Source organism: Erigeron canadensis, chromosome 6 (assembly GCF_010389155.1).
Source record: "Erigeron canadensis isolate Cc75 chromosome 6, C_canadensis_v1, whole genome shotgun sequence".
NCBI classification, from domain to species: Eukaryota; Viridiplantae; Streptophyta; class Magnoliopsida; order Asterales; family Asteraceae; genus Erigeron; species Erigeron canadensis.
Window position 1 is genome coordinate 21549558 of NC_057766.1, and position 72089 is coordinate 21621646.

The 72089-nt window shown below is 32.7% G+C and overlaps 6 protein-coding genes and 1 long non-coding RNA gene across 11 annotated transcripts; 3 read left to right on the forward strand and 4 right to left on the reverse strand.

The window, feature by feature from the left end:
• Nucleotides 1–13842: 13842 nt before the first annotated feature.
• On the reverse strand, nt 13843–20486 carry LOC122605731. 2 transcript variants are annotated; one of them, XR_006324691.1, is made up of 6 exons: nt 19940–20486; nt 16749–16923; nt 15989–16061; nt 14734–14791; nt 14266–14422; nt 13843–14042 (listed from the first exon to the last, which is right to left on the reverse strand). XR_006324691.1 is itself a non-coding variant. In XM_043778689.1 (2 exons), exons 1-2 carry the CDS (start codon nt 20355–20357, stop codon nt 16844–16846), a joined length of 498 nt encoding a protein of 165 aa, XP_043634624.1. In that variant the 5' UTR covers nt 20358–20486; the 3' UTR covers nt 16651–16843. The 2 variants fall into 2 exon arrangements, 1 of the variants encoding a protein (XP_043634624.1); XM_043778689.1 differs by lacking the exons at nt 13843–14042; nt 14266–14422; nt 14734–14791; nt 15989–16061 and having other exon boundaries at nt 16651–16923.
• Nucleotides 20487–22812: 2326 nt separating this feature from the next.
• Nucleotides 22813–24716, forward strand: LOC122604459. The gene is made up of 4 exons (XM_043777352.1): nt 22813–23166; nt 23270–23522; nt 23630–24389; nt 24470–24716. Exons 1-4 carry the CDS (start codon nt 22813–22815, stop codon nt 24714–24716), a joined length of 1614 nt encoding a protein of 537 aa, XP_043633287.1.
• Nucleotides 24717–27490: 2774 nt separating this feature from the next.
• Nucleotides 27491–31722, reverse strand: LOC122605348. 4 transcript variants are annotated; one of them, XR_006324598.1, is made up of 7 exons: nt 31635–31722; nt 31116–31165; nt 28666–29559; nt 28463–28577; nt 28214–28376; nt 27870–27987; nt 27491–27775 (listed from the first exon to the last, which is right to left on the reverse strand). It is a non-coding gene; the product is annotated as an uncharacterized LOC122605348 (long non-coding RNA). The 4 variants fall into 4 exon arrangements; XR_006324599.1 differs by lacking the exon at nt 31635–31722 and having other exon boundaries at nt 31121–31326; XR_006324596.1 differs by lacking the exon at nt 31635–31722 and having other exon boundaries at nt 31116–31326.
• Nucleotides 31723–37807: 6085 nt separating this feature from the next.
• LOC122605238 (peptidyl-prolyl cis-trans isomerase CYP18-2) lies at nt 37808–41350 on the forward strand. The gene is made up of 6 exons (XM_043778149.1): nt 37808–37992; nt 38107–38202; nt 38987–39048; nt 39848–39981; nt 40712–40796; nt 41058–41350. The coding sequence occupies exons 1-6, from the start codon at nt 37924–37926 to the stop codon at nt 41101–41103; spliced, it is 492 nt and encodes a 163-aa protein (XP_043634084.1). The 5' UTR covers nt 37808–37923; the 3' UTR covers nt 41104–41350.
• A 2892-nt stretch (nt 41351–44242) lies between these two features.
• LOC122605526 lies at nt 44243–48711 on the reverse strand. The gene is made up of 6 exons (XM_043778484.1): nt 48595–48711; nt 47073–47120; nt 46900–46972; nt 46586–46626; nt 44523–44582; nt 44243–44432 (listed from the first exon to the last, which is right to left on the reverse strand). Exons 1-6 carry the CDS (start codon nt 48658–48660, stop codon nt 44379–44381), a joined length of 342 nt encoding a protein of 113 aa, XP_043634419.1. The 5' UTR covers nt 48661–48711; the 3' UTR covers nt 44243–44378.
• A 3324-nt stretch (nt 48712–52035) lies between these two features.
• Nucleotides 52036–57177, forward strand: LOC122605277. Its single transcript, XM_043778186.1, has 6 exons — nt 52036–52235; nt 52332–52382; nt 53820–53871; nt 53955–54013; nt 54124–54169; nt 56799–57177. The coding sequence occupies exons 1-6, from the start codon at nt 52110–52112 to the stop codon at nt 56939–56941; spliced, it is 477 nt and encodes a 158-aa protein (XP_043634121.1). The 5' UTR covers nt 52036–52109; the 3' UTR covers nt 56942–57177.
• A 5031-nt stretch (nt 57178–62208) lies between these two features.
• On the reverse strand, nt 62209–63174 carry LOC122605612 (zinc finger protein 8-like). Its single transcript, XM_043778573.1, has one exon. It carries the CDS (start codon nt 63034–63036, stop codon nt 62311–62313), a length of 726 nt encoding a protein of 241 aa, XP_043634508.1. The 5' UTR covers nt 63037–63174; the 3' UTR covers nt 62209–62310.
• Between the last annotated feature and the right edge of the window lie 8915 nt (nt 63175–72089).

A 72089-nucleotide genomic window follows, 5' to 3' on the forward strand; every position in this document is an offset into this window, starting at 1 on the left:
TGTTACAAACGCGAAATCAATCTACTTGCAGCAGAATCGAGCAAAGGAGTTACCGGAAAAGAGGAAATAGGTGAAGAAACTCCAACCAAGAATGAGGGACTTGCCATTCCTTCACCTCATCATGGGAAGACAATGACGCATGCTACCCAACCACCCGTAGGAGATACAAAAGTTGAAAATCTAGTCACATGTCATGTCGAATGTGAGGACTTCTCACCTTTCAAACGTAGACCACCCAACACTTTAAGTGTGGGGGAGTCTATAATCCCACCGACACGAGACAAAGTGAATCATATGTTCACTTATTCAGGTAAGTTTTCTAAACCCTATCTCGATTTTACATTTATACCTGAGAATAGTTGGCAGGTACCGAAGATTGAAGGATTAAAAATCAAGAAAAAGATTAAAGAACCGAAACGTGGCCCAGATAGAAGCAGCGCCGCTCCCACACCTGGGGAGCGCCGCTCATGGCTCCTGGACATCAACCAGCGCCGCTGGGGAGACCACCAACGCCGCTCGTGGCCACAGATCAGCATCCAGCGCCGCTGGACAGCCCAGCCAGCGCCGCTGGCAGCCCCGTTTCAGATGCATTCGCGTTCTAAGTTTGTTTTGACTCCAGAATGGAAGCTCGATCAGATCCGGATCATTTTTCTACAACAAACGGAGCGTGAAACAGGTAAGCATTCGAACTTATTTGATTTATTATATGCTCAAATGCTTTCCTTTGATTTGTTTGCAGAAATGCACAAGCCGCTAAATTTTTTCAAGAAGATCATGGCACTGAAGAAGGAGCCGGATAAGCAGGATACGGCTCTCGAAGTGGAGGAATGCGAGGATAGGAGTCAAGATGATTTGCAACCCAAGTCGGGTTATTCAGGGAACTCTTTTACTCTAACTCATTATTATTCAAGTTTTAATTGCATTAAGTTAAGTACCATTAGGGCTAGTAGTAATTTCATGCACTATTTGTTTTTGAAACTAGCCTCGGACCCTTTGGCTTCCAACCCTTTCAAACCAACGAACATGAACTTTAAAATGATTTACTTGAAAATACCGTGTCACAACGGAATTTTCAAAATTTTGTATGTTCGCATGAGAGGGTGGATTTTTGAGAGGAGATTTGAAAAGAATACAAATGGTTTTGACATCTTAAAAGTGATTTTTGTTAAGGTGAAGGAAATGCTTTGCGTAATGGTTAAGTTTAGATTCACATTTTATTCACCTTATTCGCGTAGACCGCTTGACACTCTAAGTGTGGGGGCGTTTAAGACCCCGCCATGGTAAGATGGGGAATGAGTCCGGCTGAAGATTCGGTAATTTTAGCGCTTCTTGGGAGGCAACCCATGTATGTGTTTTATTTTTCATGCATTAGGTTATTTTGTTTAATAATAATATTGCTTCTTGTTCTATTTCGGTTGAACAAGCAAGTACGTGTTTTTCATTTTTGTTTTGTCTTTTCAATTTTGATATTTTGATTTAGATGTGCAGACGAAAGGTTAATCACGAGCTTTGCAAGTGGTGAGGAGAAGAACATCAACGATAAAGGTTACACGAGCTCAAAGAGGTGTAGTGATGGTTTGGAGAAGCATAGGTTCAAGATTCAACAATGAAGACGGAGAAAAAAGGGTTCACATGGAGTATATGGCCTAGTCTTGGTATTTTGGCCATAACTTTTTCATTCGATGTCCGTTTTCGACGAGTGACCAGGCCACAGAACCGGGAGAGGAAGGGCTACAACTTTGATTTTGAGAAGATTTCGTCATTCAGGACCCACCAACGCCGATGGGCCATTTAACAGCGCCGCTGGCTAGTCCAGTAGCGACAGAAAAATTCCAACGCCGCTCAAGCCTTTACCAGCACCGCTCAGAGGTCCAGTAGCAGTTCAAACTTCATTTTAAACCTTCTAAACACATTCCTAACCCCTCTCATTCACCCAACACTTATGAATAGCTACTCGAACCTCCGTTAGAGATGTTTAAAACAATTAAGAAGATTGTATAGACAAATTAGGTATATCAGTTCCTTAATTGAGAAAAAAGGAGTACATGCTTTAATAAGTGATATACATAGTTATACGGTTTACTTAATTAATTAAATTTAAGCGATAAGAATTTTTCAAAGATTTAAAAACTTCAAAATTTATGCGACTAAAAAAATTACTTCATCCATCATATTAGATGTATCCCTTTTTTTTTAACGGCCAACTAAACATTTTATAACCCGAACTCCATTGGGGGTAACCCAATGGCTAAAGGCTACCGCTAGTTGCCCCAAGCTAGTCGGGCGGAGCCCAAACCCGTTAGTCTCACGATCGTAGGAAAACACATCAACCCATTAATAATAAAACCCGGTGCTTGCTTAGACTTTAACCTGGGTCTCCTAAATCAAGTCATCATTGAAAGACTCCGATGTCAATCATTCTATAAAAGAATTGGCTACTAAAAGTGTATAAGGTGTTGCCATTAGGGTGATAGCCTAATGGTTAGGGAGTTTTCCATTTTGTGGTTTCTCCCTAGAGGGTCATGAGTTCAAATCTTGCCACATGCAAATGTGGTGAGGGGGCCTTAGCAATGTTATACTCATCTACGCATGAGAGAGCAAACCCTTTAGGGCATTGCCCATATTTGAACCCGGCGTGAACACATCAAAGTTGAAGGGGTTAACCATTTATCCGTTCTGCCTTTAGAGAAAAAAAAGTGTATTGGGTGTTGTTACAGGCACCATGGAATGTGTCAAAAGATACACAACCCTAAAATTTGTGATATTTAAAATTTGTAATTACTACTGTATATTGCAAAACATTCAAATTTTCTACATTTAATGAAAGACTAGTGGAAATTAATCATCTGTATATCAACCAGTGGTAAATCTGGAGAGAGTTCAAGTTGAAAGGATCGAATTGCGCCTTCTTTAATTTTTTAATATGACTTTAAACAGCAGCAAACGAGCAATGGATAGCAGATATATACTAGTAATTACCAGTAAGTAGATCTAGAGAAGGTAGCTTGGGTGGTTCTTGCCCATATTGTGAATCAATAGCCGCCATATTATCCATTTCCAACCTTTGTTGCCGGCTTAATGGAAACCGGCCATAAACTGAGGTTAAATTCGCACCTGTTTGTCTCCTCCTCATCTGCACAATTAACGACACAATAAACAAACATTAGCTGCAGATACATATATTTATATTGATATTTATATTTATACCTCTGACTCAGATCGAGCAATTGAGCAATTGGTATCAATTAGTGAAACTGATATATACATATATACCTTTGATTCCGTAACATTGGTATTTTGTAAAATGATATGGTATCAATCTTTAACTTTTCAAAAAAATAAAAAAATAATAAAAAATTATATGGTATCAATCTTTAACCATCTTTAACATGAGTATTCCCACTATATCATGACATACCCAAGTTAAGAATTAATACCAAAAAGTTCAAATTAACGTTTAGTTTCAACCAAACTGATAGTAAAGTTTAATATAATTATTTTTTGTTTAGATTGTGATAGTAAAGTTTATATAATTATTGATGTGCATCACAGTGCATCAATGTTATTAAAGTTTTATATAGTTTGTAAAAATGCATCATGATGCATCAATATGCATTTGTTTTATATACCCGATGTACGGATTATATATATATATATATCGTAATATATATTGATTTTTGTGTGTAAAGATAATAATATTTAAACATACCCGATCACGTGTACTTGGTCTCTCAAATGGTAGTCTAATGGTAATATACATGTATCATAAGTATTAGTTAAGATCTAATATTACTTTTGGCATTGGTGATGATATCATCTTAATCTAACTTACAATGGTGAAACATAGTTCGTATTAGTTTTAAAAATTTCAATCACGTTTAGTAACATTAATAGATAGATAAATAGTTAAATATTAAGTAAAATTAAATTTCACTTATTTAGATTTTTATTAGAATAAAAAAAAATAATAATGACGAAAATAGTCCATTTGATCCTACCAACTATCAGTAAAAATAATTTAACAATTAAATTATATATCTAAGGTTATAAAAAAAAAAAAAGATAAACTCATCGATAGAGATAGATATCAATTTCATGTTTTTCGAATTTAATTTAATAATTATATAATTAAAGAAACACCATACTTCCATGTGCTATCCTCATATAAATCTAATAAGAAATTTTTAATGACAATAATAATAAATTTTCATTTAATTCCTTAAAACTAAATTAGGTACTTAATCTAAAATTAATAAAATAATAATAAGAGTTATTTCATATATACCCCTCCTAAAGCATGAAATATCATATTTACGCAAATCTTGCTTTAAGACCATTGTACATTATGTATTGAAAACTTGTAATTTAGGTATATATATATGATATTTATGGGGTTTAGGAGGGGAAATACTAAGTAGTTAATCACTAAAATAACGGTATAGCAGTCAAGGTTTTGATATTTGATATATTGATTATAGCGGTGGTATAGCGGTAACTCAAATATTATGCAATATCTATATATATAATACTTAACACTTAATTATATATTTAATAAATATGTCACAAGTCTTGTCAATTTTTGAAGGGTGGTTCTAGTCAAACATGAAAAAATAAAAGTCCAAGGGATGTTATGTAATTAACTAAAAGGTTATTTAAAAACAAAAAAAACCCTAATATATCACAAGTCACGATTTTTTGTGATGCTTCTACTCCAATCTTCATCTTCTACCTTTAGATCTTCTTCTACCTCTAGATCTGGTGAAATCTTTCTTTTCCAAATCAGATATGCTATTTTAAAACTTTTTTAAGCCTTGAAATATGTTACTATGAACAAAACCTTGAATAGTGGCGATATCATTGCTATTTAAAATTCAAAATAGCGGAGTAATAACGGTAAATAGCGCCGATAATAGCGGAACTGCTATTTTGACCGCTATTTTCACTACTATTTTTTTATGTCCGCTATAGCACTGTTATAGCGTCGCTATTAACTACATAGGGGAAATATGATTTTTGCCCAAATAAATAATATCTTTGTTGTTTTGATATTAAAAAAGTGGATGGTACCTTTTTTTTATTTTTTGAAACGTATATATAGAAAATAAAATCATTAAATATTAAAAACATTAAATATAGTTAGTTGATAAATATAACTTATATTAAATATTAGGAAACTGAACTTATAGTTTTAATGGAACACGTGTCGTTCAAAGAAACGCCATGTGTCACATCAAGAATGCTACAATCCTGTTTTAATATATATACTAGCGGATTTACCAGGGTTCAACTCGGGCCTTTTAATAAAAAATTATAAAACTAAAAAATATGCATTTAATTTTTGTTATAAATATATTATAAATCGATATGGAGATAGTAAATTGAATAATACAATAATTTATAAATTAAAATACCTATTGCATTAACAAAACATAAAAAGGATATTATACTATATAAAAAAATTTCTTTGTTTGTAATAAAAAATTATAAACTTTAAATAAGCATTTAGTGAGCTATTTTTAATTAAAAATATTATAAATTATTTATGACATCATAATTATAATAAAGATTTTTTAAAAAAAAAATGTAGACTTGCCACATCATATTATTTCTAGAAATACTTTAGAAAGACAATTGTCTTTTATTAATTATAAAGATATATATATATATATACTAGATTTTTGATCCGCACGATGTGCGACTATTCAAAAGTATAGGTGAATTAAGTTGGCTAAAAGTTTATAATGTATACGTTAACAATTATTAATAATTTGTTTTCCTACCTTATATACACTAGAAAAATCTCATCTAAACTTTAAGTGGTCGCATCATGTATTCTTGATGATAATTTATCAATTTGAAGCAAGTTTTTCACAATGTTAAAATCCTTTATATAAGACCATCATTTTAAATATAATATTTGTTACTTAAAAGCATATAAACTTTAAGAAATCGACTGATATTGTATTGCGGTTGTGATTTTAATTAATAAATAAAGTCTAACTTTTTCTTTAAAGATTTTTTATATCTTTGCCTAAAAATAATTGTCATTCAATTTACGATTTTTTTTATGATTTTGTAATAGATAGCTTTTATCTCATTGTCAAAAAAAAAAAACTTGGTTTTGTGTGATTTTGACATAATGTATTTGAAACAATTTCGCAATTAACAAAACTTTTGCGAAAAAACATTAAAGTTTATATGATTTATGTAATTGCTAGTTAAATGACAAGTTAATTCAAGAAGATGATGATCTTAAGCTAACATTAAAAATATTATAAAAAATAATAAATAAAGAAAAAAACTTATCTAACAATGTTGAGGAAAAAAAGTTGAAGTATTTATCCATATAATCCTTTTGTCATTAGTTGTTTAAATACAAGATTTTACAAATCACACAATTTCAAACTCTTATTGAGCTTAAATATTTTATTTACAATTTGTCAATATACAATATCATGATATATTAGTATTTTATTAGTTATATTAAGTCTTTTACCCGTACAATATGCGGCTAATTAGAATATGGTTAATGGAATATAAGAAGAATAATCTATATGTAGGCATTTATTATAACATACTTTTAAATAAAATACATAGCAACCATGAAACTAAAAAAATTCCAATTTGCCTTATGTCGAAATGGTATACTAATTTTAAATAATTTTTTTGAGCTACAATATTAATAAATAATAAAGAATTAAGTTAGAATAGCAAACCCTAATATTGAGAAATTTCATATTAGTAGTACAACATGTTCTTTGCTAGTTGAAGATGGGTTAATATATTCAGAAGTCAAAACATTGGACACCAATACAATTAAAAATGATTGAAAATATGTTAAACGATGGGTTAATATATTAATACAACATGAAATTTTAGATGTGAATGTGAGGACAACATTTTCTTACATAAATATTAATACAATAATAACCAATTATGAATAAAATTATCTAAGAAAATGTGAAAATACACAAATCTTGTATAATTTCAAAAATTGTTAATCTATTCATGCCAACATATAAAAAGGATATATACATTTGAATATATATTGTCTAACATTTATAAGATTTATATTATTTTTACTTTCAAATTTATCTAAATAAATATATTGATAAATATTGTAAAAATTATGAAGATGTCACATAAAATGAGGTTGTTATATTGTTTTTTTAAATCTTTTAATATTGACATTAATAAATTTACAATGAGCAATATTTAAATACCAAAATATTGTAGTATGCAATTTTAGTTCCAGTTCTTTAAAAATCTAATATTTAAGTCATTTTTAGTAGTCAGGAAAAAAAAAACATGCATGAATGAATAGACAAAGAGCACGTCAAATTAGATACAAAATGAATAGCTAAAACAAATAAAAAAAATTCTAAAGTTTAAATTTAATTAACACTTAATATTCTTATGAAGAGTAACACATTGACATAAATGAAACACTAATAATATAATTTATAATTAAAATGCATTAAAATGATAATAGATGATAGAATCATCAAACAATGAAAATTAATAGTTAACAATTATTATATAACATGCATCATGAACAAAAGTAAATATCTTTATTTAAAAGGAATAATATGAATCATGTTCAAGAATTAATGATTGATCTATTTAAAGAGTTTAATAAATAATGTTGAGTCCCAATGCTATTTGTAAATTTGGTGATAACAAATTTGATATATAAATATTTAGTAATCTTTTTAGTTCTTGTAATCTGATCTGGGTCAGACTAAGCTGACACAACTTGCGATCTGTAACTGACCCAGATCATGCTTCATGCTTTGTAATTGTTTAATCTTATGGAAGTAAGTGTTGTTCAAGCTGCATCAAATTGTCTTAACATTCAATCCAAGTCGAAGAGGAAGATTGAAGATAGAAGACCAAGCTGATAGTGGAAGTCAGCTTGGGATTAGCAGTCTGCTTGAAGAACACTTAGACAGATTTCCTTTTGGCAAACGAGCAATCTGTGTCTGACAATCAAGTGAAGAATGACAACCTAGATTTTGTTGATAAGGACAAATGACGTGACTAGGAAGGTTCCTAGAATCAAGGTTAGTGACAGATATACATATGCGTGTCCATATTCTTATTGGAAGATCAAAATGACGTGCTGCAGGTTTTGGGGACCACAAGTACGATGAAGGCACGATCCAATATTCCTTTGATCGTCCAACAGAAAAAGAATACGTGGCTTTATTGTATACTGTTAGAACCAGTTTCGTCTAAACTGGCCAGTCTCCAGCTGCATCTAGAGACCAGAAGATTTGTCCAGAAATATATTGCAACGTACAGTTTATGCAACTGAAGACTTCCTCCAGTTGAGATTTGATCAGAACTGAAGACATTCCAATTGACGTCAAAGACAACAAATGGAAGATAGAGAATGACAATGGCAGCGAAGCCCATTTGGCATTCCACTCAGATCGAAACTGGAGAATATCAGTTTAAAGCCTTTACAATGCTTTACACTGTTTACGAGGAAGACCTTTTTGCTTTATGCAGCTTTATACACACAATATCATTTGTCTATGATTAAAGTACAAAATTGCATAAAGCAGGTTAGATAAAGTAATGTCTTGACTTACCTTATCAAGCATTTCAAAGGAACTCACTTAGTTTCCTTAAATGCTATCAACCATATTTATACGACAAAGTTGGATTCCCAATGCCAACTTTGTCTATAAATAGAGGTCTTTGCACAACAAGAATAAAACTTTGCATATTCAGACTTTTGTAATATTCTTGGTGTACTTGTGCAATATTCTCTCAATCGTAAATGGGAACACTTCACAACTTTAAGTGTTTCGATTGTTAAAAGAGAATTTCCTAGTATAGATCATTTGTATTTCATAGGTTGTTAGGATATTTACATTTATGTATTATCTTGGTTCCGCAACAACCTTGTATTTTATTTAGTATTAATAAATAAAATAGATTTGAAAATTACAACTTGGTCTCACCATTTTACTTCGTTATACTTACTTATTGCATTGTCTTTTTCTTTGTCACCTACTAAGTAATCTATTCAAGGACTTGGTATACAATCACTGTAATTGGTCGTCTCTAGTTCAGTGTTTATATTGTAAAGAAATCTCACCATTGACATAGAGATGTCTTCAGTTAGTACCATCTCTTGAGTTGGGACTTATAAGTGGTATCAGAGCAGAAGGCTAACATAATTGCCTAGATCTGCTAAGATGTCTACTACTGAAGGTGAGAATGGTCCTGGTAATGATGAAAACACTAATGTTAACAATACCATATCTAATCAAAATGCTAATAACAATCCTCCTCCACCTCCTCCCAATGCCCCAAACCATGTCCATGTCCATTACTCAAATACTCATGTTCCCAAAATTGATGGGAATGGTGAAACTTTTGGGACATGGAAGGCTAGAATGCTGCTGCATTTTGGTGGAATTGAAAGGTATATGTTAAAAATCCTTAAGGATAGACCATATATACCCATGTCTCTTGGGGTAAGTCCTCTTCTTGATCCAACTGGAAGAAGAGGGTCTAGAGAAAAACCAGAAGACCACTGGTCAGATGAGGATTGAAGACTGGTAGACTTGGATACTAGACTGAAAAACATGATCCTTGTTGCTGTCCCTGAAGACTTAATTCCAACACTAGTGTTGTTTCCCAGTGCCAAGGCAATGTGGGATGAATTAGTCATTCAGTTTGAAGGAGGTGAGGATACCCTTGTCACTAGAAAGGTTGCTCTGAACAAGAAGTATGAATCCTTCTTTGCTTTACCCAATGAAAGTCTAACTGGTACCTACACCAGATTTACTAGTCTTATCAATCAGTTAAGAGGGTTGGGTATTGAAAAAGACAAAGACATTCTTCTTGAGAAGTTCTGTGATGTTCTTCCATCCAAATGGGAAAACATGATTCTTGTCCTAAGACAAGGTAAAACCCTGTACAGTCACACTCTTGAATCACTCTATGAAGCCTTAAGATTCATAGAGGATAACAATGCTGCAAGACTTGTGGCTGAACAGGATGCCATAAACCATGCTCAAAGTTCCAAGGGAACCAGTTTCACTAGACAACCTTGTGCTGCCTTAATTTCTTCTGAGAATGTCCAGTTACATTCTATGAAGGAGATGTTAAGCAACTTACTGAACTCTGGGTTAACCACTGAGACCAGTGTTGGTTGTGATGAAACTGACGATGATGACCTGGTAGCCATGATTGCCAAAACCTTTAATAGGTTTAAGCACAAATCTAATCGATTCAATGGTTCCAACAATGCTTCCAGCTCCAACTCTCTGGACAAGGCCAATCTTACCTGCTATAAGTGTGGTAAGAAAGGTCATTTTATGAAGGATTGCAGGTCTAGTCAAATGAACAATCAATCTGGTCCCCTTATCCCAACTTACAATGTGCCTGATGATAAATATAAAGCTAAATATAAGAAGCTTAAGGCACAAATTGCCCTCTTGTCCCTTGAAAAAGAAAAAGAAAAGAATAAATGCATGATGGCAAACACTGAAGGGAAGTGGGAACTCTCTGATGATAACAACCGTTTATATAACCTTGATAGGATTGCATAAGAAACAAGTGTCGGGATAACAACCGTTTAACCTTGATACGAACATAATTAAATCATTAAATGATCATATAACCTTGAAACCTTAATTTGGATCGATAAATGATCACACAACCTTGAAACCTTGATTGGGTCATTAAATGATCTCATAAATTGGGATCGTTAAACAATCACCAAGCCTTGAAACCTTGATTGGATCATTTAATTAACCTCATAACCTTGATTCACAATTCAAACGAACATATAACCTTGATGAACTAGCCAAACAATCATATAACCTTGATTCACAATTCAAACGAACATATAACCTTGATGAACTAGCCAAACAATCATATAACCTTGATTCACAATTCAAACGAACGTATAACCTTGATAAACTAGCCAAACAATCATATAACCTTGATTCACAACTCAGACGAACATATAACCATGAAGCCAAACAGTCATATAGCCTTGATTACTTACATAAACGAACACATAACGATCAAACTAAACCATGAAGCATGATGTACACTTTTCACCCCAAAATCATGTAAAGAAAAGGGGCTACGAACTCACCTTGAGCAGCTACAACAAGTTTAGATTAATCTACAAGCGAGCAATATTCGTCACACGATCACAATCTATAGTTACACATGCATACACATCAATATACGCCCATACGTTCCAAATTTCGGGACATGATTGATCATAAGAGTCAAAATAATGTTGTTGGATTGATTAGTGTTCAGGAGGATGTTAAGAAATGATTTGATAAAGTTTAAACGAGTCAAAAACGAAAAAAACTGAAACTGATAGTGTTGCCCCGCAACGTTTTTTGTTGGATGCATCATTTTTATAATATGCATCCAAGATGGATACACAAAATAAAAAACGTGATTTTTTTTATTTTAAAGGATCAATGTGTTGTTAAACACTTAAATAATGATAATTAGTTATGCACTATGTTAGCTTTATGGACTTTTAATGCATCAAAATGATGTTTTTAAGTGTTCTCACCATTCTTATTTTAAAAGTGTTCTCATCCGAGTGTTACCCTACCCATGTAATCAAATCCTATTCTCCACCAGTTTTAGAATTATCAACGGCTTTCCTACCAGTTATGATCTCCAACTCTGTGTTCTCGAGTTTTTTTTTAAAAGAAAGGGAAAAAAGAGAAGAGAGGTGAATGGAAGAGAAGGGGTAGATTTTCTTTCCTTCCAAATTATCCCAAAAGTGGAAGGAAAAAATTATAACCAAAATGTATTGATTTCTCCTTCCAACTGCTTTCCTTTTTTTTCTCTTCTTCTCTTTAATAAAACTCAAGAACACAAATATTTTAAAAAACCTTCGTGTTCCCTTCCTTTCTCTTCAAACAAAAACTGAAGAACACAGCGAAAGTATGACCTCCAAAAGTATGATCTCCAAAAGTATGACCGTGTAGCAACATGTGTTATCCCCATCAGTACAATAGCCAATCAAGTTAAAGAGATAGGGGTGGTGGTGGTGAAGTAAACCAACATCAACACCTCCCGTGAGAATTCCCAGTTTCCTTGTACAATCTAAACGCATACACACTCAGTGTTTTGATGTATATGGAGAAGACAAATAAAGTTTGCAGAAAAGAAAACTACAACTCAATAAATTCATTCATGTGATCATAAGGCCTATATATAGCCTTTGAACACAAACGTGGGAACACAAAATAAAAACTTCCAACGTGCCTAAATATCCTGGCCACTCTTTTACCGTACGTGCATAAACATGACCATACTAAATAAATTGTCAAACTAACCGACTAAACATACTAGAATTACATACTAGACTTAAGACACATACTAATTAAAATCTATTAGATAAACAACCATATTCCATGCAAACTAACTAGATAATGTCCATCCATACTAAAAAATTGACTTTGACTTGTGCTTGACCCGACCGGAACCATCTGATCCATAAACATCAAGATTAACCCAACACCCAAGTATAACCAATTATTCACAATTCCAACTTTTTTATGTTTTCTCAAATACAAAAGAAATGTGGACTTTGTTACTTAATTGTTGTCAATTATTCAGAGATTATAGTGCTTGTTTTAATGTTCAATGTAGGTATTAATCCCTTGTCACAAAAACACAGAAGTTACTTTTTCTAATACAACTTTGAAGGAAAACGTTGTGTATATTGAAAGTGTTAAAAATCTTGAGTCAGTTGCTTCATCAAATAGCTCATGCGTAAACAAACTGAACTAACCTGATTTGAACATTTATATACCCTGCCAAAACCTCCCTCTCCAAGAAGGTAAGAAGACAATCACCCCTGTGAGATTTTTAGTTGCAGCAGGCATTTTGCGAAATGTGAGAGTTTGGGCCGGAAATCTTTGGTCCCTTCCTAGGCTTTAAAGCATTTCACCTAATCCTCTCTAAAATATGCATATATGTGTAACAATAAGAATCAAACAAAAGAGCAAATTTAGTTACACGCAAAAAATCTATATTGGAAATGAAGCTACTTGTTTCATCAAAATAGGACACTGAGTGACTTGTAAATAAAAGGAAGGCTGTGAACAGGTTGAGAGGCTGCAATACAATTTAGGCTATCAATATGATATACTTAGAAAAGAAACGTCCAAAAGGTCAGACTCAAAAACGAAAGTGTATCGGTAGTTTACCAAAACTTGGTCTCTCATTAAGCATTCAATCACACATTTCCAATCCTTCTAGATGCTAACATTAAGTATATAGTCCTTTGTAGAAGACCTAAAAATTACCAGACAAATGACATGTCCTTCAGTTATTGAAGAAAAAGGAAGTGAACTGATTGAGAGAAAATATAATGCACATATAGCTCAACTACTCAAGAAGGTAACCAATCCAACCCTATCAAATTCAGATTAACAATTGAATTCACATATAATATTTTCGGTAAAACGCAGTTAAATAAGCTGCACCCTTACTGCTGGGACGGAACTCGGCCTCCCAACCGGATTTTCTACCTCATACAGAAACAAATACAGGTAATGGGATTGGGAAGCGATGACTTTCCACGGGAAACTGGCAAGAGCCAATTCACTAATTTATGGCGTATTACATGGAACAGTAGCTACCATATCTTGATATCTATAACCATAAAGCTTTATACGATTAGGCGGTCCTATATATATAAACCCACCAAACCTGCCATCCATTGTGTACGGCTTGACCCTCGGTCTACATATCCAAGGTCCGGTAATTATCACAAACACCGAGTCAGGTCATAAATGCATTTAGTTCACCATATAATTCCAAGTCACACTTTAACAATATATAGTGCAGTCTTCATCGACCAAAGTAGCTTCTCTCATAAACAGTCTAAATAAGTTATTATAATAAGTTGTTACCAATTGCATAATCTTGTATTAATAAAACCAGTATTTGCCTGCCTTACTTTTAGCAGGAGCTTTCTTTGGGACTGCTGCTTGGGCTCTTCCTTTCTTTGCGCGCAGCAGGAGCATCATCTGAAGCCAACATAAAAAAAGTATACACTAAAACTAAGAACAAATACATTGAAAGTGATCAAAGTTTAATGAGATGAAAGGGGGTCAAGTGCGTTGAAATGATCAAAGTCAACTTTAATGCATACAACTTCGCAATAGTTAACCTGCCCTTACTGTGCCAAGAACACACATGTTTTAACAAATAAAAATGGCGGGATGGAACAAAGATGTTCTCATTTAATACCGGTTTCCATTGGTTAAGCAACTGCTGTGATAGTGGCTTTCTTGGCAGCAAGCTTTTGGGCTGGTTTACTAGCGTTCCTACCACCTCCAGGGCCCTTGGGGTGTGCCTTTCCTTGTTGTTTCCTATTTTCTGCTTCAGCATCTCTTTTGTCTTGTTACTGATTAAACAGGCAGAGAGAAATACTAAACTTTAATACACTGCTGACTTTTTAAAAAATAAAAGATCTGAATCCAATCATAATCAAATAAACATCCATCTAATATCAATTATTTAAGCTATTTCTGTCTGATTTTTGGAGCATCAAAATCTAAAAAACTGATTGTTACACAATGCACTGGGAAGTGGGAAACTCATGGGGCAATCAAGTAGCCCAAGTAACAAATTACGAAGAAACAAAGAGTTCAAACAAACAACAAATGAAAAAATACAAAACACAAATAAATAAAATGTATAAGTTACTGCAGAAACCTGTGGATCTTCTCGAACACAAATTCTGTCCGGTTGAATCAAATAAATCATTGATCACCTGTAAAAGAAGCATAGCACGAAGTCCATGTGAGTAAGCTTCACAAGTGACATGACATTGAAACATATGACATTAGTGGCAATGAGATATGTGTAATAAAATGCATACTCATCAATTTTTGCTAGTTCGCTATCAGTCATCTATGTGGTGTAACTAACCTCATTTTAGATTTTAAGATATGATACTCGCAACAAGAATTTCCTTCCTACAGTCTGCCATGTGAATATAAGGTATTTATTTCTCACAAGCAGTGCTCCTTAAATGTCAATAACTAACCTATTGTGACAATGCATATAGTAAACGCAGATATTTGAATATATAAGAGATAGTGCATGCGTATATGTGTTGGGTTATATAACTATTTATCACAACAAATCATAAAGCACGCAACGGAAGATAAGATCTATGTAGTTTAATTAATTAACCAAAGTATAGAAGATGTACCTTATAATGGAGAGATTAAAACAAGAACAAGGTTTAAACTAACCTCTCTACGATTGCACAGTCAACGTTGGAACGTATGTATGCTAGTACTTGATCACGAACCGAACAACCCTTTGTTTCTAGCTAATAATTTCGACCCAAACAAAAACCAAAAACCCTTTTTTCCTTGTGGTGGTCGAACGAACCAAGAGGGAGGGAGAGAGAAGAGATTTTTAGGGTTTTAGAAAACCTAATTAATTGTGTGTGAAAAACAATTAACCTAGGCTTCTATTTATAGGCTTAGGAAACTTAATGGCCAAGTCTTAGGGTTTTGGGACCCTTAGTTCGACCCCCCCCCCCCCCCCCTAGAACATTCTAGAGGGGTTTCCTAATTGTTTCCTAATTCCAACTCTTCTCCGTTAAGTCCGTTAGTTAAGTACCGTTAACTTTTAACTCTTTTAATGAACCTCCGTTAGTTTTTCGTGATCAAATTAATTAATAAATTACATTTAATATATTAATCAATTTATAGTTACATTTACGTTGAGGTGTGACCCCGTAGGCTTAAATACTTTTCGGACATACGTTCATTTTACGTGATCATATTCCAACAATCTGATCATTAGATATTGATTTTAAAAATCGTTAAAGAACAGGCTCATGGGCAAGAGTGACTTTTCCATCACAACACTGAACGGAAATGTTGTTATAAGGGTGGATACAATTGCAATGCACTTTCAAATATTAAAATTTAAGGTTCTGAGGAACACTTACATCCTGGATAACGTTGAACACGTCCTACCAATGGTATTATTCTAGGTGAGTGGTGATCATGCTGAAAAGATAACTGTAGAAGAGTTCGGATCAAAATACAGACATTTTGATAAAGAAACTAAGCTAACTCATAAGCGCTAAAGGCATGCATCATAAGTAATGTTTCCAGATAATTGCATCACACTTTATCCAAATCAATTCAACACTTCCCATCTTAAATCTGTTCCGGTGCTAGCACCAATAGGATCAACCAAGTAACTAACCAAGTAACTAATAAAGCTTACAGGAGGCAACTCCACATACAAAGCAAAAATCGGAGTTATAAGGAGCATTAAGGAAGTTTGAGCAGCTTATGGGTTCATGGCCACATCAGGTAGTAACGGAAGAATATCGCAATTCAATGCCAAATCAGCAGTAAAAAATTTGTGGCTCACAAAAGAAATAAACTCTTTTAGTTGTTATGACTGGTTTTTAAAAGAGAAAAAGAATATAAACTCCTGTTTGGAGACCAATCATTTAGAATTGTTCCACATACTAATCTCCAAGACTAGGATCGGCCAATATTAAAAGAATAATTTCTATGCAGTAAATTAAATGATTTCCTAATATCAAATTAAAAAAGAAAAAAAAATCCACACAGCAGGGTGAATATTATTGTCATGTATACAGAATTACAGATAGATCTTTCTGGTACAAGCAGGCTTACAAGCATAGCTAACCCTAAAAGTTCAGAAACAAAAGACAATGAAATTCTTATTACCTTCTGAATTGCATGAAAAGGATTTGTGATTCCATGTTGGAATTTTTTGAACCGAAATAGTATTTATGGAATGCCGTTGCACCCTCCGCTCTTCTTCAAATAGATTTAGTGAAATGGTGCTTGATAGTGATATGGGTGTCAATATACAGTTGCCCAATTCCGAGAAACTTGACTTCTGTAATAACATACAAAAATAACAAACAGGATTATATAAGAGACATATAATATAGCAAGAGAAAATAATTCAGTCAAAAGTATAGTGAAAGAAACAGTTATCAGGCCATAACCAGTGTATGTTAATTCAAAGAGTGAATGGTGTATGAAAGCAGAACATATATCAAACGAAAGGGAACTACAGATCAACTGGCATTAGCATATAAGTGTCTTTTAGAGATACGGAAAATGCTCTTTTCAATAATAACGATTCATGTTTTATGACAAGTTAAATTTCAATGATACATCTTGAAATCCCAGATAAGTGATCCTAATCCACACAAAACTGAGAATCTTGAGGAAATATAATTTCTCTATGACAGGAAAGGTTTATGGTCATTGGGTTTGTTGCTATGGAGGGATGTAGTCAATACAAATATAACTAATGGAAATTTCTGACATAAATCGAGATGTTACCTGACTACAGGTAAAAGTTCTAAATACAAAACTTAATTAGCACAAGTCTAAAGCCAACACTAGCAAGACCAATGACTTATGAAAAACACTAGTATACAATGCAACTAATCTTGGTTTGCGGTTCGGTTAGCAGACTGCCAAGAGGGTTATATGGTTCACCAGTACGCCCAAAGCAAATGGGTGGACGTCATAAATACTACGACATCCAAACTGCAATTGTCCTTTACGGACAATCCAATATCCCCCGTTATCGGTACGGCAATACACATAACCAAATGAAACTTTATAAGCTAAATGTGTAAAACTGAAAACCTAAGACAGTTTAACCCTCTTAATAGTATCAAAAATGACTAGAACTAAGGTAAATGTCAATGTTGATATGGCAGACACTCAAAGCCCTTTGTATCTCACAACCAAATGGCAAAATCATCACTAACTTAACAAGTCAAATCCTGTGGCAAACTACAAAATCTAACAACAATGGAACCCAATCCCTATGCGGGGTATGGGGAGGTGAGGTGTAAACAGTCTTGCCTCTACCCAGAGGTAAAGAGACTGCTTCCAAAAGGCCCTCCGGCCAAATGCGGCAAAAGAATAACCTCCCCTCTCAGTTTAGGCCTACTTCTTATTGTGGCCAAACCACTACAAAGGTCGAAGAAATCAAAAGTCTAAATAAAAGTCTACGTAACATTCTCTCCCCGCATGCCTTCAAACCTGGTCCACGTCCTCTACCATGACAACTCCTTTGGAGCATTCGATGTTATGTCTCCTCAACCCCCCCGATGTGTATTTTCTAGTCTTAAATTTATAAACACGAAATACCTAGCTACTGACTACTACACACTTACGGGCAGTGAACCCGTTCGTATGCAATATAGTTGACTTGGTAAACCGAGGTCGAACACAAGGACTTATTAAGCAAATGTTACAATAAAGTGATTCAGATTAAAAGGGGGGTTTTGTGGCCGAATCGTCAATGATGATTATAATCCAAAGCTGAAAAGAGATAAAACCCTGACAACTTGTTTGCTCCAAAAGCTTAGAACTATGAGAAAATTAAAAAACTTTTATGCAAAAATTCGTCCTCAAAAACTGAACCCTAATCGTCTATGTATACAAAAACAGCGTGTACGGCCGTTAGTTTACTTCTTCCTTGTAACGGCCGTTACTCCAGTAACTGCCCATTAGTACAGTAACTGCAAGTTACAGGTGAAACCCAAAATCACTATATAACGCCCGTTACAACTTCCAGATTTCGTTTTCTTCGTCTTTCGTTTGATTTCAACCGAAACCTTCTCCTGTTTCTTCCATAAGTCATCAAAATCAACCAATTCATTCGTCTAATCAATTTCCAACATGAAAAAACTTAACACACCCTCAAAGCATCGAAAATTGGATATAAAACTATAAAAATAATGAATAATTGGTCCTAAAATCACGTGGAAAATTGTATAAAATATGACACATCACCCCCCCCCCCTCTTTTTTTTTTTCAAATTAAGCATTGTATACAGATTGTGAAAAGTCATCCAGCGCATACCAACATCCATACCCTCCAAGTAATAATCATAAATTGAGGTGACTCATATGTAGCACGGTAGCTTCTTTTTTGGTTCTTTGTTCCCTGAAACGTTAAGGGCAATTTTTTTTTTTTTAACAAACCACCAAATTGATGGCATAAGTAGTTTAATTATCCTATTTACTACCTTATAGAAATTCTAACCTCATTTTGAAAAGTTAGAAAAAAGGAATATGCGAAATTACCCAATTGCCCTTAATGAACTAATTTACACCACTAGTCCCTTATTTCTAAGATATCTCCATTACTACTTTTACATCAAATCACATTTACATCAACCTACACCACCGCCATCACCACTAGTGGCTGCCACCAGATCGCCGTCACTGCCACCGCTGCTGCATTACGCATTTACCCTTCTAGTAAAAAATAACAAAACATCTCATTTGGTCCAGATACAGTGAAGGCCAGTCACTTGTTACATAACTCCTCCAAATCAACAATTTATGAATACAAAGCATATATGAACTTAATTTACATCTTTGATCCTTTCCTTTCTCCAATAAGTAAGAGTCTTCAGGGATTGACGAATAAGGAACCCGGCTATTAGACCATTATAATCCGTCTTATATAAGTACTTCCAGATCACACAATCATTTGAGTATATATGAGAGTCATGTAGTGACTAAAGGTTCAACCTTATACTATTCCGCACAAGCTAACCACAGAGTAGGCAATATTAACTAAAAGGTGCTGAAAACAACCCTAAACGACATTCATTATTTCTTTAGTTAATTCTCCCTGAAAAGGCCAGTAAATCAGTACATTAGCGTAATTAACCTCTTGAAAAATCAAAACTGGACACTTATATATTAATACATCAAGACTTACATGTGAAACATGCATCTTTCTTAACTAAAGGCATAAACAATAACATATTCTACATGGCTCCATATGCCTAACAAGATGAATGATTTGTCGTGTCAGAGATATAGTAAAGCAGCCAAAGATGCAGCGAAAATCCACAAACAACTAATCTTACCCAATCTAGCTACAACCACACTTAAGGAAGTGTGGTTGTAACCTAAACAAGATATGAGGGCCGTTTCAACTGCACAAAATAAGGCATATAAGATGACAATGGAGGCCCACACGATCATAAAGCGATGGTGCGTTGTAGAAGGAGTTCCAGAGAGCAATTGCGCCTTTATTTGCACGAGGGGAAGTAACAATTTGACGATACACCAAAGAGCCGGACTAGGTAATATGTCACCCCCAACTTGTTCAGCATATGCTACTACTCGCGGGTATTGGCGAACCAAAATACGGCGTGTTTCATTAAATATGTTCCGAACACATTGGAACGAAAATGCCAAAGTGGTGATGATTCTTTTAAAGTTGATTGTTTCTGGGTTTATGTCGTCAGCCGGATTGGTGACAGGAATACCAGCATCTCCCATTGTTGATTTTCTTTTTAATTTGGATAGATTTGTAAAAGGAGGTGGGTTTTCTTATAGGCAGCGAGCTGATAGAGTTGAATGAATTTACTTGGAAAGCGATTAGTTATTACTTTGTCAAACTAAAGGACTGAATCGATAAGCGAATGATATCTGAAAACGAAACCTATCGAATGATATCTAGAAAAAGAAGCCTTAAAGAGGTCAAAATGATAGCAGCGTCTCGTTTTCCATTATATCAATTTTCGCCCCTTTGCTTTTTTTTATCAGTACATCACCCTAAAACAACTTTTTTGTATCAACAAACCACCCTCCATTCACACGCTGTTTAACTCCCTCTGTTACCCCTCTCACGTGCGTACCACGTGAGGGTATTTTTGTATTTAGCCACCAAAAACCATCAGTATATACCTATATTTATATATATTTCTCTTTTTCTCTCACCTAACAAACGACTAAAAATTCCCCAAATCAAAAAAAAACCCTTATTTCATTCCATTTTCTTATTGAATATCCTTGTGGTTTCTCAAATCCAAATTCGATGGTGTTCTATGATAAAAGCATACTCGATGATGATGGAAAACCAACTTTTAGGTCTAAAGATTTTGATAAGGAAGACGAACAACACTTGTATAATGTTTACAGTGAGTTTTTAAATTATTTTTTTTTCCGTTTAATATATGCAAGATAATGGGTTATACCTATATGTATGTATGTATGTATATGTATATTTACTTCTTTTTTTTGTTTTTTTTTTTTAATTTCAGATCGTTATGATTATTTATTTTCGATAAAGATCAACCATGGTGGATTCTTCACAACTTCTCCAGGAAGGATATATTATAATGGGAATGAGGCATTTGTGGATATCATAGATGGTGATAAGTTTTCTATTCATGAATTTAATCATTATGTCAAGAAGTTAGGTTATGATTCAAGATTGGTTATGTATTATCACTATTTACAACCAGATAAAAGTGATTTAGATGTAGGGTTGAAACCATTTGCTTGTGACAGAGATGTGATAAAAATGGTTTCTTACACTAAGTAGTTTAAATTGATTGAGATTTACATTGAGCATGCTATATCAAAAATAGGGGATTGGGAGTATACTGGGGAAACTAGTGTGGTTATTGAAGACCTAACAGAAGATAATGAGACTTTGCCTAATTTGCCTAAACAAGTTGTTCAACTTAAGTCTAAGGGTAAGAATAAACCTTTCATTAAGCCTAGAAAGAGTTTTACTAGACTTTTAGTCGAAGGCCCAAGTCAAGAAAGCTGTGAGAATAATTATTTAGGCAATGTAAATGTTGAGACCCCAAGTCAAGAAATTGAGAATTGGCAGCAAAATGTAGTTAAACCTAAGCCTAGCATTGTCATTGAAGACACAACAGATGATGATCATGTTAAAGATCCAATTGAAACCCCTGCACAACAATGTGATCCAACTGAACATGTTGTGCAAGATAATGACCCTTTTAGGCAAGATATTGATCCAAGTCAAAATGATCCAATTGATCAAATTATTCCTGACCATGTCCCTGCTAATGTGGATGAGAATGAAAATGAAAATGATGAAGATGTTCAGAAAGATAATGAAGATGATGAGTTTTTTTGGAAACATTTAGAAACATGTGATAAGGTTAATGATGTGGAGGTAGATATGTCTAGGTTTAAGGAACATTTTCAGAGGAATGATGAATGGCTTAGAAAATCTGTACAAGCTGGAGTAGGGGATTTACAGATTAATGAAAAGGTGGTGGGTATTGATTTTGAGCAATATGATAGTGGTGCCTCATCTGAGAGTGAATGTGGTACCAGCAGAAAGAAAAAGGTTAGAAGGGTTCAAAGGGTAGTGCATGCAGAGGGTAAGGAAATGGTTGGACCTTTTTATCTTGAGCAGGCTTTTTTGTGTCCAAAGCAAATTAAAACCTTGGCCAAAAGTCATGCAGTGGACACTAGGAGGAATTTGAAATTTGTGAAAAATGAACCAGATAGAATTAGAGTTAGATGCTTTGGAACCACACCATTTTCAAACAAAACAAAAGAAAAGGAATCAAAAAAAAAAGAAAAGAAATCTGATCAGGGAGTTGGTGAAAAAGTAAATAAGGGTAAAGGTGTAATTGACCAACAACCCACTTGCCCTTGGACATTGTTTGTATCAAAAACAAAACAAGATAAATACTGGTTTGTGAAAACCCTTGTAGAAACACACACTTGTCTTCAAACCATAGATATAAGATTTGCAAACTCAACTTTCCTCTCTCAACACTTGAGTAACACCCTTACATCTAACCCTGAAATAAGTGGAAAGGCCTTACAAGACCAGTTGCAGAGAGAATTTAGGCTTGGAATAGACAAACAAGTGGTGTATAGGGCTAAGAAGAAGGCAATGGATAAATTACAGGGTGATTTTGTGGGATAATATGCAAACTTAAGAAACTATGCTGAGGAATTAATGGCAAGAAATCCAGGAACCACTATCAAGATAGAATCTGAAATGCCTCCCAATCCTGAATGTCAAACTAAGATTTTCAAAAGAATATACATTTGTATTGGAGCATTAAAAGAGGGGTTTAAAGCTGGTGGTAGGGAACTGTTGGGGTTGGATAGGGCCTTTATGAAGGGACTTTATCCTGGGCAAGTATTAACTGCAGTAGGTGTGGATGGTAACAATGGTATATACCCCATTGCATATGGCCTTGTAGAAGCAGAAAACAGAAGCTCCTGGACTTGGTTTATTTCATGCCTTGGAGAAGATTTGGATTTGCAACAGATGAGCAACTTTACCTTTGTTTCAGACAGGCAAAAGGTAATAACTTTGTACTTTAATGTGAATACTTATGTATTTTGCTATATTAGTTTATAACTGTATTTTGTCAAAACTGTTAAAACTATTTAATTTTATTATGTAGGGTATTGTCCCAGCTATTGAAAGCTTATATCCATGTGCTGAGCATAGATTTTGTTTGAGACATATTCACGAGAACTTGAAAACCAAATTTAAGTGTGGGGAAGTATACAAGGAAATGTTGTGGAACTGTGCAACAAGAACAACTCTTCCTGAGTTTCAAACTGCAATGGAAGAACTCAGGGTTGCAGATGCAAGGGTTCATGATTGGTTGAGGGCAATTCCAGCCAAACACTGGGCTAGGAGTCACTTTTCAGGTACTGGCATTACCTCTATGTAGTATTATCTTATTTAATGTGTATACTTATGAATAAAATAAGTTAGTATTTTAGTAACTTGGTATACTTGTTATAGATATTTACAGGAAGGCCAAAATGTGATATTCTTCTTAATAATATTTGTGAGTCCTTTAATAGTAAGTTGGTAGATGCTAGAGATAAGCCAATTATAAATTGTCTAGAGTACATTAGAGAATATATGATGAAAAGGATTGTTGTTGTTCAACAAGTAATGGAGAAATCTGTTGGACCATTGACTCCCACTGCAACCTTGATATTTGAGGCCACAAAGAAAGAAGCATTTAAGTACAATGTGGAATGGAATGGTCATGACTTGTACCAGTTAAAGGGCCCATGGCAAGACCAAGCTGTGGTAAACACAACTACAAAGGAGTGTAGTTGTAGAAAGTGGGAATTAACTGGTTTACCTTGTAAACATGTTGTAGCAGCAATTTGGAATATGAAGGATAATGATAGGAAACCTGGAGAGGCTGAAGATTGGGTTCACACTGCATATAGACTTGAAACATGGAAGGAGGTTTATGGTCACAAGATTAACCCAGTCACTGGTGCTTCTACATGGCCAAGAAGTGCTTGCCCATACAAGTTGTTACCCCCACACCATCATACACAGGTTGGAAGGCCATCAAAGAAAAGGAAAAGAGCTGCTGATGAGAAGGTGAAAGATTCAAGTGTGACAGGAGGTAAAATGTCTAGGGTTGGGAAGACAGTCACATGTTCTAAATGTAAGCAACAAGGGCACAATCAAAGAAAGTGCAAAGGTCAAAGAGATCCAAGTTCAAGTCAACAAAACAAGGCAAATAAACAGAAGAAAAAACCACAAAGGTATACTCTTTTACTTTGTTACTTTGTATGCAGTTTTTTATGTACATATATTAACTGTTTGTTCTACAATTTCCTGATAGACAAACTGAAGGGGTGGGTTCAAGTCAAGCAGAAGCTACAAGTCATCACATACAAAGAAGCCAACCTCAAGAAAGTCAATCTCATGCTGGCAAACAAGCTCAAGGAAGCCAGAGGTCCAAAAAGACACAAGCAAGTCAACCTTCTGGCAGTCAACAAACACAAGGAAGTCAACCTAACCCTGCTTCATACCAAAGAACAAACAGCAGTCCAAAATTGGTTGTCAAAAGATTTTCTAGAATGAATTGATGCAATTGGGATATTATTCCACTTATCTGTTATGACTAGCTATTTTGTTTTGCAATTAGGATATTATGTTAGTTATGGTATGTAATATGACTTGACTGGTATGACTTATCTATCTATATGCCACTGGTTTGTAATATGCTTTGGTAAGCAAATTTTGGTGGAATGAAATGCAGAATTTAATGGCATGAGATTTAGTCACATATCTATCTATATATATGTCTGCAGAATTTTGCATCATGAGATTTAGTCACATATTTATCTTTTGTACAAAATGAAGGTTTGGTGCATAATGAAGGTTTGTAGCATGAGATTTAGTCACATGATGAATGTCCATTTACCATTTCTAACAATTAGCATATATCCAAATTGTGTACCATAATGAAGGTTTGTGCAGAATGAATGTCCATTTACCATTTCTAACAATTAGCATATATCCAAATTCTGTACCAGAATCAACAAAGCATTACCATTTCCATTCTAAAAGATTACAACAACCATAACTAAAAGACTTCAATTCATATAGCATAACTAAAACATTAAAACAACACCCTTTCCATTCTCAAAAAATATGACAAAACACCCACTTCCACTACAAAATATATTTCCATTCTAATTACCAAAAAAAGAACAGAAATACAAACAACAACCAACTACATAATAGATACATCTTGAGCCTCCAAACTTGTTTGTCTCTTTCACGCAATGAAGCTTCAGCCTTGTTTTTTGATCTTAATAATCCAGGGATAATATCAACCGATCTAGGGCACATTTGAGGATCCATCCAAGAAAAATACCCACAATTGTTCACCTTGCTTGAACATCGATAAAATCTTCTTCCAGGGTTAAGAGGGGTCCATGAAGTTAATAGAATTGCTGGATTTCCACACGAACAGAAGACAACCATTTTGGTCAAAATAAAAAGAGAGAGAAAATGTGGGTGAAGAACCTTAATTAAAATGGAGGGAAGAAAAAGGGGGAAAAGAAATAGGGAGAGAAACACAATTTGGGGGGAAAATGAAAGGAGTTTGGAGGGAAAAGGGTGGTGTACGTGTATATACGGATGGTTTTGGGTGGCTAAATACAAAAATACCCTCACGTGATACGCACGTGAGGGGGGTTACGGAGGAGTTAAACGGCGTGTGGATGGAGGGTGGTTTGTTGATACAAAAAGTTGTTTTAGGGTGATGTACTGATAAAAAAAAGTAGCATAGGGGCGAAAATTGATAAAATGGAAAACCACAGGGTGATGTAATGAAATTTTCTCAAAAAGATATCGACATTTGATGTTGTCTGTATTTCTATTTCCACACAGCAAACGAAAGAAAAAAAAAATAGAAAAAAAATTTTAAAAAATTAATCATTTGAAGTAAATAACCTAATAATTCTTTTAAGATAAAATTAAAAAAGATAATTAGTGATACTACATGTTACATTATTACAAATTTCAAAGAATTTTTAGACTGATTTTTAAAAAGATTTATTATTTTAATGTTAAAAAATATATATATATTATTTCCTTTCTAAAATGTCTTTAAGGGAAAATTACTTATATACACTCATACTCATATCTAAATATGTATGTCTAAATTTGGACAAATATAAAAAAATTTTACAGATATGGTCATAATTTTTTCACTATCTAACATAGGAATTGTTTTTATCATTCAGTCAAACTTTATATTTTTTTTACTTAATAAACAAAATAACCGTCAATTACTTATATTTTACTTAATACATACAGACATTCTTAATGCACTTAATGATTAAAAAAAACGAACCCATAGTAAGAACTAACAGCAGTCAATCAAAACATAACAAGTGTTATTTGATAGTTTCAAATTTACATTTTAGAAGATATTGGTCAATCATATGAACTTAGAAGTTTATAATTTATGAATAATACTCAAAAATCTATTTTTTTTTAACTGTGTTATTGTACTATTTGTGTTACAGAGAGTTTATATTATCATTATGTGACGGTTAAACATGGGTCAAAAGATTCTTTTTTTCCTTCCCTGAGAGAAATACGACATATTTCTTTTTTTCTTGTTGCTATTACTACATTAACAGTATTAATCTATATCTATATATATATATATATATTATATAAACTAAAGTAGAATAAAAAATTGTTTCTTAGTACTTCATTCATTAGGTACTAAATGAGGTTAATTAGGAGGTTTACATATGTTTACTTATTATGATAGAAACTAGAGTGCAGGGCCTATGCGATGCACGGCTATACTGTTAAAGTCGGATAGTTCGTGTTTTGTGTCGGCTGAACATAGTGGTGTTGGTTGTGCATGACCTATGTGTTTGTACCAAAATGTGATTTTATTGAAGGACCTGTTAATGTTGTAAAATCCAAATTTTTCCTTTCAAAAGTTGTTCCATCTCTTTGCATCACTATAGTGTGAGTGTCGTTGCTTGCCAATGTTTTCGGTGTATCCTAATTATGTGGGTATAGATTAGACACCTTATTGAGACAAAGAGAATGTTATATTGGTTGAAAAGTTTAACTCTCAACTAATAACTCTCAATAGACACTTGGTAAGGAGCCGAATAGACCAAAAGTACTTATTAGCATAGGAAGTCAATCCGTTTTTGCTCATTCCAGTATTAAAGGCAATTTAACTTATTTAAGTACCAGTTTTATTTATGAACAAAGCAGTTGTATTCCTATCATTATAACCCTCTTTCTACGTTTGAAGTGCCAATCCATTAGTTTTCTTTTGGTTTTTTCCATTCTTTTGTTTGTGTTTGGATATTCCAGATACAAAAAGTAACATTCTCCAATAAAACCCATTGTTTTTGCTATTGCATTCGTTACATGAAGAAGCAACCTTGTCAGTAGCCAAGGGAATTCTGGCATTGAATGTAACCACCTCATATATCAAAACTGTGCTCTTTGATCTAATTAGAGTCTACATATGCCCACATGTACCAAGCAGTTGTACATAAGGGCAATGGTGTAGTTGTGTCCCTTGATCTCAAACACGTGTTTGCTACCAATCAGATTCAGAAAAACAGGTGGCATAACATCATACCTTAGTCATCCTCTGCAAAAACCATTAAAAACCGGCATGTCGAAGGTCCAATTCATCTTAAAGATTATTGTAGGTGAGGTAACCGCGTAAAAAGTGATGCTCATACCTGCAACTCTTCATCCAATAACGACTTTGCTGTTCGGCTAAGCAACCTTTCCCCGGGATCATCAAATAAAACAACTGTAGATGCACTTTCATCCCTGATATCCAGTTTAATCTCAAACCTGGTATGTACTCCACCCAACATGAAGCAAGGTCAAGATCATTTTAATGGACTAAAAGACACATTGTAACAAATAGAGATAAATCTCCAACAACCATTACTGATCTGAAGGGTGGTTTTTGAAATATTTGCCTAGGATTAGTGACACTTATGTAATCATTGCCTATACCATGATTTCAATAATAATGAAAAATATACCCAAACACAAAAATGCCTGCTAAGTATACCTGATACGCTGATATGTCATAGCTGTGTTACATTCTGCACACCAGAACCCACTATCATCCCTAGTTAGGCCCTTCCCACACAGGCCACTCTGCATGTGATCAGGTACCACTCATTCCTTGTTCAAACATCAACAATCTCAATTGTACTTTTTAACAGAATCGTCTACACCAGGAAATACATAGAAAAGGTCACAAATCATAAATTTAATTAATCAACAACAATTGTAAAGGACATAACAGAAACCAAACCTCTTCGTCAGGGAACAAATTACGTTTCCTACCGCTACCGCACTCTAAAAGTTCAGCAAGTGTGTTCACTGTTGGGACTTAATGAATTGTATTCAAATTGACCCGATTTAGGTCCCTGCCACAGAAAGGAACACCCCCACAACATAAGATTCGCAATCCATAGATGACGGGGAATGTTATGTGTAAATTAGTATGCATATAACCTGAGAGCCGATTTGAAGGTTTGCAGTGCAGGCACATCATCATCATCAATTATCTGTGTTGACGAGGAACTTGACACCCCTAATTCACCTGCAAAACATGTAGATTTACAATAACCCCTGACGCATCGAGTAAAGCATGTCAATAAGGCAAAACATATTAAAGGATCTAAAAAACTGCAGTGCTTATTGTGATTCAAAATATCTCAACTTTAACCTAAATGATGACAAAAACCACTGTACTGTCCATCTCAAGCAATTACAAAATGATCTATACCTATACATCTAGTATCTGATACACGTACCATGGTCGGTAATATCAGTTGGTATTATAGTATTATACAGATTTTCCTATATTATCCTAATCAGATATATAAATATATGCTTGATTAAATCAATCCAACCGGTTTCACTATTTGTTTCCAATATTCAGAGCAAGATGATGAGTATGCAAGGATTGAGGATTTAGAAAGAGTTGACTGAATATTGATCATGATATGCCAAAAATGGGTTTAGTAAGCATTTAGAAAACCGTGTTTATGTGATATGCCAAAAAATGGGTTTAGTTATGATTGATTTGATTTAGGTTGTGTTTTATATCAGCTTGTTACCCAACCCATCCATCTTCCCGCCTTTACTTTTGACCGTTAGCACCTAACTGTTTAATCTCAGAGCCTTACCAAGCTAGTGAAGCTACCCGTTGCAAACTGTAAAAGCAAGTAAACCACATACCCAAGGCATTGTGCAATTCAATATAAAACGCTCTTTCACGTGACCTCCAAGATGTTAGCACCAACTGAGACAGACACAAATAGCCTAAAAGCATGCACTATCGATGCTGAAATATGAGCAGCTGGTTTTGTTGCTCCGCTATCAGGTTTTATGCAGATGGGGGATCTGTAAACGCATTAACAATTAGCCAGCCATTGAGCTGAATTATATGAGCACATTCAAGACTAATAGACCTCATTTGTCTGATGTCATTCTCAAAGCAGAAGGCTGTGCATTTTTCCCCGGATAATCAACTCCTTAGTACTGAGTGCATGAACATAGTTTAAATTAATTCTTTGGTTTTCAGATATTTAGGATAACTAATAATGAAACCGATTGGCCAAATTAGCATCATTCTCTTAAACTATTTCCAAAAAATTAGACTTAAAGTAGAAGGCTGTCCATTTTTCCCAAATAATCAACTCTTTAGTTCTGAGTGCATGAACATAGTCTAAATTAACTGTTTGGTTAGATATTTAAGATAGCTAATAATGAAATCGATTGGCCGAATTAGCATCATTCCTTTAAACTATTTCCAAACAATTGGACCTAAAGCAGAAGGCTGTCCATTTTTCCCGAGATAATCAACTCTTTAGAATTGAGTGCACGAACATAGTCTAAATTAATTGTTTGGTTTTCAGATACTTAGGATAAGTAGATAACTAATAATGAAACCGATTGGCCGAATTAGCATCATTCCCTTAAACTATTTCCAAAAAATTGGACCTGTGGGTATCATCATTTATCAGCAATGTTTTGATCTATGCTCTGATGTTACCAACTATAATATGAGAAACAACCAAACATAATTCAGTTGAAGGGTTAAGGGTTGCACTCTATAAATTTTAAGGTATTTACGGTTTGGGCAAAACTAAATAAACCAACAAAGCCAAAGCAAATTTGGCTTTGTTCACCAAACCAGCCGGTTTTAGAAATTAACAGATTGATCATAGTTCAGTTGAAGAGTTAAGTATTGTACTTTATATTTAGGAGTATTTACGGTCAAGACAAAATTAAATAAACTGGCGTAGCCAAAGCAAATTTGGATGGTCTCCCTTCATTCACTGGACTAGCTGCTTTAAGAATTAGCATACTCATGCATGCGGATCGGTTTATAACTTGGGGTATCAAATTAATCATTTCATCCAAATTGAAACATTTTGTATATACATTGCAAAAAATTTTTGTGGTGTTCATGTATTTCCATGTATAGCATAAGCGGTTGGCCTAGATATCTCTTGTAAGGAATATAATAAGAGAGGGTGTTACATAGATAAAAACTTAACCCAGAGAAAGTGTTTCAGGTCACCCCAATTAGATCCAAACGTCAACTGTTCTGGTCCAAACCGAAGTTAACCAAGCCACCCATTGTGCATTTCGGACACCTAATCTTTAAAGCTCTATGTTCGGTCTATTGACACTAAAATGTATTCAGAACTTTCTATTAACTAAGAAAATTGAGTTTGAAACTATGAAAGCCATTAAGTTGCAGAAATAGGTCAATCAGTTAGCAGTCAACACTGATCAAATATAACCCATAGGTAGTCAACCCTTGACATGAGAATATGAAGCATATATAACGGATACAGGTTCACCAAAATATGAGTAGAGTATACGAAAGATATATGAAACAATACGCAAATATATAAAAGAAATAAAATTGCCTAGTTAAAGAATAGAACCTGACTTTGAAGTCAACAAACCAACCAGCTGAGCATATTGCCTAAGAAATCTGTCATCAGAATGCTATGATTAGGGCTTTACAAATTTCACATCCTCTAAGATGCATCCAATCAATTGCTGAAAAATATAATACAACACCCAAAGTAAGGGTGAATCTCTTCCACGAATTGAAAAGGTTTCCAAAAAGAAAACCACGGTCACAAATTATGACCAAACTTAGAGCACTGGTATTTTTGAAAAGCTTTTCCTAAGACTTATTACTATTACAAAAAATTTTTATAAGGACTTTTTACTATTGGGGGCTAAAGCTTTTTTTGTCAAAGCTTTAAAAACTTGAAGCTATTACACTCTCTTTCATCCATATTTAATTATAATTAAATGGATTTCAAGCTATTTTAAAGCTTTTACCATTAGAGTAAAAGCTTTTTAGTAAAAAGCTTTTGAAAAAAAGCTTTACCATTGAAGATGCTCTTAGATAAACTAAAAAACTTACTATTTAGCTACAACATATGACATACCGTCTTAGACTACTCTGGAGCCTGAATGAAGGGGTACCCAGACCAATGCAACATAACTTGAATATCGTACATTTATAAATAATGAAAACGGCTTCCACGGGTCGTGTCGTCATAATACATATTAATATTAAATATTTTTGGTAAGAAACTATTAACATATATCTTTTTCATATATATGTTAAGAGTTATCTAATTATATAAATAATACTTTTAATAAGTATCGTGAGATTTTAGACCTAATATCTATTATGTTTTGCAAAATATAAAAAAAATCTCATTAGATCAAGTGGTTTATGTTTCGCTTTAAAAGTTAGAGGTTGTGGGTTCTAATAATGTTTATGACTTTTTAATATGCTACTTATTTAAAATTAATAAAAGTTATGTGACTGTTGACTATGATTCAAGTTATGGTATTATTAGGATTTTTCATTTATAATTAAATTAATTATGACATCATGCATCAATTTTTAAATTAATAAAATGGAAAAGTTATGATTGGTTAATAAGTTATTAGATTAGTTGCATTTTAGTATATATTAAGATTAAATTTAAGATATAAAGATAAGATAAAGATTGAAAGTTAATGCTAACAAAAAAAAAAGAGATATAGATAAGTGTATAACACGAGACTCAAATCCAACTTTGTTATTACGAGCATAGTATCCGCGCAATGCGACGGCGATGGCGGGGACGATGGTCTAGTGGGTGTCGGTAACGGTATTATTGGTGGTGGCGGCGGCGGTGTCAAGTGGTGTAGGTTGATGCAAAGGTGACAGTATAATTTTTTAAAAAGATAAGGGATTAAAGTGTTAATTATTAAGATAAGAGTTTAAAGTATAAATTAATTCATCAATGGCAAATTTGGTAATTTATAAAAATTACTCATTTTAGGAATTTTTTTTTTTCAATTTGGATCCCGATCTCGCCGAGGGGCATTATTGCCCTCGTCGAGATCAAAAGTCAGTGCTGAACCAAAACAATTGATCTCACCGATGGCCAAAAACTTTAATTTCTATTATCTAATAATTTAAATATTCATGCAAAACTTATATTATATCATATTCACATCTCAACAAGGAATTACGCATTTTAAATCACATTGTCAAGCAAGGTCTCCAACATATGGTTTCATACTAACATACTTCCATATTTAATGGGTTTAATTTGAGCTATTATAATATACGATGATAATAATGTTGCAGTAATTATTATGATTATATATTATAATACGCCTCAAGTGAAATTTGCTAAATACTTTCACATGTCACTACAAACCGACTATACACATAAGGCCAAGTCTCATCTATGGTTTAAGTCTAAGTATCCTTGTAATTATAAAATACCTAAATCCCTTAAACCAAGGCTCTGATACCACTTGAAAGAACCCAAACTCATTTTAGGAAAATAAGAAAATTTTATTTTTTTTCGATTTGGATCCTGATCTCGCCGAGGGGCATTATTGCCCTTGTCGAGATCAAAAGTCAGTGCTAAACCAAAACAATTGATCTCGCCGAGGGCCAAAAAACCCCTCGTCGAGATCACTGTACAACCTGAATAGAATATCACTTTGACTTCCAAATGATTGCAAACTCACACCATTTGATTTCCACACATCAAATCATTTTACCAAACATTCAAAAATGAGTTAAGGACACATGATTCAACATTTTAAAAACTTACATTTTGATCAAATATGCCATTTAGGATGAAGTGGGTCGTTTACCCATTTTGTCATCAATCATGGGTAACTGTAAGGACCAAACTCAACTGAAGAAAAATAGAATTTTTTTTTTTTAATACTTAGAAAAATTTCGGTTAAATTTTCACCCAAAAACCAAAGTTGTTATTTTTGAAAAGTAGCAAATGCAATCTTCATAATATGATAATATAAAGCTACGATAGAAGTTTCAGGTTACGGAAAGCTCTAACGAAGCCCCGACAAACAAACAAGAATGGTCCTCCAAGTACAGTAATTTGCGGACAATGTTTCGGAAACTGCAGACGATGTGCAGAATCGACGGATGATGTTTCTGCAGTACAAAAATTTCCGCTTTTCCTACGCATAAACTCAGTTTTTGACCACCCATTTTAACGACTTTCCCTCTTTCAAAACCAGACATATCTTATACCGATTTGAAGCTAAAGGTGTCTACTTTCAAATAAAAATATTAGCTTTCAACAAAGTTTGACCCATTTCAAAATATAAGTCATAAAAGTGGACTAGTAAGAGCATTTTGACACCAAAGATCAACCTACAACCTTTCTCAAATTCCAATACAACTTCCAAAACACATCAAATCTGAATTCGAACTAGGAGTTGACATACTACACACATAATTCAAAATACCAATATTGTACCAAGATCCATATTAGGTCAAAAGGGATTTATCTACCCAAATTACCTAAATGCCAACCTTTGAGATGGCAAGAACTTCCAACTTGGTCGGCACTCTATCACTTCTTTGCTCTTGCTACTACCAACTCTTATAAAAGAGTTAAACAAGCTAGCCATAATCATGCCATTTAACTTTATGCATCAAGCACCATAATAAGCCTAGCAAGCTAGCCATATCATTCATAACAAACATCACACATACATTTTCAACATGGCCATGGATATTTTGGCTAGTAGGAATTTACCCACCTACTAGCTCTTTACATACAACATGACTAGTAGGAATTTACCCACCTACTAGTTCTTACAAACAATCAACTAAGGTTCATAGGAATTTACCCACCTATGACCTCAAATAACAAGAATATGATTATATGCATATACACTCACCTCAATATGGCTACTTGACACTAGAAGGCTACAAATTCAACAATTTAATCTTCAACACTTGTACAAGAATAATCACATATCATCTATGAATTCCATGACTCAACTTCTTACAAACATCTACTTGCATTCAACAACTCTAAGGTTATGGTGTTTGGCTACTTAACACTTTTCCAACAAAATTCCAAATTCTCAATATAGAGCTTTATTTCATAATCACTAGCCAAACATCATAAAATGTGATATTCTTACCAAGGGGGAATTTTTATTAACAACAATTCTTTCAATCCATCATTTATCAATCCCATTTAATTAGGGTTTTACTTGAAAATCTCCAATAACAAAACCCCCCAATTCTAAGGCTAAGAACCCTAATTTCAATAACAAAATAGAACTAGGGTTATGGAAAAATCATTACCTCAAGAATTAGAAACAAGAGTTAGGATTTTCGAAGTTAGAATTCTCCCCCCTTTTCTTCCTTGAAGAATTCGGCCACCACCACCTCTAAACAAAACCCCAACTTTCAATTTCTTGTACAATTGGAGATGGTTATCGATGTTGTTTCAATATTAAGATTCTTAATTTGAGTTTCTATTGCATGGATTTGAAGAATTTGAGAGATGAGCTAGTGAGAAGTGGGTTGAATTGAGTGAGTGGAAAAACATGAATCATAATTCAAGTTGGCTGGCTTACTTCCCTGGTAGCCACGTCCCTCACAAAATTTTATAGGTAAAATACCCACTAGCCACTAAAGTTCCAACTAAATTAACCCCTTAACTCAAAACAAAATACTAGGAAATTAATTTAATGTCAAAACTACAAAAGGGTTAATTTTCTATTACCTTAAAATATTGGGATGTTACAGTATCCAAATACATTATGGTACAAAAGACCATGACTCTATCACATGTAGCCAATGGCATCATCATACCATCATTTGCATACTCACATTTGCGCTAACAAAACATACATGGATCCATATACGCTAAACAATAATCTCAAGAGGTTCTTAGGCCTCAAAGGTTCTTAGGCCTTATCTCAATTCAACAAGAGGTTCTTAGGCCTCATCTTAATTCAACTATGGGATTCTTACGTCCCGGCCTCAACTTAGGCCCTAACGCCAAATCGATTACCACACACGGAATCCACCATCATATGGTAATCGACCCAACGTACATATAATCGTATGCAAGAGTATTCGCCTCCTTCGCGACAACCAAATCCAAGATGACCGCAAACACACAAATTACAAGCTTTCAATTTAGCAAATCAAAATCAAAACACATATATGGTCATCCATTATATTCAAAGCTATCTAACCATAGCCAATTACATATAATTCACTAGCAATCTTAACCCACTTACATTCTCATCATGCTCTAGAGTTAGCTTCCTTCAAAATCTCAATTTACTTTCATAATAACATGGTCATAACTCATTTTAACACTAAAAAAATCACCATTATATGACTATACAACATTTTACCCAAAAAGTATTATTTTTATCCTTTCATAATATCTACCATATGACCATATAATATTACTACTCAAAATCTTCATTTTCTTATTTTGATCATAAAAATCACCAAAGACCTTTTTCTTAAGACATTCATGCATTCCATATCAATATGATTACAAGTAAAAATTTAGGAAAAAGCATTACAATATAACCATCTCACTTGATAACTCCCAATTTATTAATTTTTCATGAACACTAGCTTGAATTTAGATAAATAACTCATTTTAAAGAAAACCCCCAAATTTATTTCATAATTATAACCCTAAATTCATCAATGGAAAAGCTATAATGGCAAAATAATCATTTTTCCTAAAAAAGTCAATTCAATTGGTTGCATGACCCTTAATTACCAAGAACAAACAAAAGTAAGCTAATGAAAATTATTACCTTCAAGATTAAGAATTAGAATTAAGATGAAAATCACTATTGTCTTCTTCTTCTTTTCTTTTAAAATTCGGTCTACACACAACCCCTTAATTTCTCCCAATTAGATGATTAAGACTTGAATGTTATTATTATTATTAATTAAAGGAAAATTCTTGGATTTGAATGACATTAAACATTCTTGAAAAGATTTGAATTGGAAGTAAAGTGGTGAAAGGAGATGATGATGATGAAGAAGAGAAAGGTGAGTCACAAAGAAGGAAATGGCTGTCACTTTCTCTAAGTGCCATGCCCTCATACTCTTTTAGATGGGAATTATATCTGCTATCCGCTAAAGTTTCAACTAAATTAATCCCATATAAAAAAAAAAAATATTAGGAAACTATTTTAATGTTAAACTATAATAAAGGTTAATTTTCATTGCCTTAAAAATATTAGGATGTTACACATTGTTGGTGTTTATTAAGGCTAATTAAGTATTTTCGTATGTAACTTTTGTGTAACAATATCTATTTTTAGGGGTGGATAATCTTTATAAAAGAGTACGGGCATGATACCCGCGCAATGCGGCGGCGGCGGTGGTGGAAAAGGCGATCTAATGGTGTCGGTGATGGTAGGGGTGAGTGTGATCTTTTTAGTCGGTTTTTGCCTAAAACCGAAACCCGAACCGATCCATTCGGTTTTCAGAAAACCAAAACCATTGGATTCGGTTTGGGTTGGTTTCAGTTTTTTTTTGTTTTTTTGTAATTCTTTTTTTTTTTTTTACGTTTTATATTATTATGTTATAAATTTAACTTTCAATTGTTAAGAAAAAAAAATGATGTAGAATTAAAATATGGAAATGTTATTTATTAACTAATTATACTTTTAGGTGTTAAAATTAGTATAACTTTTATAAAACCAATTGATTTTATTGTACATTTTTAGCTAAAACATACAACTTATATAGATTTATATATAAAATAAATTTAAATATATTTGGTTCGGTTCGGTTTTTGATCAGTTTTTTGGCATACGAAACCGAAACCCGAACCGATCCGTTCGGTTTTGGAAAACAATCCAATGGATTTCGTTCGATTATTAGTTTTTTCGGTTCGTTTTTTTTTTCAGATTTTGGATTTCAGTTTGGTTTTTGCTCACCCCTAAGTGATGGGTACTATTGGTGGTGGTGCCGGTGTCAAGTGGTGTAGGTTGATGAAATTGTGATAGTGTAAATTTTTAAAAAATACAGTTTTAAAGTGTTAATTATTGAAATAAAGATTTAAAGTGTAAATTAATTTTTTAATGACAAATTTGGTATTTTATAAAAATTCTTTCCATAGCAGGTGTTTATTAAGGGTAATTTAGTAATTTTGTATGTAACTATTTTTAAAAATGGAATATGTGATAATTTTTATAAAAGAATATAGATAGACCGATATAAATAAAAATAATGATAAATAGACCTAAAGTTTACTTACTATATATTTGATATTTTTAATGAAATAAATAAAACCCGTCGTAAAAGCTCCGGCTCAAAGATACCCTTTAGCTGAGACCCGATTTACTACACGCTACCTTAAACCGTAACTAACCGTACCAATCTGTGGTGACACCACCGGAATCATGCCAGGTGCAGAAGGAGGTCCACCGGAAGTCACTCTTGAAACTTCCATGGGTTCTTTAACCGTCGAGGTAATCATTCATTCTATTCTCACTTTCCTACAACACATTTTGATTTTTATCTTTTATGTTGATTATATATTTTGTAAATAATAAATTATAAATAAATAAAAATTGATGATGCAGATGTACGATAAGCACGCCCCGAAGACCTGCAAAAACTTCATTGAACTTTCTAGAAGAGGTTATTACAACAATGTTAAGTTTCACAGAATCATCAAGGTATATATCACTTATTACTATTGTTATTCTTATTGTTGTTATATATAAGAGATAAAGATAGTAAGTAAGTAACACCCATTGTTGTCGTATCCGATGGGGTTTGCATCCCAATACCGTATTTGATGGTGTACGTGGAGGTTGAGATGTAGACAACCTTACCCCTATCTGAGGTAGAGAGACTGTTTCTAGGTTCTAGTCTGCCGCACATGAGGATCGAATCCTTGACCATTGTATCTAGAGGCAAGGGTTCCAACCACTTGATCCAATTTGGTTGGTTATATAGGGGATAAAGATAGAGACTTGAAATGCTAACGTACCATGAACTTTTTTATTTGATCTACTTTTCCGGCGAATTAAAAGAATTTGTTAACATATGCACAAGTATCAAAGTTTCAAGGATTGTTTGAAAATAGTTGTGAACTTTCAACAGTTGTTCACATATGATCGTCGAATTTTGAGTTTTCCAATGACCATATATGTACAAATTCTAAACGTTTAGTTACCACTTACCATATCTAATCAATTTGAAAGTTTGATGATAATAAATAAATACGACATTATGTGAATAAATTTTGAAAGTTCGTTGGGCAACCAGGGCAATAAATAATTTGTGGTGTAACTGCATACGAAGTGAAAAGTATGTTGGTATTCTACACCTTTATCCCTATACATAATCTCCAATAAAACCATTACTTTTTTTTATTAAATCATTTTGTGTTTTTTGGTTAATTATGTTATTAAGATTGTGGTTTTAGTAATATGTTGAATATAAATATAATTGTAGGACTTCATAATTCAAGGAGGTGATCCTACTGGTACAGGAAGAGGTGGAGAATCAATTTACGGGTATGGATATTTTTTTTTCGATATTTGACCTTATTATTGAAGTTAGTTGGGTGTTTGGGATTGCGTAAGTTACCAATGCTTATTCTTAGAAAGTGTGTTAAAAATAGGTTACACATGAAAAGTGTTTTTATTTATCAGTGTAATTTGAGCAAACGAGTATTTTTCTATCTTTAAATCCAAGCACACAGAATGTGTTTACTGTGCTAATAAACGCTATAAGATATTAGCACGCGAAAGAAGTGCAATTCCAAAACTGAATAAGCATACTTTGTAAAAGGGTCAGTCACACTCACACCAAAATGTAGTCAACTATCTGTATTGTATCATTTGTATGTAGTGAAATTTATAAGTTACCTTTTAGAGTACCAAAATTTTGGTTTATTTCTATTGTATATAACGACCTCCTCATTAGCTAAATGTAATTGTAAGTTTTTTTTTTGCTAAATGTTAGAAAAGGTTAGATACATGCAATAGTAATGAAATGAAAGTTAGTTACAACTTATATGTAATTATGTAAAGTTGGGAGTCTAATATACAACATAGCAAAACAAGGATAGTTAATAAACCCTGATGTATTAATCCTTAACTATATACTAAATGTGTATTTTTGAGAATAAAAAAATGGGTGTTGAATGTCTAATTTGGTTTAAGGCTTAAGTTGTAAGAATGCATTTTATTAATCTCAGTGTATCTGATTGCTTGAACGGAATACGAGTTGACATTTATAAAGGATTTTGTTATATGTTTTGAGAAACTATGTTGTTCTATCGACTTTGAATGGATGTGTAATTTTTTAAAGGTCAAAGTTTGAGGATGAGATTACTCCAAAGTTGAAGCATACTGGAGCTGGTATCTTATCTATGGCCAATGCTGGTCCTAATACCAACGGGAGTCAGTTCTTTATCACTTTGGCACCAGCTCAAACACTTGATGGTAATAGTTCTTTTCTTTAATCTTGTTGGATTATCGAGTCATATTAAGATGGGGAAAAGGTGTCTTTCATGCCCGATGTCTAAAGCCTAATATGAATGCTATTATTCACAATGCAAATCTGATCAAAGATACTCAATTCACCCTATGTATGATTCTCGCTATTGCCTGTGTGATTTCACTAACCCATTTGTAGTTTGATATTCTCTTATATCATTGGTAGATACGAACAATGTGTTTTCATTATTAGACATCTATTATTAAGATTGTAAGGTGTGTTATGAACTTATAAATTTTGTATACTCATAGATGGAAAAAATATGCAGCAGCCGACAAGAATAAAATTTTCAAGTCATAAGTTGTTTTAGCTTTTTTGTTGAGTATATTCAAACTGACTGTGCAATCTAGTAATGGTTTCAGTTCCATTATAGTAAAAAGTGACCATTGTCGCAAATCCTATTTTGAAGTTGTGTTATGTGTACATCTTTTATATGTAAAATGTTCTTGACTGCGACTAGTCTAGCCCAAAGCAATCAGGTTTAGTATTTGTTTTTGCTAGATATCAGCTTAGGAAAATGATTTGGGGATAAAAGGGTTTGACTTAGTATATTTCTGTTGATTTATGGTGGCAGTCCCTTTATGAACTCCTTGATTATCTAATGTTTACCCAAGAAATACCTATCAAGTTTGTTTTGTTTCCATAAATCTTAACTTATGTTATTATAAATGACAGGAAAGCACACAATATTTGGAAGGGTATGCAGAGGAATGGAGATCGTCAAGAGACTCGGCAGTGTTCAAACTGATAATTCGGATAGGTATGTTGCTTTCTTAAGCTCTTTTATTCGTTGTTCCTGCACCTTCAGTTAAAGTGATATTACTCTTAAACTATTCGAAATCGAGTTTCACCCCTCTTTTAGCTTTAAATTTGCATGGCATGGATCTGTTATTGTTTAACTACTGTTATTATTTTTGCACCTCTTCTAAATTCTCGCCATCATGTGTGATCTTTGTCCAAGATAATATATTTATATCAATAATTTAGATTTTTGTTTTTGAAATGTCATGCTCTACTTCAGGCCAATCCATGACGTGAAAATACTTCGAACATCAGTGAAGGATTGATCCTAGTCAGTATTGTAGATGCAAAGCTTTTGGTGTTGGTGACTGTTATACTCTCAACAAGGTATTCAGTACCATCCATGCTTCCATTAATGTAACCTAATCATACAAGGTTGAAGATGAGTGCAGATTAACTCGATGAATGGTTAAAAATGTTGGTATCTTGTAATGTGATATTGCAACAAACTATTGTTTCGTTTCCCTTGTTCCAGCTTTTGTTGAGTTATTGGATTCTTTGCTTTTGCACAAAGAAGGTACTGTTTTATATAGACTAGAGGAGGTGGCAAGAGGGCCGGGTTATATGATAGGTCAAAACGGGTAATTTTTTAATATGGGTAAAAATGGGTTGGGTTGACGTGACAACATATGTTGTCCCTTATATGATGTTTTTTTAAATAAATAAAGAATGTTTTAAATCAAAAAGTATACAGCTAATGTAATGTTCTAGGTAGACGGAAAACGGGTGAGGTTTTCCATGTTTAGGTTACTTAGGGAGGGCGAGTCTTTGACTCGGATGTACGTGGCCTAATTGGGGTTCTCCATAACTGTTTTCGGAAACCCACCCCTGAAGATGTTTGCGTAGGGAGGTTCAAACTTGAGACTCCTTTTGAGGACATTATGATCCTGACCACTATGCATTCTCGGTGGTGGTAAAAGTTACAATCTAGGTGTTTTCTGTAAAATTATCTTGTTAACTTTCACCATTTTTCCCGTAACCCATTGAATATTAAATACGACTAAAGTTTACCATGTTGAAGTTCACCATTTGACCCGTAACCTGTTGAACATTGAATACCGCTGAAGTTTACCCATTATGAAGTACATGGGTTGAAATTGCCATCTCTACATGGATGTGTTTGATCCCATTATCTGTGATAATTGTCTTGTGCCATTCAATTTTTGGGAACATGGATGCATTAACAGTGGCTATAGCTCATATCTTTCTGTTTCTGCTTATAAACTTGAAGATATATATATATAGGGGTTAGGTATTGTAAAACAAGTATTAAAGTAAAACAAATAAGACAAGATCTTGACCCTTGTACAAAGATTCACAAAACAATTGATGCTTCATGATGCATGATTACTTTCACTAAAGAGAAATCTATTGTTTTATTTGTTTTACTTTAATACTTGTTTTATTTTACCTAAAACCGATATATATAATATCTAATGCTTCAATTCTTCAAATGGTTCAATACTGAAAAACATTGCTAAAACTTAAATAGAAACAAAGATTATGGGTTTCCAATGCACATCTCAGATCTTATTTCCAGAATGTAAAGCCCCACATTTGCGAAAACACTAAATGCAATGTTGGTCATATTGGAGGTTGCTTACAAAAATATGAGCAAATACACACGTTGCCATGGCATTTTCCAACACCAAATGGCTCTCTTTTGGTACACTTATGCTGGCATCTTTGCAGCTCACATTTCCTCTCCCTAGTCCTCTTTTCGCACGTGTGTTCTGGGATTCTGATAGCATGAGCAATACTGCAAGCTGATCATCACGAACGTTTTTTCAATACAAAAGTAAAAGAAAAGCATGTGATTGATGTTGGAATCGTGATAATGGAACGACTAAACCATAAACGAAAGACTGAACCAAGAAGAGAAAAACCTGAAATGAGAACTAGCAGGAACAGCAGAGCTGCCAATCTGCTTGATCTTGATGTCTTCATTTTCAGTCTTGATGCTTAGTCTTAAGGAACTTATAAAGGGTTGTTTTGTTGCCTTCCTTTATACAATGTGTAAGCCTCTACTTTATTCCATGTCTCTTATTTTGAGCCAAGAGAGTTTTGATGTGTGTGTTCAAGTTTTTATTTTGACTGCTGTCATGATTACTTTACTAAAGTAAGTGAAATGATATTTAGAAATTCATGCAGTATCAATCAATTTGTAAGTTGTAACATATCCACTCTTAAGTTTAGGACTTTATTAGTATAAAAACTCAAGGAGCTTTAATACCATAGTACCATAGTTATTAAACCATATAGAAAACCATGAATTGGGACCATTTTCTTTATTTTAATAGAATCGTTGAGGTTAATAGGTTCACAATTATTCATGTAAATTAATAAGACATAAAAAATCTCCAACTAAAAATATAATAAGGTGAAAGGCAGTTTATATGAGTTCAGTACAAGTGAAACTTGGGTATATATGTTCTTTTCTTTGTTCTTACTCACTTTTCTTTAGCTTTAATGTCATTTGTAAGCTTTAATTAATCAGCTTTAGAATGCTTCTTATGTCTCGACACTTGGTGACTTGATATTTATTCTTCAAATGCTTTTGCTTTTGAGATTTTTGTTTATAACTTAATAAATCAAAAGAGGTTTCTAAACTTTTAATTTTCCTCATTTAGCAAGTATGCCCAAATTAAATACATGCAGAAATGAGCATTTCTTTATCATGTATGTAAACAAAAATACAAAATTGGAAAAACAAAACCAGACATGTCTTGAGGCATTTGACAGGCTGAAGCTGCGTATAAACGAAAAATCACGCTTTGTTGTAAACGATTCGTTTTGTGAAGTTTATATATTTTTCTAAAGTTTCTGTGGGTGGTACTTTCCCTAGTTTAACACATATTAGATATTACAAATAAAAATAATGCTAACAAAACTAGTAAATGATGAAACATACAAATAACTAGATACTCCATACAAATCAAGGATAGTAAAATGGGGCAGTAATAACTTTGCCAAAACCATTTCTAATCTTTCTGCAGCTGTTTCTCTCTTTTCTAGTTTTGGACCTTTACAGCTAGCTTACCTAAATATAGCAATTGAGACTTCTGATCTTTTCAAACAATTCTTCGGACGATGCAAATGAGTTGATTAAATCACCAGTTAAACCAAGACCTGTGAGTCTTTTATGTCCTTGTTAAAACACATTGTGCACAATCTCACTATGCACAGATCACACTAAGGTAAATCAAGGTCTATGTTTTGGAATGTGGTGTATTCCTTATAAAAAAGAGCTTCAGAAACGCTTCTATACAAGGATATCAAAAGAATCAAAATCATAGGCAAGTACGACGCACATTCATGTTTGAAGATGTATACTAGTTATGTGGCCATTTTAGTTGCACAACTTGCACCATGATCATATGTTGATCATCTTGAAAAAACAAGATCTAAATCAAAGATGATAAATTAATCAAACTCAGTTGCTATGAAATATAACCTCACGAATAAAAATATCGAGTTTTACAAAGTAAGGTAAAAAAAATATCACCGAAAAGCAAACAAGAAATGATCTGAAGTCTTAGTCTTATGTCGAATTAACAAAGCGTTGAGCAGCCGTTAAAGATAGCTCCTCAAAAACCTGAAAAAACAAAATATGACCTAAAGTGAATTCGTTGTTTTATAATACAAAAAAGGAATTCAAGGTCAAAATTATTAGGTGGGAACAGACAAGTTTCCTGTAAACATGTTGGAAGGCCTTGACAAACCCCTCTGCATCAGCATTACCGACCTGTAACATGAGTAGACATGGTGAGATACACTTTTGTTTTGGTAGATTAGCAATTTGCAGAACTCAGCTTTGAACACTAAACAAATTAAGTAGATGTGATGATATTAACCCATTTTACTTGTGAATAAGTCTACCTGGGTTGTATTTTATCTCAAACAGATCAAATCAGGTTCGAAGTTGCCGACTCTATTTATAAACATACCCCTAACATCGTTTTAATGTTGCAAGATTTAAAAGTATTGTAATAACAGGGATTCTTAATCATGAGTATTAACTGTTTATAATCTAAAAAAGGAGCTAAGGACAAGAAAGTGTTTGCAGCAAACCGAACCCAACGAAACAGGCCCATCTAGCCACGTCTACAAATATGTGTTTTAGTTCACTAATATTGAGAACTCAACCAGAGTGCCAATGATTCAGCATCTTTAATGCTAAAGAGCTCAAATTTCTTTCATGAAGAACCAAAACTCTCCTATATCAACAAATGGCTGAATGTATAGGCTTAAACCCAATACACAAACAAACTAACCCTTAATATTCACACTTTGAACTGAACCAATACAGTCTGTATGCCATGCCTCAAACCATTGCAGTGTACAAATATGTGTTTTAGTTCACTAATATTGAGATCTCAACCAGTACCAATGATTCACACAGCATCTTTCATGCTAAAGAGCTCAAATTTCTTTCATGAAGAACCATAAACTCTCCTCTTGAGCTTTAGATATCAACAAATGGCTGAATGTATAGGCTTAAACCCAATACAAACAAACTAACCCTTAATATTCACACTTTGAACTGAACCAATACAGTCTGTATGCCATGCCTTAAGCCAGGGAAGTGTACAAATATGTGTTTTAGTTCACTAATATTGAGATCTCAACCAGTACCAATGATTCACACAGCATCTTTCATGCTAAAGAGCTCAAATTTCTTTCATGAAGAACCATAAACTCTCCTCTTGAGCTTTAGATATCAACAAATGGCTGAATGTATAGGCTTAAACCCAATACACAAACAAACTAACCCTTAATATTCACACTTTGAACTGAACCAATACAGTCTGTATGCCATGCCTTAAGCCATGGTAGTGTATCAAGGGACCAGTCTTACGCCATGGGCAAAAAGGTGCAAAGGAAGACAATTGTCATATGCTATGGACATAAAGGCATAGGGCAGTTGGCGTGAGAAAAAATTATGAAGGTTCATGTGTTAGACAACTTTAATAATCTGTATAACTCAACATTGCAAGTATGGGGTCTTTCTAGTTTACAATGCCCCCATAAAACTTTTTATTAAAATGCCACTATATAATGAAATGGTAAGTACAAGAAAATCTTGAAACCTAGTTACTTTCTGCATTAAAGAGATCAACAATATCAAAAATGCCATTCTCGTCTGGATATGTATGGTATGCTACAATCATGTACACTGTCTTTCAGTTTTAGTGGGTAGTAGTTTATGTTTCTAAGAAAAGATGTGCACAAAACAGACTAATGGCAGTTTTAACTACAGAGACAGTAAGTGTTTTCCCTACAACCGGGTGCACCTGTGCAGCCTTAGCACCCTGTTTTATTTGTGTAGATGTCATAACTTGCCAAGGGGCAAGAGCGTAAAAGCAGGAAAGATTTCTAAAAAAAATTCTTTTGGTGAAAGGGCTCCATGGATCGACTCCCAAAGAAGCAAATCTTTATATAGGAGTTTACAATTTAAATAAAAAGGATTTCTAAACTAGAAACCTTCTAGGTGTTATAAACGTCGAGGTTACGTTTGTTATGTCAAGTATCAAAACTAGAAACTTTCTAAGTGTTATAAACGTCGAGGTTATACTTAATATGTCAAGTATGCCATAAATATACATTTCAATTTGTGTTAAAAGCATAACACGATTAGTATGGTTATCATCATGCAAAACTAAGTAATGCCAAAATTAATAAAATAAAATTGATGGCATGCTATGTCCACATATTGCATAAAAATGTTATACGAACAAACAACAGTACCTTCTTTGCAGCAGCAATTCTTAGCTTTTCCCAAAACGCATCTGTTAAACAGCAATAAAGATAAACATTTATATGTCTCACCAATATCATGCCTTGTCGAAATCATTTGATACACGTTCTTAAAACAGAGTTGCAATGAATTCAATGAGCAAAAAAGCTATAGGAAAAACGAGGTTACAAACTTAGTAAAATGGATCACAGAACTGGATAACTTCTACGCCATGATCTATTATTTTATGATTTATATGAAATCCCAAAAAAGTTATGCATATATCAAGATTCAAGATTGTAAAGTAAAGCAGAAATCCAATTACCTTGTCCGTCGATACCTCCGACAACTTTTTCCCTTGAACCCCTTTCGATTTGTGAATTCATACGCTCTCTCAACTAATGTGATGTATAAACATTTAGAACAAAAATAAATATATCAATTAAGAAATGAGTGAAGTGTATCAATCAAAAAGAGATACATCAAAAGAGACAATACCCTGCGTGACGCCTGAGTAGTTAATTGTCTTTGCATTTCAGACTCGGCCTAAAAGTATAATATTGCAACATTAGTAAAAAGCAAGTATAAGCAAAAAAACAAAAAACAAAAAAAAGGTATAAGCAATCTAAGGAAACAAACCATCTATATAGTAGTTCACGGTCACAGCAAACGGACATCAATAAAGCTTAATTCATTAAGTTTTTGAAAATCTTAAGGGTAAAGTCTATTGTATGTAACAATCTAGATTGGATCAAAGTTGAAAATCGCTTGCCTCCTAAGACTAAGGTCAAAGGTTTGATCCTCACTCCTACAAGCCGGATCTATACCTTTGGATACGGATAAGACGGTCTACATGTCACCTCCCCCGTACACTGTTTGATGAGGAACATTCTAGAATTATAATTTTATTATTTTGACTCTCTATTTTCCTATGTAGTTAATTTAGTATATTAATGGTTTGAGTTTCGTATCATGAATTCCATCTATAAATAGGGATTCAAGTCTTCTTATTCAATAGTTTTTGATGATATGAAAAATTCTTTTCTTTCCTCCCTATACACAAGTGTGTTAGTGTGTGTGAAATTGTCTAATTATCGGTATCTATGTAGTCGATTTCGGTGGTATTTCGGTTTTCGGTCCTCCACTGGTATACCGGTATAGATTTTTGTCTACAATTTCGGTACCGAGATTTTCGGTGAAATTTACCGAAATCTCACCGAAATCGGTCAAATTTCAGTCCAAATTTCGGTAGTATACCAGTTTTTCAGATTTTTTTTTTATTAAATTATTTTTGTCCAAACTAAAAAACAACATAAGAAACACTAAAATTTTGAAGTATTAACACTATTCTATCAAATATTGACACTTTTAAGCTTGACTTTGATATTTAGATTGAGTATTAACTTAATATACTTGCTTTTTGTGTGTATAATTGCAATCTTTTTGGTATATATATAATTTTATATAACATTTTTCATAATATTACGATTACTGTAATACCACCGAAATACCACTGAAATAACCGATATTTCAAATACCAGTCCTTGACCGAAACACCGAAATTTTGGTCCTTAACTACTTAGATCGGTATTCCTTGAGAATCAATGATAGTTAGAAGAATTGTTCCCGGTATTCTTAAGAATCAACAGGTTTCATTCGTTTATCCGAAGTTTCCGCTGCATCACCGTTGAAGATGGTATTTACCAAAGGTTGTTACTTTTTTGTTAATTCAATTCATTGTATGTATCAAATTTTCATATATTACATATAAACATATAACTTCTAACCCTAAATAAGGTAATAACATTCAGATAGTTCTGAAAAACTGCAAATACATGGGGAAAACTCAGGTGTAATTGATGGACTTTGATGCTAATTAGTTGATCATCAAGAATAATTTGCAAACAAAAATATATAATTAATGTTAATACTAATTTAATTAAGGCACAGATGGATAGATTTATAAAATTATAAATATGATTATAGATAATAAAAAGAGGGATATGAATAAGTGGATTACATTATAATCGCGTGTACGGACAACAGGAAATAGATGAAGAACTCGTTGAAATTCAAGCTCATCCATCTCGCCCACCTTTCTTCTTTTTTCTGTCCTGGTTATGAATAATAAGAAAAGGTATATATGTAAGAAGATGATTAAATTAATTTAATTAAATTTTTTGTAAAATAAGGTTTATCATCTACTCATTTATAAACCAAACTATTATTTTCCTCTACAGGTAATTAAGATTTTGAAATGAAAATATTATTACATGATACTATCTCTTTTTTATTCACTAATTTAAACATATTCACGTATACATATAATACGTTTAATGAAATAAATTTCAACATAAATCCTCCAACTCTTAAAAAACCATATTTACTTCTCTTACATCAATTAACTTATATTCACCACCAAGTCATCACTACCGTCACCGCAGCACATCGTCGCCACCATTGCAGCTGTCACCACACCTTCGTTGCTTCCATCATTACCGTCGCATCGCGCAGACATCCGTTTAATTGTTTTAATGGAACATGAAAAATAAAATAAAAATAACCCGAAAACTTGTTAATCCAAATAATCGGATCCTAAATACATTTCAAATTGCACTAAAAACTTTTTATTATATTGGCTTTTCAATAAACTTTTCAAATTTTCGAGGGCTTAATCTTGTGCGTTGCACGGCGGGGGAAAGGGTAATTGTTTCCGGGCTTAGATTCTTGTACTCACTTGCTCCATACATAATCTGATCTACAATAATTCTACCTGCCTTTTACAATGGATGAAATGTGTCCCAAAACATGTAAATATCTTGTGTATGGGTATAAGTTTGACAATCGGGTACATAGTACAATTCCATTGTATGACACTTGTCAACAGCATGCTACTTTTGCAGTATTAAATCCTACACACGAATCATCTAAGAGACGTTGATCTTATTTTCATAAAACATGATAACATATATACCATTCATCAATTTTTGCAGTATCAAATCCTACACGGCGAGTTAATAGTTAATAGTTAACCTTTGAGACATCACAATGACATCCAATTGGGCAACACTCCATCATAAACTTTTAAACTTAAAATGAATATAGCTTTCAACAATTTTTCCAAAGGTTTCATATTTAAGAATCAAAACTAAAATGGAAAGCTGAACCCATGTAAAGATGAAGTTTGAGGCACATATATCTTGATTCTGCCTAGATATGTTGTATCTCTGAACATCCTAAAATCATAAAAAGACATTAGAATGTATATTGAGAGCGGCATATGGATGCACACCAAATAGCTAATCAAGTTATGATTGAGCTAGTAATCAAACCATTGGCCCTTCTAGAGTTCTAAGCGTCCCAAAAAATAGAATACATGGCCTTCTTTCTTGCTTTTAAAGCCTTAGTGAAGTGTAAAGCATGAGTACCTTCTCGAATAACATTTGCCAAGAAGGTATATCAAGTTCCATATGTGAAAAACAGATAATACGTATAACTTTATTAAATTTGTATTTCTGAAATGACATGACTTTGGCAAGTATGGTTACTAATTCACACCTTAATGTTAGTGGCGATTCAAATTAGCAGTCAAAATCAATGTTTATAGACAATATTATGTTCAGAGGTGTTCTTGAGAAATACTTTTCAGAAAAGAGGTATTCTCGAAATACAAATTGTCAATTCAAACAAAAACAACTACATAAGTAATGCAAACAGAAACAGTTAACATGCAATTTACTAAAGGCCCAACTAGATTCTGTGATCAATGTCGGTTCATGATACAATTGCTCTTTCTCACAATCATCTGTAAGTTTCTCTACGGGACATTCACGTAACAAAATATCCACATGTGTCAGATCAAGTCTATCAGAATTAGAAAAATCCTCGGCATAAAAAGCTACACACCCAAATCTGATGTTACAATTTGTGCAAACAACAATCCCAAAGAAAAATGCAAGTAACCTCTTTAGTTTCAATTGCTTACAATGAATTGTCTGATTTCATTAATCTTCTTCCCGTGTATCAACAACCTAAACAGCAGAAACAAAAAAATACTTAGAAATCTTGATGAAGTAAACGATATTGTGTTGTCCTCCTATATATACTCACTTTCAAGAGCCAAGATACTAATGAAACCGATGGAAGCTCAAAACCTATTGAATGCATCAATCATGGCTCTTAAATATTGGTGTCACTTTGACAATAACATAATACACCATTAACACAAACCCTTTGAGTTGCCAACCCTTACACAAACCCTTTCAATTGCCAACCCTAACACACATTATTAACATGATTAAATGAGGAATAAATTAAAAGGAAGAAATTAATATCATTATGATGAGAGATTATTTAGTTTCAAATTGATTCATGGTTTAACTTTTATAATATATATATATATATATATATATATATATATATAAAAGGATAATGAATCGTATATCTATATTGTATTTGTTTTTTATTTACATTAAAAAAAGACTAATATTGTCATTTTAAATAATTGAACACAACATCTTAATGTTTTTTCAAAGTTGCATTATGAAGCTTTGAAACAAAAAAGTCCTCATTTGATTATATTGTTTCTTAGGGTATGGTTAATGCAAAAATCAAATTAAGGGTGAAAATAGTGAGAACTACTTGTTTCTTTCTCCTTTTTGATGTGATTTCTTAATTTTATTTTTTGAACTTTTTTTTTCTGTTAATAAAAACCTACTCCAAAAAATAATAAAAAATAAAAAAATAATATGGGTTACGTGTTGAAAGAGTATGAATACAGTACGGGCGTTGTCTTATCGTTATAAAGGGGTTGTCAGCGGACGCATATGCGAATAATATGGATTTGATAGATGGCGATCCAAGAGATGGGGGCGGTTGGATACGGTATGGATGTAACCCTTAACTTTAAAGACAAAACCCTTAGAGATGGTTTTTCAATGGTTCTCACGGTTTTCACTTGATCACTTCCCTTTTTATCTATTCTTATTATTGGTATTCGAGTATATGTCAAAAGTTTAACGTATCATGGATTGAGTGCTTCGAAATCCACTCATTGTCATATAATTGTATTCAATTACTTTTTCTAACAATTGAGCCATTTTCAACCGTTTAGCATAATAATTTGTTATAAAAGAAAGAAAAAAAATGATTAATCATAATAATATAATAACCTAATAATCATTCTAATTATTAGATAAAAACATATGATAAAATCAGATGACAAGATTAGGAAAGAGAAGTAACGAATAAAACATGTCTCTTCCCTGTAGTTTTAGGGAAAAAAAAAATAATAATAATTAAAAAAATAAAAAAAAAAATGGTTAAGCCTAATTGGTGCAAATTTAATCAACCAATACATTCTCGGTCCATTATATACACTATACAGTCGTCCATATGTAGTATAATCGCGGCCCAAATCCCCAAACTGACCGATCCGAACCAACCCTTTAATTCCCAAAAGCATCCATTCCCAGTGTGTGTAATATGTAATATGTGTGTGTTTGTGAAATAATAAATTAATAAAAAAAAAAAAAAATGGGAACAAGAGAGGTGTATGAACAGAAGCTGCGAACAGGGAACCTGTACCACGAACCCACCATTAAACCTGGCCTCGGCACCCCTCGCTGCCCCCGTTGTCTCTCCCTTCTTGATTCTGTTTCTGTAATTTTTTTTACTGTTTCTTTTTCCATCATTTTTTTTTACCTTTTTTTAAATTTATCTTAACTAATAATTTAATTGTATATTGCTTTGAATCAGGATAAAGGTGAATGGACTATTACTCCAGTTTTACATGATGCCACTGCTGTGGTACTATCCCTTTCCCCCTTTATTTTAATTTAATTCTAGTTTTTTTTTTTTTTTTACTTGATTTAGGATTTGAAAGGTACACAATTATTAGTATATAAAGATATAACTAAACAAAGCATTATAAAGCAGTTGGGATTTAAGAAAATGGACTAGCCGTGTACGCCCGCTTTAGTTTTTTCGTGTCGTGATGGAAATAGTCGTGCACTAGTAGGAACGATTGATTTTGCAAAGACGGTTGACAAGTAACTTATATCTACAAGGCTTCTTATGATTTGTTGATACTTGGATAGTTATAGGTCGTGTGTCGTGTGTCGTGTTATGTTAGTCTAGGCTTGGGAGTTCTAAGTTGTACAAGAACGATGGCCACTCGAGATGTGGTTTTTTGGGCTTTTGGATCCCTTTAGGAATGATGGTTTCATGTCTTGATTCGGTGTTTTTGTGGTAGCGCTTATATCTTAAGAACGATAAATGTTAAGTAAGGAAGTTTGTGAGAAATAATTTATAGATTGCCGGCTAATAATAACTTGTGAGTCGTGACCAAGTTTTTAGTTGATTTGGAGGTAATTAGCATTAAAGATTCAGGTAGTTTGCTACTCTTGGCCTAGACCCCGAGTGACACAATGTCACCAGACGCATACCTTCCTGTACTTTATAGATGTAACATCATCAAGACGTTAAAGCTATCAATTTTTCACTCTAAATTCTAGTGGCAGTTAAGAAATTTGAAGTTGCTCTTACCATTATGTCTGTTAGTTCTAGGGAAGTTAATGCCCAGGAAGCAGAGGTCCTTATTCCTTTGTTTAGTCGATGTATCAAGTGCTTAGTTGTTATAGAGAGGAAAATGGCGAAGTATGACAATAATCATGGCTTAGACCAACACAAAGAAATGATAAAATAAATAGCATAGTTTAACTTAAGCTTCAGCAATATCTTTCTTTTTAAAAATGTACACATCACAAGATAGTTTCCTTCTTCTATCCATACTAGAAAAAGTTTACACGATATGAAAATAAATAACGCATGATTTTATATGGTTTAGTTAGCAAAAGGAGTGGCTTACGTTGATGACAATACTAGTAGGTTAAATTTGTTGGTATTGGATTATATATTGCTAATTTGCTATTAAATTTTGAAGATAATGAGGGAGAGCTCCACTGTGGGTTCAACTCTACAGTAAATTTGTCAACTTTATATAAACAATATGTAAATATTTATATGTGTAACCCTTAACTGAGGACTCATTTATACGAAGTTAAACTGTAGTTATTAGTTTTAGCTTAAACTCTAAGTCGAGTGTATATGATTTGAAATATACAAAATCTCTCATAAAAGCCTCAAAGGCCATAATACCTTAAGAGATTGTTTAATTCAATGCCTTGTATGTCATGTTCACTTTTGTGCAACTAACTTATATGCTTTATCCTCTTATTTCTATAGGCCGGTTGTGGATTAGGTGGAATGCTTAGTGCTTTCTATGGTCTGAACACAGGTATGTTTATATATTAACCCCATTGGTTTGTTGGTGTTTAGGATGATAAAGTTTATGTAGACCATAACATGAATTCATTCCAGGAATGCCATATCTGCAAAAACTTGTTAAAGGACCAAAGTGGCTTCCATTCGTTATAGGGGTACTTCGAAAACTCTATCTACAATTACTGTTTATTACTTCATTGGTTTAGATGGGTAGCATGATATGAAGCAAATTTAACACCAATCTCATAATATCCTGTTTTTGTAGATTCCTCCTCTGCTAATTTTTTCTGCTGGTAGTGCTGCATTGGGAGGTATGCTTTTAGTTTTCAAGTAATATTTCCGAGTTATATGGGTCAAAATTGTTTGCCAAGAGATGCTAATTATGGTGTTAGTGTATGAGAAATGTCAATCCTTTGTCAGGAGTGGCTACAAAATGTAACAAGTTTCTTCATTTTTTTCCCAAACGGGCAAAGTCAGTCAGGGTAAATTGGAAGGAATCCCTTAATCCTTTCACCTAAACGAGTTATCCCACATGATGTTGGCACCATATGGTCTGATTCAATGATAGAACTGGCGTCAACACTTTGTTAGGCACCCCTACGTGGGCCCCCACACAAGGTTGTAGAACTCATGGATCGGGATCGGATCGGCGAGGTGGGGAGACAGGAAATATTGGGGAGATATTGGATTGGGTAATATATATATATATATATATAAATATAAATTTATGAAATTTATATGTAATATATAAAGATATTAAGTGTCACTAATTTTAATTCATAAAAACCAATAAATTTAACATTATATTTTACATAATTAGGTGGTTTTCAAAGATATATTGAAAAGCTATATTAAAAAAAAATAAAAAATAGAAAAAAAATATTTGTTGACTTTGACCCGATCCAAGCTGAGATTTGACCGATATTCCGAGATTTGACCCGATCCAACGATTTCTCCAACGTTGACCAGCATTGACCCGATATATGACCCGATCCAGCCATCCCGTCTCCTTGACTGCCCGATCCCGAGTTAGAATCCGATATCTCGGCCAATACAGCCGAGATTTACAACACTGCCCCCACATAAACGGTGGCAGGCTGGCAGTTTGGCACTTGATCTATTTCTATTACCAAGTGGTTAGGCAAAGTCAATTAAACATTGATAAAAACAGACTGTTCCAATGCCCGTAGTTAATAGTCATTGAGCAAAAGAATAGTTCAACGTTTAATTGTTTTTTAATAGAGCAGAGAATAATGAAGATAGTAACACTAAGATGAAGTTGAACTATTTAACAATGTATGGCAGGATAATGTTATTGTAGTTAGATTAATGCCTGGTTTTTTCAGTTCATTCTTGCCACCTTTACGATAACTACTACTTTAAATGGTTGTGTTACTATCCAACTATCAATTACTAACGTTCTGGTAGTTATGTTAGTACTTTGTTGTACTATATATAGGTTGTACTTTCCTATAATAATATGATTAAATCAGTTGGTGAAAAGAATGGAAGTTTTCTCATTGACTTTGTGAAGCAGCTTTCAGACACCAATGTGCTTTGCTTATTTCATTTCTTTTGTGGTCAATTGGTCATAAGTTTTCATTATGTTTCTAAACTATTGCACATGTTGAAAGACCAGCTTGTTTGGTGTGCTTTTAGATTCTACTAGCAGCAACCAGGAATGGTTTGCATGTGATAACTATCTTGATAAGTGTTATAGTTTTATAATTTGAACATAAAGATGATGCAAAAAACATTTTGCTATCGAAATGTATCTCATCTCCCCCCCCACCCACCCCTTCCCAGTCCATTTATGTCTTCCTCCCCACATTGATTTTAGCTCTAAATTAACTGGTTTATGCATCCTGTTGTTTGGAGTGTAATGTTATATTATTATGTATTTTGGTAAGGGTTTGTTTTACTTATGGATCCTACACAAGCTACCAGAAAGGCTTTTCGGACTTGCTTCCCATTGAGGGTGTCAAATATTTTAAAAATAAACTTAAGTGAAGAAGAATATTTTTAAATAGGGAATGATGGATAGTATTAGAAGAACACAATGGATGGGGCAGGTAACGGCAAAGGCGGAACTTAGTAGGGACAGGGAGGGGTCATGGCCCTCCCAAAATGTCCAGTTCTTAACGATATATATTATATTGAAGAATATGAAACATAGTTCTAGCCAGTCTAATTGGTTAAGGCTGGTTGTACAAGTCCCTCTTTGATTGTTTGGCGGGGTTATCCCTTTTATCCATTTCATTTAATATATTTTCTAATACTAAACCATCCTCTTTTTCATTAATGGTTTTTCCAATACTAAACTACTAAATTCATGATGATAGATTAGACTTAAGTCACTTAACATCACTTATAAGTTATAACTATGTAAGAAATATATAATTAATTAGTTTGTACAGTATATGTTTATGTTTTTTATATGCATCTAAAACTACATACATGATATGCATAATATATTAACATCTTATTCTGGTCAAAAGAAAAAAATTACACATTAACATCAGAATCTATGTTGACCCCTCCAAAAAAATTTCAAGTTTCGCCGCCACTGGGTAACGGGTAAAAACGAGTAATTATTACATTAGTATTTTCTGGGTTAGTTGATCTGGAACACTTTTTTCTTAAATAATAGTCTGTTCTAGTTAGAAAAGTTTGTAGTAATTTACCAATCATTTATATATTGAATAAAGAATGTGTTAGGATGTTTTATCCATTAAAAATACACTTCGAGCTAGCTTTTGTACCTGTTGACCTATTAGATATAAAATATAACCTGTATCGATCTGTTCATAATTAAATATGCCGAATATGCCACATCTAGGGAGATAAATCTGTATATTGCATATTCTTTTCCCATATTTAGTTTCAATGTTTTTTGAATATATGATTGTTCAAGTTGGCTGATAGATCTTAAATTTTCAGGATACGGACTTCCAAACTTCACCCAACTCAGTGTGACATCATATTATGCTGCATCAAGTGCCTCCCATTATGGTATTTCATTAGTTACAAGATACATTGAAGACACTTATATGACACGATCACAGCAACAAAAGCTCCAATGACTATTTGCTCGGACACAAGCTGTATTCCAGCCTGTTCTTCTATGTGATGGAAACGTAAACCTTTTTGGCCCTTTCACTGTAGATATCTAGTCAGTATTGTTTATCGTCCTTACAATCTTTCTGGTGCTTCGAAGTAGCATGACACCATGTACGCTTGTATACAATACTATTTTGAACAAGTATTTGGGGGCTTATAATTTTGAAGAATTTGAATAATGGAACTGGTATTACAGAAAGCTGTAATTGTATTAAGTTCAGCCCTCTGATCCTATTGTGATTCCACATCATTCATATTTAAACTTTATTTGGAATCCTAGTATATTATCACTTTTTCTCAAGGTCAACTGTACCTTAATTTGAACCATCACGAAGGTGGCTTAGTGGTTAGATGTCCTGATGTTATTTTTAAGACATATTGGATTTGACTCTCTCTAGGTAAATACCTGGTGGTTCGTTAGGGATAGGGTTTGGAAGTGGTTTCCAAATTACCTGGTTACGGCATAGATTTAAGTCAAAAACTCGTTTTCTGTAGATAACCCTGAAAAACCTGCATGTTAATTGTACCTTAACTCGGACATGACTAATCATTGTTAGCTTTATGATGCACGTATCCCCTTTTTACCTTGCTAAACCTAGAAATCTTATCTCTTGTATTTGTACTATAAAGATGCAACTATAATGCAAAGGTACCTAAATAGTGAATGGAATAGTAGTGTCCTAGTGTCCATTATTAGAAGTTAGATTAGGATATGTTTTTAGTGAATGGTAGCCAATCATTTCCTAGGATGTTATAAAAGTATACATGTCGAATCATTTTCGTCACATGTTCCAATTACATATCATGACATATTTATTTGATCTTTGATCATATGTATCACTCACAAGTTAGAGTTCACAATTTGACAAATTTACTTATAGATGGGTTTGATTTGATGTGTCGAGACAACTTAGGATTCCAATCCACTAGCTATTTGTTTCAAGGAGACTAAAATTGTGCCTATCTACCTATCCATGTGATTTTGCCTACAAGTATGAGTATATTGAGGATGACATATGGTCTCTTTTGATGCATCGTCTCTTTCTTACATTCAAGGTTGTTTAATTCGCGTAAATGCATGTACCATGTTGTATGTGAAGACTTTTGTAATCTATTTAGTACCAATCCCGAGTTAATATATTACTCAACATAGAATTATGTGGTTATCCTCTCGTCATGACATGTAAGCTTTTTAATTTTAGTTTTTTGGAATATCTGGTCCTTAGGTTTGTTAGACCCCAAAAAATCTTGATAGAATGTGATCGCTCATGGTTTTATCACACTTGAGAGTTAAATTATTGTGGCGATCACTACATGATTACTAGTTGTTGTGGAACCCCACGACATGCCAAGTCAAATGCTAATTATCAAATAAATAATCTCTAATGTTTTCTCTTTTCAAATTACAAAAGACAAAATCTAAGAACTCATAATTTGTTAACTAAATAATGTTTTTTATATCATTCAAACTCTCCAAACTCACACAATAACCTACACATCATTCTTTTTACAATATTTTAGTGACTATACGTTATACTTCACAAATATAGATCATTAAAGTTTCTCAAAATTATAAATAGTGTTTTACTAAACAAATTTGTTCCACACCATGTTTTCAATCATAATCTTAATATTTACAATAGTTTGTTGTAATATATAAAAGGGCCGGATTTGAGGGTGTGCAACATGCGCAAACAAACAGGGCCTAGTTTGTTTAAGGGTCCAAAAGTTCGATTATCTATTTGCTAATATTAAATATTCATATTATAATACCCAAAGGTTACAATGTGATATTGTGTTCTGTCTGTAGTTGCTAATTATAAAAAGTATTTTATTATTCTATAAAACAAGAAAATACGTAAATGATATTGATTACCTTTTGAATTTGCTTTGGTTATGCTATTTGTTATTCTAATAATATTAGAACTTCATTGTATAAAATTCGGTTACTTTGTTTGCATATGCTATATATCATTATTACTTGCACGACATTAACAACTAAATGAAACAAAAAATTTTTCCCAATACCTTTCACCTGATATATTTTTTAAAAGAACTAAATGTTCTTAATTATATTTAATACAACACAGGGGCTTTAAAATCTATGGGACGACAATATCAACATCATTTATATTCACGTAAACTGTATCACATAATCTTAGTATCTTAGTTACATCATGATCATCAGCCAGTCCCGTATATCGTTTGGCTTTAATCTGGTTGTTAAACAAAGTTAAAAAGATGAATTTTCAGGAATGCCATCTAACCTGTTTTATATTTAAAATGGGAGGTGGTCCTAGACTCCTAGTCATGGTGTTAATTTGTACTTTTCATCTGTCTATTGCTCCCTCCTTTTCTGCGTATTTATCACTCTCATTATGCAATTATCCATTCCCTCACCTTCCTCAAATTTTCATTTGTGGTTAAAAATCAACCACCAAGATTACTATTTTTAAAAACAAAGCATGTTGGATTGATGATATATTACGTACTATCCATGATCATTTTCTTCTCAATATAATTATTCACTTTACAAAGCTACTAGATTATTACTCGCGTAATACGCGAGAATCATAGATAATTAATGACATGTTATATTTTTATAATATCATAAACTTACAAATATTTAACCCGATAAAAACCACTAAAAACATGAAGTTCAATTAGTGGTCGTTTATATTCTGGTTAAGAGTGACCAAACAATTAAAAAAAATGAATAAATCATCTATTAAAGGTCTCACTAAGTAAGGTTTCGTTTCTTTGGATGTCATTCATTCTGGATATGTTTGCATTGTCATTATACTTGTATTTTAACATTTTGTTTGAATAATTTAGTTATACACTAATATTACTAAGCAATTTAATTATCAATCTATATATTGCATGTTGTGTTAATCTAACTTAGAATTATGCATAATACCATTGAAGTTTTCATATAATTTTTCTTCTAATATATAATTGTGCTAGCGTACTATAGACTCCATATATGTTTTTTTAGTTATCTACTAAAAAGGCCGGTTTGACATCCGGTTCGGTTTTTAAAACATTGATTTAATAAAAACGTTATATAATAAAAATCCTGTACAAAAATCCTTATAACTAAATTTTAAATTTTATATGCTAACAATCATGTACAAAAATATAATTTAATAAAAAAGTATTACATTAAAGAAAATTGTATTGTAAAAAAACTAAAAATTAATTTTAAAGATAAAAAATAATGTAAATATAAAAGTTTTAGTTTTTATAATTATATCATTAAAAACATTAATTATTAATGTCTATAAACTTAAATAAGGAAATAATAATAATTTAAACTTATTTTAATAAATTTAAATCTAAAAAGCTATATAAGGTATATAACATCAACATTTAATCAAATAACTTTAATTAAAAGTTGAACTTTATCTAAAGATCAATATTTTTTTAATTACGACTTTAGATTTCTCTTTTATATATATTTAGGGATACTTATTTATAAAGAACAATGTACTACGAGTATTAATTACAAGATATTTTTTGTTTACGCAACAGTCTTGTCGGTGTCCTTTCACCTGGTCTATAATTTTATATCGGGTGAAAAGTGTTATCCTTTTGCTTGTAGACAACCTTTACATAAATCGTAGTATTTGGAAAATACCATTGGTTAAAAGATATAATTAAAATCCATTGGCACCATTTAACAATAATAGATACATCGTAGTATTTGGAAAATACTAAGGTATAAGATATATAATAAGATAATGCCTTTTCCTATTTAAGGAATTTAAGGTTAGCCCTTCATGCATGATATATATATCTATAATATAACATCTATAACATATGTGGAACAAACTTCTTTTCTTATGTTTAGTCTTTTCCATTTGTAGAATCTTTTGTATTCCAAAAACCAAAATAAATACTGTAGTAATATTGCATAAAGACCAAAATTTACTTAGTGAACTCTAGACCAAAATTAACCAAGATAAACCTTTTTATCTAAGAAGGTTTTTTTTTTTTCTCGGTTATATCTTTAACCAGGATATCTAGTAACCATTTTTTATTTTTTCTCTAGCTCATTTTAAATTGTATTCGAATCTCAAGGCTGCTGCAAAGAGGTCTAAAATTTTATTGTGTCTAATGATTATAATAATTGCTGGAATCACAACTTTACTTTTATAGATAGATATTTCGAAAACTAGATATTTCAAAACCACTTGAGTTAGCTCAAGTGGCCACACCATCCTACCGTAAGAGGGCCCATTTGTGGAGGAGTCCTAAACAAAAGAGGTATGCGAGTTTGAGGCGATTCCATTTGATGATATGTTCCCTTGTAGAAAATAACCTAATGTACATAGGCTTGAAGGACTATGTGTAGATACCAATATGGTATATATATGAGATTAAGAAGTTTTTATCGATCTTTTTTTTTTCTTTTTTTTTTTTTCATTTCAAATGAGTCAAACAAAAATGGAATTCATGAAGAGAGTTAGAAAAGTATTATTGTAAATTTGTAAGGACTTTCTAGTGTAAGAAATGAATAGAGTATATGAAAACATAAAATTTTCATCTACGTGAGTGGGGTTTCCAAGTCCTTATCGTAAAATCTTGAAAAAGATTTTGTTCCAAAACTGTCACAGTTTAGCCACAATTTCGAAAAAGAAATGCATTCGAAAGAAAAAAGATTAAATTTAGAAATGTATAGCCATAGAATTTACTCCTAAAAAAGCAACCGACGGTTTTACTTTATCCACTAAGGATAATATTATCGCCTTCAAAAGGGTTTAACCTTTTTAAACTTATATTAAACGGAAATTGTTGGTGTGTTTATAATAAAAAAAATATGATTATAAAAAAGGAAATACATTATACAATCAATGGTGATGGTTAAGAAAAATAAATATGTAAGCTATAGGTCAAAACTTGAAAGAAAACCAATATATTTTTTAGATTCGTGCAAGATTTCAATATTATAAAAAAATAGATATGATTTTTAATTAATCATATTTTTTGTGTCTATATATCATAATTTGTGTATATATAGTGATGATTAATATTTTAACACAACAATGATTATTACATGCAATAATTAAATACTTCATATATATGTTAATGTTATAATCCTTGAATCTTTAGATTACAACTTTAGAATAAAATCTTGTGATAAATACTTTAATCATTTTCTACGCACGTCGTACTATGAAGATATTTAGATTTAGGAAGTTAATAAAATCTCTCGACATTAAGGATATATAATAATAACTTAATATATGTATAACATTGTCTAAGAAAATTACCTTAATACCACGTTTATCACATTATAGTAGCCAAAATCAATACACACAACACATTATCATAAATGTAAATCCAAACTAACTTGATCTTGAACACTTGACCTTCGTTCATAAGAATAGCCCATCTGAGAATTAGTACTGCTACTTCCATTTCTCGACGCCATCAAACCGTCGCTATATGTCAAGTTTCGAGTAGGCGGGTATCTTAACATGGCCAATGGACTACCATTGATAGGTGTTTGATAAGTACCATAATTAGTAGTATTCCCACCATAAAATCTACTACCAATAATATGGTTGGTAATCCCATTATTAGGACTAAAACCATTATTGGTTATTGTAGTAATATGTTGTTGATTGTAGTAACTAGGTATTTGACTATGGTAATTCATGAGACCATACATTTGTGTTAAGCTCCCATGAAACATTGTAGATTGAAGGTGAGCTCTTTTTGCATGCTGTCTTTCCCTTTTATGGGCATTTTGATGACCACCTAAGGCTTGAGATGTAGGAAAGTTTCTATTACAATAGTGACATTCGAATTTTCTATTACTTTCCCCGGTTTCTTTAGATGATTCTTCTTGTATAACAGCTGCAGTATCAGCTGAAACTGACTCGTCCGCTATGATAATAACGGACGAGTCAGTGCTGGGGGAACCACTGAATTCTTTTCCAAAGAGTCTTAAGGTTTTTTCTTTTGTTGGTGAGGGGCGAATAAAGGGAAGTTGAGAGAACGATTCTACGTTCGTGAAATTGTGTGTTTCTTGGTCGCCGTTCCTTTCCATCGGAAATAGGTGGTGGTGGAGGACTATATATGGCAGAAGATGGTTGTGGTGATGGTGGACAAATTGGAAAGTTGAAAGAGGGAAATGGTTGTGACTTGAGAGTGTTAGATGTGAAGTGAAACTTGAAATAGTGAGAGGTTCCTATAAAGGAGAAATGGAGCACCACTTATGCTTGATCAAAACTAATGACCAATTTTGTTTGGCTTTATTTGTTAAAATAAGTTTATCTCCAGTTTGGGGTTTGTTTTGGTTTGAAACTGACAATCGTGTCAATTTTTACAGCAAAGTATTATATTTATTATCTTCACGTTAGCATAAAATTTGTTTCTGGGTTCAAATCTAAACAAATATATTTTTTTATTGTAGTACTATATTTATTTATGTTAGCTGTAAAATTAACTGATCAATAAAATACTAATGATGTATTGCTTATTCATTTTATGTTAGCAAATTGATTTGACTCTTCTTAATCTGTTGCCATCATTTTAATTTCAAATCCTAACTAGCTTATCAATCCAGGTGATACCCGGACATTGTTATAATATTTTTTTTATTAAATTTAAAACATATAATATTTATTAACGTTAATTAGCATAAAAATGATAAACTTGATAGTAAAACCTCATAAAGTCACAACTTTCTTTTTTTATATAAATATTGAAATATAAGAATCGAGTGAACCATTCATGAAAATAAGTTTGAGACAGTAAATTGGATTTGAAATATACAAAACATTAAGATAATTAAAGATTTAAAAATTTGCAAAAATAACAAATTCAAAACCTTGCTTCCTAATTTTAAACAACTTGCAATTACCCAAATGATGAATATTTATCTAAAAAATAAAAATTGATAATGTACATATGACATCACAAAATAGTTTTTTTTGTAAGATTGATTCTAAAAATTAATTGTGATATAGCTATATAATTTTTTCTTATATAAAGAAATAGATAAAATGATTGAAGTATTTTTTTTATTTAACAAAGAGATAAAGATTAGAATCGTTAAACTTAAAATAGAGCTTTTTTTTTAACCATCATGGTATGATATTAATTATGAAAACTTAAAACCATTTTTTTTAAATAGTTAGAAAATATTAAACATTAAAAAAAAATATATAAGTGATGTCATAATCTTATTCTTATATGAAAAGTATGAATGATAGAAACCCATATGAAAAATTTTTAAATGATTACCTCGATTGTAAAATTTTTTTTTATTTATATCTATACTATATTATAAAAAGAATAGCCCTCTTTATTTTTGGTAATATTGAAAATATGTAATATTTTCACGTAGCACCCCTTAAAATGTTTTCATATACACAATCCCTTAACATTAATGATTAAATTACATTATCAATCCTTTTATCACTTAAAATATGTCCATTAACCTTTTACATCAATTATATACACAACTCAACGCCGCTCTACCACCAAAAGTCGTCCAACCATCACACCGTCGCTGTCACGGCCGCCGCCGCATCGCGCGGGCACCGTGCTAGTATAAGATAAGATATATAGATCTTCTAATTTTCATTACCATATTTTTTTAATCAGGGGCCAAGTCTTTTTTTAGTCATTAGATGCTAAATGTATTTGGTGGCTGAATATATGAATAATATCTGTAAATATTAAATAAAAGTATGTAATTAACGATTGTTATTGATTACTAGCACGTTACCCGCGCAATGCAGCGGTGGTCGTGGTGGCGACGATGTAATTGTACAGGCAATTGTTGGTGGTAGATGAAGCGTGAATTGATGTAGATTATTGATGTAAATGGTTAATGAAGATATTTTCAAAGATAAAAGATTGATAGTGTAATTTAATCATTAATGTTAAGGGTAGTGTAAGTGAAAATATTAAACATTTTAAGAAAGGTAGATGAAAATATTACATGGGAGGACATTTTAGACATTTTCCCCATGTAACTTTCAACATGAGGGGTATTTTCTTTAATTAGTAGTATATATTAAGTAAAAAAAAAAAAAAAATTTAACTGAATATACTTATTTTTTAATTATTAAATATATTGAGCAAAAAGAGAAAGTGACCACACTATATTTAACAATTATTCTTTACATAGTTTTCAAAAGTACGATTTGTATATATATTTTTACTTTAGATATCTCACAAAAGTAACTAAACTTACTTAAGAAATTAATTAATGCATAATGCATAATATCCTCTTCTATTAATTAATTAACTTTTTCCTTTTACAAACAGATAATGATAAATCAACCTGATTGATGTGTCTAAAGATATGCCTAATAGTAAGATGATGACATGTGGAAAAATCAGGGGGTAAAATTAGGAAAGAGAATTAGTGGAATCCACATGTCAAATTTTTAAAGTTTTAGGTTGAATTTTAAGCATATGAATTAGGTTGATTAATCATTTTCCTTTACAAAATCATCATTCACATGTAAGAACTAAGAAGTTACAATAATGAAGTTTAATTCGTCAATACAGGTTAATTAAATGATAAACAGCTATATTTTGTTTCCTTGTTTAATAAAACACTCAACTCTAAAATGATTTATCTTAGCGTGTAAATAGATTAAAAAATGGCTTTCAAGATATATATTTTACAAATAACATAATCATGTTCCAAACGAAAAGCGATAAAGTGTACATATAAAATAAATAAATTAAAAAAGCTAAATTGTGGCAGGACTATTGAGTGTGTTGATCACTTGTATATATTCGATCGTTAAATAACTGATATTGACAAGTCAACTGTAGGTATGGATGAGTAGCCGCACTCGTGTTACTGGTTGATTAGCTAACCGTTCATCAAGCACTGTTGGGCCGTTTTCTTTCATTATTGCGTTCTGGTCGATACTTCCTTTTCTTGATTTTAAGCACTAGCTACTTGGTCCACTTAATTCACAAATTATCGTTATTGGATCAGGTGATTAACAATTTTTTTTTTTAAAAAAAAAGTCATAAGTTTGTTCTTTATTATATGCAAGAGTGAAGGTTATTTTTAACTTTATGTAAAACCTGAAAACATGTTCTATACCTTAGCCTTTAGATATCAATAACACTCTACCGCCTATATCTCAACTTCCCTTACATCGTCGAAAAGAGTCACTGGACTCCTGACCTACTCATTGAATACGGTATCAAGTGTTACGTTACATTTTTACTTTGTGTAGAAAATTTTAACTAAAACAAATAAAATAATATCTTGACTATTGGAAATAAAAACGATGCATGGAAATTCATAAAGGAACAATATAGTACTAATATGGTTCCGGGGACAAGGTGTCCACATTTAAATTTTTTCTTTTTTTTTATAAAGTAACTACTTACATTTTCTATAAAAGATAGTGTAATAAACACTCACTACAAATAATATTGCATTTGTTCACACTTTTAATGAGTATGAACAAATTAAAAATTTTGTCACACTTTTTGTGTGTATAAATATATATAAATGAAAATGTGTATAAATTTCCCTATACTAAAAAATGTGTAGGTGTGGATAAATTCTATACACTTTTAATTCTATATATTTTTGTACACAAAAAAACGTGACGAAATTTTTAATTTGTACACACACTAAAAATGTGAACAAATGTAGTGACTCAACATTAAATGATTGTGTCACACATTAATTAGAAACCTTTTGGTTAGTTAGTTATTGCCTAGAAATCCTATGAAGAACTTATTAATTTAGACGTATGTAATTTAAACTTTTAATGTATCCTTTTAGCTTTTAGGCCATTTTGTCACCAAATTCACGTCGTTTAGATTAATAAATCTAATGGACTAACAAACGTACACTCATAACAAAGTATCAATGTTTAAAAGAAGACGTCTTAGGAGTAAAATGGTCTGAAAGGAAAAAGAAAATCCTGATCGTCAAGACGAATGCATGTACTCAAATAACGAAATTTTGATAGTAAAAATAATGGTATTTTAAAGACACATTACAAGTTTTAATTAATGACTAAGAAAAGATGTTTAAAAAGTAAAGAAATTTTTACTTTTGACATAGGAAAGGAAAAAAAAAAGTTTGTTCACTAGGAAATGACAAATCAAAAGGTAAATGAAAGTTTTTAAAAAATCTATGTAATTTTCTAGACTATGAATATGAATGTCTATACATAATTTTAGTTGTGATCCTAGGACTTCTATATTTGGAAAAAAAGATACACATACCTGGTTGCTGTATAAAGTAATTAGGATAAAATTTGCCATGTTAAAATTGCAATTTCAGAAGTGGACTACACATGAAAGCCCCCGGCTGTGTCTATGGGTTATAATGCTACTTTCGGCTATCCCTGCACTTCTGTCTGAAATGAATTCCGTGTTTCCATTTTTTGTATTTATTACTAATAAAAATAATATATTTGTAAATAAAGAATGCTAAGTCGTACTGCTCATAGCAATTCATACAAAAGAAATGATATATTTACCCCTAAAAACTAGCGTGTTAACGCACAACAACTGTTGGGGAATTTCGCAATAACGAACAAATTACTGGATACAATCAATCTTTGAAAGCACGTAATCGCTTTCCGATTGAATCCATTTGGTGGTTCATCCAAACTATTCAATCGGATACAATCAAGGCTCGACCCCAGCTAGGGGCTCTGTCCCTTGGACTTCGCTCCCAGAGGCGCTGCCCCGGACCTCGTACCTTCGCCCCTAAGGTCATAATAAATTCAAATAGGCGTACGTGCACTCCGCACCTCAAAGCCTAAATAATGTATTATTATAACAATAATGGTCAATACAAGTTAATCCAATTACAATAAAATATCCAAAAACAACAACATATTGATTTGTGTTATCGACTAATTTTGTATCTTCATATCATTAGCATTATCACTTAATTATTTTATTATGACATTTACTCGTTAAGAGTAAATAAAGAGCATTTATCAATAATGTGTAATTCAAAAATACCAATTATTTGACAATTTAAAGGTAGTACTATACCGTTCATAAAATGCTTAATTGATAAAAGTAAATATAAGCGTTGAATTTTATATATGTTCAGATCATTTGGGAAAGACAAGTTTTTGAATTGAATATATACGATCTAATTTGAATGTCAGTTTCACTAAACCTGTTTCACTGGCTTAAACCCCAGTGGTTAAGGGTTTCACTAAACCTGTTATGCGAAGTCCTAGAGGAGTTTACTCCAAGGTCTCAAATTTGAGCCTTGGTAGGTTCTCCTCGACGGTATTTTCCAATTAAGGAGGTGGTATGGTGAGAAATGCTATTTAAGACCCGCTTAGTGCAAGACCCTTTCATTGTGCGATTAGCACACATCATACGCGTTGGAAGTAAAATTCACTTGTCAAAAAATCTAATTTGAATGTCAGTTTTTGTACAATATATATTTCTAACTACCTTTAAGTTGTTTACTTAGTAAGTGGTGATATTAAAACTTGAGACAATCGGCTTATGAATGTTATAGATGCGCAAAGCATATGGCTAAAACATGTAAAATTCAGTTATCGCTTAGACTAAACAGAGCAAGGCGTCCTCCAGCCTGCAGAGAATGCCACAAAATGACAGGATGACGCCATACACATCTCCCCGGTTGGTATGATCTTGTGCAAAAAAATCCGCTCAATGTTTAGGATCGGACGTGGTAAAATTTCGAATTTCAAAAATATATACCCGTTGGAGACGTCTATATTGACCAAACTAACCTTTTTTTTGTATAAATATTTTCTCTTTTAATCTTTTATTCAACCAATTTCTAATGAAAAAATTAGATATAATCATATATATATATATATATATATAGGTTTTAGGTAATATAAAAACAACTATTAAAGTAAAACAAATAAAATAATATGTTTTTCTTCAGTGATAATTACTGTGTATTATGAAAATCATCGTACATCAATTGCTTCGTGAATCTTCATGCATCAATTTAACAATGATTTAAGGGTCAAGATGTTGTATATATATATATGTGTGTATTCATACATTGATTACATGTTTACATAGACGAAATACATATTTACATTTATACATATTATACCCTTCTTCCACTTTCTCCTCATGTCTCTTTTATTCAGTTTTCTGACTTTGATAATTATAGTAGTCCAACAGTATAGTCGTTTTCATGGGTGTGTGGGGAAGGTTTTTTGGTTTAAACACCCACAACCCCTTTAAATGATGAATTGTACCTTCTGATATGTATGTGTAGCCAGCCGGCCCCACACTCTCTGAATACTAGCACCGTTGTCTTTTTCACAACCATGTTTCATCATTCTAATTGGAAAACGATCGATATTTACAAGTTATCTAACAACATCTCACATTTATTATTTATTATACAACCAAACTATATACAATTAATTCCTTATAACATTTGTACCAATTTCATAGACTAATGTGATGTTAGAATAAACCTTGATTTAACAATTCATTTACACGAAAGCCAGTTATATATTAAGTCCCTTTATTCTATCCTTCTCGTTATATCTAGCATAGGGAAAGAAACTATGGCTAAGCCAACGTTTAATGCATGGATAAGACAAAAAAATATATATATATGTAAATGAAAAATGTATGTGTGGACAACGGCATATGTATTAAGTTTGTTTAATGAATTTAGAAGAATTGAATTGAACTAATTAATGTGATCAGAGAGGTCAATAAGGTATGTCAAACTGAATATGCATAAAATTACCAACATTTGCATTTTAAGTGTGTAAAATATGCCTAATTTTAATAAAGATACCAATACCTCATATTAGGTGTGTGAGATATAGAGGTATTGAAATGTGTGAGATCAACCTTTTTACTTGGAAAATGTTTGAAAGATTGTCTTTCAACAAGATGTAATCTAAGATATAGAGGTATTGAAATTTCAAGTTTTCAACTATTGCTTGTCCTATATCCCTGAATTTTAGTTTACTTATTGGACCCGTGGACAATACTGATCCATCTATTTCACCTTTTCCATTTTATTTTGGACATTAGCCACAAAAGCCCATTTTTATTCGACTTATGATTTGGGCCGTGAACCAACAACAGCAAAGGCGGCCAATTAATCATTTTTATGAACATAACTTATTTCTTTCTAGCATCCTTTTGAAAACTGGACTGAGCCAGCCGGTCCCACTGGTTTAACCGCGAACAGTTGGGTGAATCATTTTTAACCGATCCTGTTTATGTTGAAATAAACACCGTTAAAGTGAATGCAAGTTATGGTAGTTGAACGCGGGTTGCATGGAATGAAAGAAAAGCCGTCTGCCAACTATATATTCTTAATCTCTTTTTAAACGTAACTAATCTCAATGTCCGTATGATGTACGGTTTGATTATACATCATGAAGAATAAGTTTACAAATGAAGACATTAAAATACAAAAGTTATAAGGTTTGGTATACAAATAAACAAACCAGGAAAAATGATAAAGCTTTACTACATTATAAAATTTTATGGTTATGACTTATGATTGAAATTCGTTGTAGATAAAGTAAGAAATATACGTACACATATATTCTCATTTTGTTAAATCTCATTTAAACCATGCTTACAAGAAAGATGCTAAAATTAATGGAAGTGGTCATAGGAGGATAGTCATGTCTCGATTTAGGCTTGATGATCTTAAAAGAAACTGTGTACGTGAAGTCGATGACTACACTTTTGGTGTACATGACTGCCATCTTGCTGGTTCTTCAAATGGCCTAGTGTGCATTTCTCCAAACACTCATTGTGCTTTCGTCGCCAACCCCACGACTCTAGAGGTGAGAAAACTTACGGTTCCCCCACGTTCAAGTTACATCATAAGATCAATATGTTGGGGTTTTGGTTATGATTCGGCCACCGATGATTACAAGGTTAAACATATTTTCAAATTAGATAACGACGCGTTGTATTGTTTTCTAGTTTTGATCTTGAAATCTAATACATGGAAATTTGTTGCACACCTTAAGTATAGATTTTTAAGTAGCTAGGATTGGTATTTTATGCAATGGGGCACTTCACTGGTTAACGGAGGATCGTCAAAATAACAACAACTAGAAGAAACTGATTCTATCTTTTTGCTTATCCCGAGAGATATTTAAGGAAATCTCCCAACCTGATGATGCAAGCTATGAGTGTAAGCATGGTACCAAACTGGGGATCTTCGAAGGTTGTTTATGCTTATTTCTTCTTGAACATCATCCATGGGTATTGTGAAGCTACAATGTAGCACAGTCTTGGAAAAAGCTGCCATATAAGGAAAGGATGTTGCAGCCTAATTCTGCTCACTACTTGAAATCCTTTAATGATTTCATTCCCGAAAGGAAATCATTATTTTATAAATCTGTCCTTTCGTTCTTTTGATGATTGTATGGCACCCCCAAAAGCGTTATGTTTTGATCATATATATAGATCTTTCTACCTTTTACTTGCAATATGTCAATGCCTCTGTATTTGTATTTGTTCAGAGCCTCATATCTCCTCATGTTAAACATAGTAGCCTAAAGAGAAAGATGGTTGAAAATGTCGGAAACAGAAATCATAAGGTTAGTTTTAACTGTTATGGGTTATGTTAATTCATTTTTGTTAGAAAGAGTGGGATCAGAAACGGATTCATCACTTCCCGAAGCCCACTAGAAATAGTATCGATCCAGAATAGGGTCCATGATCAACAGTTAGAGTCGGTCGTATTGACCTAAGTTTCCATATTTAGCTTTAACTTAATTGTATAAATAGGGATCCATTGTAATCGTTTTTGATATCAATAAAAATCCCTTAATTCGATTCCATTCTTTGTCATGGTATCAGAGGCCTTATCGTCTGGGCATCATCATTTACCTCATTAATTCCCGTAAATTGTATCACCTAAATCAATACCTAAGCCACCATAGCCGGAGAAGAGGCCGGCGGCTCCGGTAATGACTTGGCATTACAATTAGCCACTCTTTTACAAAACACTAACAATTCTCAATCTCAAAATCCCAAACTTTCCGATAACTTACAAATCAATTTAAAGCTAAATAGTACCAATTACTCTCTATGGACCCGTATGATTCGGGTTGCCATAGGTGGTCGCTCAAAAAATCTTTTATCCCACTT

What these genes read in the sequence shown, in the direction of transcription:
- LOC122605526 (XM_043778484.1), bottom strand. Translation starts at nt 48,660, where the DNA reads ATGGATGAGCTTGAATTTCAACGAGTTCTTCATCTATTTCCTGTTGTC. An exon ending in TCCGTACACGCGATTATAAT is followed by an intron (nt 47,121 to 48,594) that starts GTAATCCACTTA and finishes TTATACTTTTAG; the next exon opens with GCCGAGTCTGAAATGCAAAG. An exon ending in CTACTCAGGCGTCACGCAGG is followed by an intron (nt 46,973 to 47,072) that starts GTATTGTCTCTT and finishes ACATCACATTAG; the next exon opens with TTGAGAGAGCGTATGAATTC.
- LOC122605731 (XM_043778689.1), bottom strand. Translation starts at nt 20,357, where the DNA reads ATGGGAGATGCTGGTATTCCTGTCACCAATCCGGCTGACGACATAAAC. An exon ending in TGTGGTTGTAGCTAGATTGG is followed by an intron (nt 16,924 to 19,939) that starts GTAAGATTAGTT and finishes ATGTTATTACAG; the next exon opens with AAGTCAAGTTTCTCGGAATT.
- LOC122604459 (XM_043777352.1), top strand. Translation starts at nt 22,813, where the DNA reads ATGGCAAGAAATCCAGGAACCACTATCAAGATAGAATCTGAAATGCCT. An exon ending in TTGTTTCAGACAGGCAAAAG is followed by an intron (nt 23,167 to 23,269) that starts GTAATAACTTTG and finishes TTTATTATGTAG; the next exon opens with GGTATTGTCCCAGCTATTGA. An exon ending in GGCTAGGAGTCACTTTTCAG is followed by an intron (nt 23,523 to 23,629) that starts GTACTGGCATTA and finishes AGATATTTACAG; the next exon opens with GAAGGCCAAAATGTGATATT.
- LOC122605277 (XM_043778186.1), top strand. Translation starts at nt 52,110, where the DNA reads ATGGGAACAAGAGAGGTGTATGAACAGAAGCTGCGAACAGGGAACCTG. An exon ending in TACATGATGCCACTGCTGTG is followed by an intron (nt 52,383 to 53,819) that starts GTACTATCCCTT and finishes TTATTTCTATAG; the next exon opens with GCCGGTTGTGGATTAGGTGG. An exon ending in TTTCTATGGTCTGAACACAG is followed by an intron (nt 53,872 to 53,954) that starts GTATGTTTATAT and finishes AATTCATTCCAG; the next exon opens with GAATGCCATATCTGCAAAAA.
- LOC122605612 (XM_043778573.1), bottom strand. Translation starts at nt 63,036, where the DNA reads ATGGAAAGGAACGGCGACCAAGAAACACACAATTTCACGAACGTAGAA.
- LOC122605238 (XM_043778149.1), top strand. Translation starts at nt 37,924, where the DNA reads ATGCCAGGTGCAGAAGGAGGTCCACCGGAAGTCACTCTTGAAACTTCC. An exon ending in TGGGTTCTTTAACCGTCGAG is followed by an intron (nt 37,993 to 38,106) that starts GTAATCATTCAT and finishes TTGATGATGCAG; the next exon opens with ATGTACGATAAGCACGCCCC. An exon ending in CAAACTGATAATTCGGATAG is followed by an intron (nt 40,797 to 41,057) that starts GTATGTTGCTTT and finishes GCTCTACTTCAG; the next exon opens with GCCAATCCATGACGTGAAAA.